Source organism: Manihot esculenta, chromosome 8, assembly GCF_001659605.2.
Source record: "Manihot esculenta cultivar AM560-2 chromosome 8, M.esculenta_v8, whole genome shotgun sequence".
NCBI classification, from domain to species: Eukaryota; Viridiplantae; Streptophyta; class Magnoliopsida; order Malpighiales; family Euphorbiaceae; genus Manihot; species Manihot esculenta.
In genome coordinates, this window is record NC_035168.2 from 40,340,027 (window position 1) to 40,395,301 (window position 55,275).

General features: G+C 33.5%; 4 protein-coding genes across 6 annotated transcripts; 2 read left to right on the plus strand and 2 right to left on the minus strand.

Moving 5' to 3' along the window:
* Positions 1–18,025: 18,025 nt before the first annotated feature.
* LOC110620645 (probable LRR receptor-like serine/threonine-protein kinase At5g37450) lies at positions 18,026–29,037 on the minus strand. 2 transcript variants are annotated; one of them, XM_021764454.2, is made up of 22 exons: positions 28,868–29,037; positions 28,614–28,713; positions 28,300–28,447; positions 27,933–28,004; positions 27,746–27,817; positions 26,627–26,770; positions 26,485–26,556; positions 26,237–26,308; positions 25,676–25,750; positions 25,332–25,400; positions 24,986–25,054; positions 24,245–24,316; positions 23,809–23,895; positions 23,610–23,678; positions 22,130–22,650; positions 21,444–21,602; positions 21,079–21,362; positions 20,960–21,011; positions 19,975–20,219; positions 19,302–19,436; positions 18,579–18,933; positions 18,026–18,264 (listed from the first exon to the last, which is right to left on the minus strand). In XM_021764454.2, the coding sequence occupies exons 1-21, from the start codon at positions 28,871–28,873 to the stop codon at positions 18,580–18,582; spliced, it is 2,877 nt and encodes a 958-aa protein (XP_021620146.1). In that variant the 5' UTR covers positions 28,874–29,037; the 3' UTR covers positions 18,026–18,264; position 18,579. The 2 variants fall into 2 exon arrangements, with proteins under 2 accessions (XP_021620146.1, XP_043814771.1); XM_043958836.1 differs by having other exon boundaries at positions 28,614–28,767.
* A 3,094-nt stretch (positions 29,038–32,131) lies between these two features.
* LOC110620326 (BTB/POZ domain-containing protein At3g08570) lies at positions 32,132–35,059 on the plus strand. Its single transcript, XM_021764014.2, has 4 exons — positions 32,132–32,275; positions 32,948–33,014; positions 33,102–34,256; positions 34,376–35,059. Exons 1-4 carry the CDS (start codon positions 32,202–32,204, stop codon positions 34,898–34,900), a joined length of 1,821 nt encoding a protein of 606 aa, XP_021619706.1. The 5' UTR covers positions 32,132–32,201; the 3' UTR covers positions 34,901–35,059.
* Positions 35,060–35,114: 55 nt separating this feature from the next.
* On the minus strand, positions 35,115–39,626 carry LOC110620327 (acid phosphatase 1). Of its 2 annotated transcripts, XM_021764015.2 has the most exons (4): positions 39,201–39,626; positions 36,585–36,991; positions 35,546–35,758; positions 35,115–35,318 (listed from the first exon to the last, which is right to left on the minus strand). In XM_021764015.2, the coding sequence occupies exons 2-4, from the start codon at positions 36,971–36,973 to the stop codon at positions 35,141–35,143; spliced, it is 780 nt and encodes a 259-aa protein (XP_021619707.1). In that variant the 5' UTR covers positions 36,974–36,991; positions 39,201–39,626; the 3' UTR covers positions 35,115–35,140. The 2 variants fall into 2 exon arrangements, with proteins under 2 accessions (XP_021619707.1, XP_043814639.1); XM_043958704.1 differs by lacking the exon at positions 39,201–39,626 and having other exon boundaries at positions 36,585–37,821.
* An 8,768-nt stretch (positions 39,627–48,394) lies between these two features.
* LOC110621679 (flocculation protein FLO11) lies at positions 48,395–52,774 on the plus strand. Its single transcript, XM_021765956.2, has 5 exons — positions 48,395–48,864; positions 49,539–49,644; positions 50,274–50,397; positions 50,570–51,496; positions 52,213–52,774. The coding sequence occupies exons 1-5, from the start codon at positions 48,678–48,680 to the stop codon at positions 52,585–52,587; spliced, it is 1,719 nt and encodes a 572-aa protein (XP_021621648.1). The 5' UTR covers positions 48,395–48,677; the 3' UTR covers positions 52,588–52,774.
* The last annotated feature ends 2,501 nt before the right edge of the window (positions 52,775–55,275 follow it).

Sequence of the window (55,275 nt, forward strand, 5' to 3'; positions counted from 1 at the left end):
GGAGTACCTAGGATGCAGCCTCATAGTATACCTCCTAGCCTTCTTCTTATCTGTATCATAGGCCTGACCCACATACTGCAACAACTCTATGAACCTGTCAGTGTACTCATCGACACTCATGTCCTCTGTCTGCCTCAGTTGCTCAAATTCTATCATTTTCGGCTCTCTGAAACTATCTAGAAAAGACCACCCAGCAAACTCATTTGCAAACTCCCCCCAGGACATGTTATCCAATCTAGGGTCCACATAGTTACTAAACCACTCCTTTGCTTTCTTGCACTTCAAAGTGAACCCCGCCATCTGAATGGCTCTACTGTCATCTGCCCCTAGCTCATCTGCTATCATCTTGACCGCTTTGAGATACTCAAATGGATCATCTCCTGGTTTGTACTTAGGAGCATCCAGCTTCAGGTAATCAGTCATTTTTACTTTGCTCCTCTCAGATGGGCCAGGTTGAGGTGTTTGGATAACATGGGCTACTGGTTCTGCTGGTGGTGGAGGAGGTGTAGAACTCTCTGGAGTAGGGTATGGTAGACTGGGGAAGAAGGGTGAGGGTGGATACATGGGGTACTGTGGATATGGTGGGTAAAAAGGTGGATAAGGCATAAAGGTGGGATATGGGTGAAAACTAGGATAATCCGATGTATCCCCCATCGAATATCCTGGGCCCTGAGGAAAGGGCTGATATTGGGGTGGATAACCATACCCCGAGGCCTGAGCGCCTCCATGCGATGATCCCATACCCTCCTCAGACGTGCCAACACCTAACCCTCCATCTCTTATCTGATCAACATCCATAACTTCCCTCACATCACTTGATCTTCTACCCTGTTCTGTTTCCCTTTTGCTTTCATCAAAAGACCTTCTAGGATCCCTTGATGTTCTTTCTCTACCTGTTCTTTGAGACATTGCCCTTGGCAAAGCAGGGGACGAGCATCCATGCCCTAATAAATTTTTTAATAATTTAGGGACTAAATAATAATTTACCTTTTAAAATACTCATAACTAAAGCCTAAATTTCCACGTTTTAGAAAACAAAACCTAATCGCTCTTCTCTCAAATATTTTCCAAGTCATTTTTTCTCTTAACCTCTCGCCCCTCTCTTCCACCCAAAGCCAAAATCGATTCTGATAGTTCTAAACGCCCCTTTCTCCCACTCAAAGTCAAGATCGATTCTGGTGGTCCTAAACTTTATTTGCATTCCTAACAGTGTCAAGATATAAACATAGTCTCCCTCATCAACACTACTTTACTTTCCTTTTTTGCAATCCTCTCTCCATCTCTATTTTTCCTGTGAATCATTTATTTTCTTCTTAGCTAATGGATGTAATTCTATAGAAAAGCTATGATAGTCTCCTTCCATGTAATTTGCTAAAATTTTGAATCTCTTCCTTACCTTGAGTTGCAAATTTCATTTATTTATTTTGTGTTGAAAATAATGGAGAAGAAGAAGAATCCATTTGGATTCAAGTGGTTGTTGGTTAAGGTGTAAAGTGCTATGGTTCATTGGGCTCCATGTATTCCCTTTGATGGGATTGTTGCAATCAAGATTCTTGACTTTGAAAGTAATTATTTGTGTTCTGTTAATTTCTATTACTTCCATATTCTCTCTCTGTACACGTGAATTTTGGTTTTTCAATTGCTTTTTTTTTTCCCTCTTTCTAATTTATTCACGAAGTGTAAATTTTAAAAAGGTTCTTTCCGCAACACATGAAACATTATTGGAAAATTAGCGTGAAAGGATGACATTATATCAAAGACTTGAAAAAAAAAAAGAATATAAATTATTAAACCCAAAATAGTAGTGATGGAACTAATTTAAGAATTTAGAATTCAAAGGTTCTAACAAGTTTAATAAAGATATTTTTAAAAAGAAATTCACTTTTCACCTTTGACTATTGTCTGACAGATTGATATAACAAAAATAATGGAGGGAGGGTTTGCATTTTGGATGGAATCATTTGTCAAAAACCAAAGTGTTTGCTCCTAAAAAAACAAATCCTTAAAGTTCTTTTATTTGGATTGCAAATAGAATTTTTATTTTATTTTTCTCAAAATAATAAACTACCAATAAATAATTCAAAAAGATAATCACTAGAAAAAATTAAAGAGATAATCACTTTAAACAAATTATTCTTTTTAAATTTTTGCAATTAAACCATTTTTTTTATCAATTAAGCCTGCAAATTTCTTATGGTCTCATTTATACCCAACATCAGTTTTTCTCATCAAATGGCTAACGAAATAGCCAATGACACGAAGATTGATATCTGAATGACATTTAAAAATAGTTACCAATAATAAGTTTTATAATATAAACTTCAAAGCCGTTACAAACAGTTTTTTATTTGATAAAAAAATATTTTTTATTAATTAAATTTTTTAAATACTTTAACATTAAAAAATATAAAAATTATTTTTTTAAAAAAATTTTCATAAAATAAATAAAGCATGAATTGATAGCCGAAAAATAGTGGTCATAAAAAAAATATACTTTTCTTTAACTTGTCTTATATGAAAACTCATCTTTTTACTGGAAAAAAAGTTTAAGATTTAATTATGAGAAAATGATAAATCACACACGTTGAAGTGTATATAAGTCAATATGATATGTCAACCAAAGGATATGATTGAAGGGTCTTTGACTTAGAACATATTGATTATAAAAAGATTAGGCTTTTAATTTAAAAATATAAAAATTAATTCATTAATTATATTAAAAATTAAGAATTAAAATATAATTTATTTAAAAATATATAATAATAAAATATATTTTTAAAAAAATATAAAAATTCTTTTATATATATATAGTTGTGCTCTAATTCGTTTAAACTTATATATTTATTCTAAATGATACATTTAAATTTATATATTTATATTAAATAACATATTTAATATATTTTATTTTTATTTTTAAATTATATTTTCATATTTAATAATGTCCATAATAAATATAATTTATTATTTTTATTGTTATGATTTATATGTACTTTTTAAATTTTTTTACTATTAGTTTGTGATTTTTTAATTTTATATAATATTTTTAATATAATATATTAATTTATAATTAAAAACATTTAAAACTAAAAACTAATAGTATCTTTAAAATAATCCACAAAAAAATTAATACATATCTATATTCCTAACTATAAAATATAAAAAATGAAACTTTTAATTATATTTCTATCACTAGTAAAAATTTATCTTTTTATATATATATAATTGGACCTTTTAGGTTAATAAGAGATTTACAAGTGTTACTATTAAATTTACACACAAAAAATTGATAAGTGCCATAATTAATCCTATATATTTAGAAAATGCGGCGCAATAATTAATTCTATATATTTAGAAAATACGGCGCAAATATATTTATAATTTTTGTATATTTATAATCTATATAAAATAAAAATTAATGTAGGTGTAATAAATATAATTTATTATTTTTTAATTATTATTAATATATGACCTTTTAATTTTTTATTATTTTTTAATATAATAAATATAATTTTTATTATATTTATTGTCACTGTTATATTATCTTTTGATATTCTATTATTTTTTAATATATTATAATATTAATATTGTAATAAAAATTATATTATTTTTTATTATTAAAAAATTTTATTGTATTTTTTATTTTAATAATAAATAAAATATTAAAAATTTATTTATAAAAATTATGTAAACATCACATAAAAACATGTTTGGACAATAAAAAAAAATATTTTTACTGTATAGTAATAATTCTATAATAAAGGACTACACAAAAATATTTTACTTTCTCACAGTATTATTGTTTATTTATTTGACAATTTTATAAAGTCATAATTAATATAATTTAATTATAAATATTCTATACAATCGTATGTGAATAATAATATACAATAAATATATACAATAAATTAAAATTATTATAAAAAATATCGACCGTGATAAAATTATAAAATAATTAAAAAATAATAAAACTAATTATATAAAATATTATCAAACTAAAATTTCATTCAATTCAAATAATTATAAAAAGTTAATAAATATAAATAATTAAAGTATAATAAAAAATAAAATTGTGATTTTAATACTCTAAATTAAGTATTACAAATACTAAATGTAATACTCGGCTAAATTTCGGTATCAAAATTTTAATTTTTTGATAAAGTCTTCGGTCGCCAAACCTCTTCTTCAACCACCTATATAGAGGGTTCTGCCCGAAAAAGAAAAAACTTTTCTCCATTTCGAGCAGAGGTAAGTCTCCTACCCTTCTTCTTCTTCTCAAATTCTTCAATTTCACAGTTTTCTCATGAGTTTTTACTTTGGTTTTGAAGATTTGAGTTAGAATTTTAAGTTTTAGCCGTAGGATCTTCAGAATTGATCCCTTATTCTTCTAAATCTCTCCCTTATTGTTGTGATTTTGTGTTCTTTAAGAGGTAAGCCTATTTTCTCAAAAAAAAACTTATCACTTTTGGGCTCTTTATGGTTGTGTGTTGTAATACCCGGTTAGATCCTGGCATCGGAATTTGGAATTCAAATATGTCGGAGCCTTCTAGAAGGGTAAAATGTGTTTTCTAAAATGTTTTCACATGATTTTATGGTTTTAATGCAAAAGAAATTGAGTTTTGAAAAGAAAAGACCATGGAGGCAGAACCCAGGTTCGGCCGCTGAATCTCAAGTTCGGACGCCGAACATGGGATAGTTTAGGGGGCACGTTAGGCTGCCGAAGGTGGTGGAGCTGTGGAGACAGCTTAGGCCGCCGAAGGTGGTTGACCGGCCACCTATAAAAGGCCCTCAGACCGAAAATGGGCGAATTTTCTCCCCATTCTCGAGCTAGGTTTTAAAGCTTAAGATCAAGTTTTGGAGCTTGGAGACCCAAGGAGCTAGATTTCTCCCATCTCCAAGTTAGGGATCGCACCAACCCTCGATCTTCAAGAGGTAAGTGTAGATCCACACCCTTTTCTTTGTTTTAAGTAAGTTTTAAGGAGTTTTAATGCTTGTGTGTGGGTAGATGTGCATGTTAAGGTTTATATGGGCTTTATGCCCAATGTATGTTTATGTGATGTTATGTTGGGAGGTTTAAGTTAGTTTATGCCTTATATGCATGAGGGAGTGTGTATGCATGTTTGGGAGAGAGCATGTGAGGTTTTGGGTTGTTTTGGAAGGTTTGGAGGCTGTTTGTGCATGAGGAGGCTGAGTTCTGCCATTCTGGAAGAACTCAGGTTCGGCAGCCGAAGGGACTTTCGACCGCCGAACCTGCCTGTGGAGGCAAGCTTTTGGCTGCCGAACCCTGCCCTCGAAAGTTGGACTTTCGGCTCTGGAGGGGAGTTTCGGCCGCCGAAGGTGCCGCCGAACATGCATGAGTTTCGTCTCTGGAAGGGACTTTCGGCCGCCGAAGGTGCCGCCGAAAGTGGCTGAGTTTTGGCTCTTGAGGGAGTTTCGGCCGCCGAACCTGCTGCCGAAAGTGCCCTGTCCACCCTTCCTTTGTATGATTTCTATGATTGTTTTAAGATGTTTTAGAGGGTTTTTGGGGAGTTGTTTAGAGTCTTGTTAGAGTGTATTTGGTCTCTTATTTGAGTCCACCTGTGTAGGATCGGACCCGAGAAACCGAGGAGGCCAGTAGTGTTAGCTGTTGCAGAGTCAGTCCAGCGTCTGCCAGAGGTGAGTAGAACTAAACTATGTTTAAAATAATGAAAGTTTTTAGCATGTTTCATGCATCATGAATACCATGTTTATATTAGGTTGTATTGCATTAGAATTCACGAAGATGATGCATTGCATCCTTTGTTGTTGATGTGGATGGATGTTGGATGACCCATTAGCCCTCAATATGTATGATGATTAATGAAAGTCCAAGGCTGCCCATATCCACGCGTCCTGGCATTTATTTATATATGATGATTAATGAAAATCCAGGGCTACCCATGTCCACACGTCTTGGCATTGTGTGATGATTAAGAGGAAGTCCTGCGGAGCTCCATCGAGGGCCGGGCACATTGGAATTAGAGGGTTATTGGTGACAAGTCCATCCGTGATGTGAACTGTATGTGTTGTGATGCATTCCATGAAAGCATGACTTATTATAATGTTTATTGTTCTGCTCACTAGGCTTTTTAGCTCACCCCTCTCCCTAACCCCCAGGTTTGCAGGTCTGAGATAGTGCGGGAAGTCGGCAAGGGTTAATGTTATGTTTATGTAATAGATTAGCATGTTAGCGTGGACATGTAATGTAAATTGATATAATGTATTGTAAGATAATGTAATGTAATGAAAGGTAGCGTATGGTAGAGTTATGGCTATGGATTAGTATTATGCTTGGCCCTAATGTCTGGTTAATCCTCTCTTATACATGATTAGTATGTTATGTTTTAATGATGTCGTATGAGAAATCAGGCTTGACATATGTAATGTGGACCACACTAGGGCATTTGATGAGGGCTCTGGTGTGGGTTATATGGTTATAGTATGTTGTATGTTCAGGTCAAGCTTGGTATAGTAAATGTTTTAAAGTTTTTATGGAATGTTTGATCATGTATGGAATTATACCAGTTGTACAGGATGTATGTTAGGCTTGCTATGGGTCCCGGCGGCCTTAAGCCGATTTGGATCCTAGCGCCGGTAACGGTCCGGTCCCCGGGTCGTTACATGTGTAGCTTGGGTTCTGGTATTAGAATACATGCAAAGGTTAGGTCTTTTCTTCTTTTATACTTGAATCTTGAATGTTTATATTATGAATGGGTTACGTGTTGATGTTTTGTGGATTGCCTGCTTAAGATTAGTTTAGTCTTAAGTGTTCTCGGTGTATTGAGTTGTAAAAAGTTATTTTTGAGCTTCTATATGTGAGGCTAGGAGTGTTTTGATGGCTGTGGTTTAAGGCAAAATCGGGTTCTGCCTTGCAAAAGAATCCAGGTTCAGATTTGTAAGGGGACTTTAGGCAGCCTAAATTGCCTCTAAAGGTTTAATTTTCGGATCTGTAAGGGGACTTTAGGCTGCTGAAGCTGCCGCCAAAAGTCCCCTGTTCATCCTTTTTCAACTTGTTTTCTATATATGTTCTTGTATGTTTATAAGGGATTCTTGGAGTAGTTTTAAGTGTCATAAAAGTTATGTTTGGTCCCTCATTTAAGTCCATCTGTATAGGATCGGACTTGGAACACCGTAGAGGCTTGTAGTGAGATAACTGCTTTAGAACTAGGCGTTTGTCAGCCAAAGATGAGTAGAGCTGAACTAAACTATTATTTTAAAGAAATCAAACGTTTTAAGAATGCTTATACATCACGAATGCCATGTATATATGATTAAGTTATTTGCATTAGAATCCACGAATATGATGCATTGCATAACTTATTATTGTTGTGGATGGATGTTGGATGACACTAGCCCTCGAGTATGTTATGATATGTTATGATGAATATGGAAAGACCAGGGCTTGCCCATTCTACGCCCCTGACACTATGTAAGGACCAAGGTTGCCCATTTTAAGCCCCTAACACTATAGATATATTATGTTATATTTAAGAAGAAGTTTTGAGGAGCACTCGTTGTGGGCCGTGAACTATTAGAATTATGGAGGGTTACTGATGACAAGTCCATCTTGACGTGAATTGTCTGTGTTGCGACGCATTCATATGATCATATATTTTATTAAACTGCTTTTATTTATGTTTCTACTCACTAGACTCTTGTAACTTATTCCTTTCCCCTAATTCCATATTTGTAGGAACAGAGTTTGCTCGAGAGATCAGCAGAGTTGTTTGGTATAGTTCTGATGTAATAGTATAGCTGTGGACATGTAATAATTTGTATATCAGAATTGTATTTTACCCGAGTTTCCTTTTGTAATCCCCTATTTATTATCTTTTATGTAAAAGTTTAAAAGTTTAAGATATGTTTAACCAAGCTTGAGATATGTAATATTGACCATACTAGAGCATTTAATGAGGGCTCTAATATGAGTTTTATGTTTTCAGTTATGATGCATATACAGATTGAGTTTTGGTTAATGAAATGAAAATATTTTATATGCTTGTGTGAGCATATATGAGATTATATCAAGTGTAACAGGATGTATAGTAGGCTTGCTATGGATTTCGACGACCTTAAGTCGATCTGAACTATAGGATGCTAATGTTTATGTGTTTAACTGTTGTTTTTTAGAATACAAGATGTGTGACTCACGTTGATCCACATGATTAACTGGAGTCCCACCTGAAAATGAGGGTATGGATGCCCTTCCCTCCACTGTTCCATCAAGAGCACGGACAAGTAGAAGTAATAGGGGAGAAGTATCAAGGGACCCTAGAAGGTCTTTTTATGTAAAAAGAAGAAGAATAAATCTGGGTAGGATGTCTGCAAATATTAGGAAAGCAGTGGGCGATGATCAAAGGAGAGATGAAAGTTTGGATACGAGCTTTGGAAGAGAGGGTGTGGGAGAGTCTGAAGGAGGAACATGAGGCGTTTAGGCCTTGGGATCTGCCTATTCACCTCAGTACTAGCCTTACTTACAGGGACCTGGGTATCCGATGAGAGGTTCATCGGACTACTCCAGCTACCACTCCTACCCCTCATAGATGCCTTATCCTCCTTACCACCCATCATATCCACCTTACCCTATGTTTTCACCTTCACCCTGTTACTAGAATCCAGCAAACCCTAACCCAGGAAGTGTTGCACCACCACCTCCTCCTCCCCTAGCAAAGCCAGTAATTCCTGAAACCCAACCACCCAAACCTAACCAATCAGCAGGGAGCAAGGTAAAGATGACGGATTACCTGAAATTGGATGTTCCTAAGTATAAGGAGAGTGATGACCCATTTGAGTACATCAAAGTAATGAAAATGATAGCTGATAAGTTAGGAGTTAGCAATAGTATAGCCATTCAGATGGCAGATTTCACTCTGAAGTGAAAAAGGTAAAGGAGTGGTTCAAGAATTATGTGGAACAGAAGCTGGATAACTTATCCTAGGAGCAGTTTGCAAATGAGTTTGCAAGATGGGCTTTTCCAGATAGCCCAAGAGAGTTGAAGGTGATAGAGTTCGAGTAGTTAAGACAAACTGAAGAGATGAATGTAGATGAATACACATATAAGTTTCTAGAGTTGCTCTAGTATATGAGTCAGGCTTATTGTAACGACCCAAAAATCGGACCGCTACCGGCGCTAGGATCCAGATCGGCTTAAGGCCGCCGGGACCTGTAGCAAGCCTAACATACATCCTGTATACCTATTTAATCCCATACATGATCAACATTTACATAAAAACTTTAAACTTTCTTTCTTTCATTCACCAAGCTTAACCTGTGCATGCACAACTCATAATCATAAACATTAAACCCCATACTGGAGCCCTCATCAAATACTCCAATGGGGTAACATATCATACATTAAGCTTGGTTTACATAAACATCATTATCACATTACATAGATCATGTATACGCAAAGGGATTAACTATACATGCTAGGGTCAAGCACAAGTATAAACCTCAATAAACATCATTACATTACATGACTGTTCAATACTATTCATTACATCATATTCTTTCTCATGTCCACTTACTAGCTATTACATACATAAAACTTCCTACTCTAGCTGACTTCCCGGACTGCCTTGTACCTGCAAACCTGGGGGATTAAGGGAATGGGGTGAGCTACTAGAGCCCGAGCAGAATAGTAAAACATTAAATTTAACTTTCATGCTTTTATGAAATGCATAACACCACAAACAAATCACATTAAGGATGAACTTATCACCAATAGCCCTCTAAATAATCCAATCATGCCAGGGGCGTAGTGCAGGCCACACCTGGTCTTTCTCTTACACATATCATATCATACATATCCACTCGTGCCTGGGGCGTAGTGTAGGCCACACCCGGACTTTCTCTTACATTGTGCCAGGGGCGTAGTGCAGGTCACACCTGGACTTCCATATCATATCATATCATATCTCATCATAGTGAGGGCTAAAGGATCATCCAACATTCATCCACATCATCATCATATTATGCAATGCAACATATTCGTGAATTCTAATACAAATAACCTAATATATCATATGGCATTCGTGATGCATGAACATGCTTAATTTTATTTATTTGCTTTGGAAATAAAGGTCCATTCTACTCACCTCAGGCTAGCTCTGACAAGACACTGAAGCAGCTATCTCACTGCTGGGGTCCTATGAGGGACCAAACATATACTAACATGACTCTAAACCACTCCCCAAAAACCCCTTAAAACATCACAAACATGCATAGAAAATCATGCAAAGGAAGGCTGAACAGGGCACTTTCGGCGGCCGAAAGTCCCTCCAGAGCCGAAAGTCATGCACCTTCGGCGGCACTTTCGGCGGCCGAAGGTTCCTTCTAGATTTGAAACTCGTGCATGTTCGGCGGCACCTTCGGCGGCCGAAACTCCTTTCCAGAGCCGAAAGTCCACTTTCGGGGGCAGGGTTTGGCAGCCTAAAGTTTGCCTCCACAGGCAGGTTCGGCGGCCGAAAGTCCCTTCGGCTGCCGAACCTGAGTTCTTCCAAAGTGGCAGAACTCAGCCATCCTATGCACATTTGCCTCTCAAACCTTTCAACTCAAATCCAACACTTCCAAAACATGCATACACACATACATAAGCTTATAGGGGTCTCAAACTAACCTAAACCCCAACACAAACACATCAAACATACTTATACAACATACATTAACCATAAAAGCACGTAAGTCTTAACTCTAAGCAACTAACCTAATCATGCATTTCTACCTATGAACCTTCAAGAAACTTAGTCAAAACATGAAAAGAGGTGAGGATCTACTCTTACCTCTTCAAGATCGAGAGGAGAGGCGATCCAACTCGGAGGTGGGAGAGATCTAGCTCCTTGGGCCTCCAAACTTCAAAAACTCGTTCTAAGCTCACAAATCTTCAAAAATCAAGTAAACGCTTGTTAACACTTGAAAGATTTGAGGAAAAATCATCAAAATCAACCACGGGAGGGCATGGACTTACCGTTGGCCGAAAATAGGGGAGAAAACTCGCCCATTTTCGGCCATGGATCCTTTAATAGGTGGCTGGCCAGGCCACCTTCGGAAGCCGAAAGTGATTCCAAAACTCATGCAAGTTCGGCGGCCGAACATGAGGTTTGGCGGTCGAACCTGGATTTTCCTCCATGGTCCTTTTTCATTTAAAACTCAATTTCTTTCTTACTTAAAACCTTAAAATACTTTAAAACATTTTATTAAAACATGATTTTTACCCTTCTAGAGGTTTCTGACATCCAAGATTCCACCGGACGGTAGGAATTCCGATACCAGAGTCTAGCCGGGCATTACACTTATGACACTGACCAGAAGAAGGCTAGGAGGTATATCATGAGACTCTACTATAGGTCCCCCCTGATCTTAGCAGCAAAGAGAGAGAGTTTTAACACTATAGTGGATGCAGCTAGAAAGATAGAGGCTAGTGTCATTATTTAAGGAACAGTGAAGCAGTAGGTGGCACATGCATTGGGTTCCAAAACCTCGAGTATAGGAAAGTTTGACCTCTTTTCTAAGTGCAGCCACCATGGGAAGTAAAATTGGAATAGGTCCACTAAAAAGGCCAAGAAGAACAAGTTTTGGAACAAGTTTTGGAACAAGCTGAAGTTTGGTCTGGGAATGGGCAGTGGTTCAAGTTCCAGTTCGGATAGCTCTAGATGTGTAAGGTATGGTAAGCCGCACAAAGGGCTTTGTCGATTTGGGACTATAGCTTGTTACATATATGGACAAGAGGGACACATGGCTCGTGAGTGTCCCAATGCAACTAAGATGGCAAAGTCCCAGTAGACGGCTTCTGGCAATATGGCTCAGCCAACAGCTTTAGCCACATCTCAAGGCGGAGGTCAAAGTAGAGGAAGAAGGACAACCTCTTCTTCAGCAGGTTCCCAAGGACAAGGTCCTTCAGCTCCAACACGAATCTTCACTATGACACAGCAGGAAGCCAACACATCGAACACAATGGTGTCAGGTAAACTCACTATTGGGTGTTCTGATGTGTATGCTCTTACAAATCTTGGTACCTCTTATTCTTTTGTTTCTACAAAAGCCGTAGACAGTTTGGGTTTGATAGCTTCTAGGCTAGAGTGTCTTCTTTGGGTCAGTGGGCCCAAGTGTGATCTGTCTGTGACAGAGTCACTCTGTCAGTTCAGTTCAGTTATAGTTGAGGACATGTGCCTTCCAGTCAACCTTGTAGTTCTAGATTTGACTGATTTTGATGTCATTCTATGGATGAATTGGCTCTCTACTCATGGTGCTATCTTGGACTGTAGAGACAAGGTAGTTAGATTCAGAGAATAAGATGGATCAGAGGTCGTATTTCGAGGGGATAAGTTAGGTATGCCTAGAGGTTTGATATCTGCCCTGCAGGCTCATAGGTGGCTTAGGAGGGGTTGTCAGAGGTTTCTTGCTCATATCAGAGAGTTTGATAGTCAGGGAACCAGTTTCAATGCTTGTGGTTAGAGAGTTTCTCAATATTTTCCCGGATGAGTTGCCAGGTTTACCACCTGATAGGAAAATAGAGTTTGAAATTGAACTGTTGCTAAAAACTAGACCCATCTCTATTCCTTCCTATAGGATGGCACCTGCCGAGTTGAAAGAGCTAAATGAACAGTTGCAAGAGTTGATAAATAAGGGTTTCATCCAACTTAGTACCTCAACTTGGGGTGCTCCAGTGTTATTTGTGAAAAAGAATGATGGATCCCTAAGACTTTGTGTTGATTACAGATAGTTGAACAAAGTCACTACCAAGAATAAGTATCTTTTATTTAGGATTGATGATCTGTTTGACCAGCTAGCAGGAGTCGATTGTTTCACTAAGATAGATTTAAAATTAGGGTATCATCAGTTAGAATCAGAGAAGAAGATGTGCCTAAGACCGCTTTCAGGACCATATATGGGCATTATGAATTCCTAGTGATGTCGTTTGGGCTAACCAATGCCCCTACAGTATTCATGGATCTCATGGACATAGTTTTCAGATAGTTTTTGGATCACTTTGTTATTGTCTTCATTGACGATATCTTAGTGTATTTCAAAAATATAGAGGAGCATGCCCATCATCTGAGGAGAGTGTTACAGACCTCGAGAGAACATGGATTGCCAAGTTCTCTAAATGTGAGTTCTGATTGAGGAGTATATCTTTCTTGGGGCATGTGGTGTCAGAAAATGTAATCGAGATAGACTCTAATAAAGTATAAGCAGTAGCTAACTGGAGTAGACCCACTATGGTAATAGAAATAAAAAACTTTTTGGGTTTGGCAGATTACTATAGGAGATTCATTCAGGATTCTCCAAAATAGCTGCCCCTATGACTAGGTTGATCCAGAAGAACCAGAAGTTTGTCTGGTCAGATCAATGTGAGAAAAGTTTCCAAGAGTTAAAGAGAAGGTTGATGTCAGCACCAATATTACCTCTGCCTACAATTAATGAGGATTTCACAGTATTTTATGATACATATCGAGTGGGACTAGGTTGTGTGTTGATACAGAATGATAAAGTAATAGCTTATACTTTTAGACAGTTGAAGAAGCACGAGTTGAATTATCCTATACACAATCTAGAGATGACAACTGTGATCTTTGCACTCAAAATGTGGAGGTATTACTTGTATGGGGTGAAATGTGAGATCTTTACAAATCATAAGAGTTTGTAATACATCTTGAGTCAGAGAGAGCTGAACTTAAGGCAAAGGATATGAGTAGAATTGCTTAGTGATTACGATTGCAAAATCTAGTATCATCCGGGTAAAGCAAATGTAGTGGCAAATTCTCTTAGCTGGAAGTCACTTGGCAATTTGTCCCATATCTCAGTGGAAACAAGATCAGCAATAAAAAAGTTTTACAAGCTTGTTAATGAAGGCTTACAGCTGGAGTTGTTTGGTACAAGTACCTTGGTGGCATAGAGGGAAGTGACATTTGTGTTTCTAGAATAAGTGGCACAAAAAAACACGGGAATCCAGAGTTGGTGAAAATAACAGGAGCAGTTCAACAAGGTAAGAATGGTGATTTCAGGTTTGACAATAGAGGGATTCTCCGTTATAGGAGCAGATTAGTGGCTCAGTTTGTGGCTGTATGTGAAGTGTATCAGAGGGTGAAGTTAGAGCATAAAAAATCAGCTGGAATGGTCAACCCACTACCGATTCCAGAATAGAAATGGGAAAACGTGGCAATGAATTTTGTAGTAAGGTTACCAGTGACATTCAACAGACACAACTCTATATGGGTAATAGTAGACAGATTGACCAAATCTGCTCACTTTATTCCTATCAGGAGCAGTTACTCTGTAGACAAAGTAGCATAGATCTACGTGAAAAAAATCATTAGGCTGCATGGGGCTCCAGTTTCTATAGTGTCAAATAGAGGACTCCAGTTTACCTCCAGGTTTTGGCGAAGTCTATAGAATGTTATGGGCACAAGGTTAGACTTTAGCACACCTTTTCACCCACAGACTAATGGACAGTCAGAAAAGACCATCCAAATTATAGAGGATATGTTAAGGATGTGTGTACTAGATTTTAGTAGTTCTTGGAGGCAACATCTACCATTAGTAGAGTTTGTCTACAATAACAGTTATCATGCTAGCATTGGGATGGGTCCTTATGAAACTTTATATGAGAGAAGTACAGGTCATCTTTTTATTGGGAAGAAGTAGGTGAAAAGACTTTAGTAGAGTCAGAATTAGTAGAGATCACCAACAAAGTAGTGCACATCATTAGAGAAAGAATCATAATAGCTGTGAGTAGGCAGAAGAGCTATGCAGACATCCGTAGAAAGCAAGTTGTCTTTCAGGAGGGATATATGGTATTGCTTAAGGTGTCTCCTACGAAAGGGGTGATTCGGTTTGAAAAGAAAGGTAAACTAGCTTCAAGGTACATCGAACCCTTTGAAATCTTGCAAAAGACTGGGAATGTATCTTACAAGAGATTGGAAATATATCTTACAAGTTAGATTTAACTGCTTCCATGGAGAGAATCCATTCCGTTTTCCATGTTTCTATGTTACAAAAATTCATGTCAGATCCGGATAAGGTTCTTATTAAACCTGATATAGAGATCCTAGGAGATTTCACTTATGTTGCACAGCCAATACGGATCGTAGACACACAGATCAAAAAGCTGAGAAACAAGGAAATCACAATGGTAAAATTTTTATGGAATCACCACAATATGGAAGAATGTATCTGGGAGATCAAAGAGTCGATGCTTAGACAGTACCCTCATCTCTTTTGAAGTAAGTTGTTAGATGGTTTTATATATTTTATTGATATGTATGTTATTTTGCTTGTATGATTGAACATTCGAGGATGAATGTTCTTAAGGAGGGAAGCATATCATACCCAAATAAACTCCAGTGTCAGAATTCCAATATTCCGACAGTATCTCCATTAGAATCCAAAATCTCGAAATCAGAATCTTTAGAAGGGTAAAATGAGTTTTTACAAAATAAATTTGAAGCTTTTTATGATGTGTTAAAAAAAAAGAGAGTTTTAGAAATCTTTTAAGATTCGACCGCCGAACCTTCAAGTTTGACCGCCGAAGGTGGCTTCTCCAATCACCTATAAAGGGGCTATACCTAAAAAAGAGAAAATTTTTCTCCATTTAAAGCAGAGGTAAGTCTCCTACCCTTCTTCTTCTCAAATTCTTCCTTTTCATAGTTTTCTCATGAGTTTTTACTTTAGGTTTGAAGATTTGAGTTAGAATTTTAAGTTTTAGCCGTGGGATCTTCCGTGTTCATCCCTTCTTCTTCTAAATCTCTCTCTTGTTGCTGTGATTTTGTGTTCTTCAAGAGGTAAGCCTGTTTTCTCAAAAAAACTCATCACTTTTGGGCTCTTTATGGTTATGTGTAACTTGGGTTCTGGTATTAGAATACGTGCAAAGGTTAGGTATTTTCTTCTTTTATATTTGAATCTTGAATATCTATATTATGAATGGGTTGCATGTTGATGTTTTAATGTTTTTTGGAATGCATGCTTAAGATTAGATTAGTTTTAAGTGTTTTTGGTGTGTTGAGATGTTGCTTTTGAGCTTCTACATGTGAGGTTGGGAGTGTTTTGGTGACTGTGGTTTAGGACAGAATATGGTCCTACCTCACAGAAAAATCCAGGTTCAACCGTCGAAGCAAGGTTCGGCTGCTGAACCTACCTATGGAGACAACTTTTTGGCTGCCTAACCTGCCTCCGAAGGTTTGATCTTTAGATCTGTAAGGGGACTTTAGGCCGTCGAACCTGCCGTCGTCGAAAGTCCTCTGTTCAGCCTTTTTCAACTTGTTTTCTACATACATTCTTATATATTTATAGAGATTTCTTGGGATAGTTTTAAGTGTCATAAAAGTTTTATTTAGTCCCTCATTTAAGTTCATTTGTATAGAATCAAACTTGGGAGACTATAGAGACTTGCAGTGAGATAACTACTTCAGAGCTAGGCGTGTATCAGCTAGAGGTGAGTAGAACTAAATTGAACTATTATTTTAAGAAATCAAACATTTTAAGTATGCTCATGCATCACGAATGTGATGTATATGATTAGATTGTCTACATTAGAATCCACGTATATGATGCATTGCATAATTTATTGTTGTTGTGGATGGATGTTGGATGATCCACTAGCCCTCGAATATGTTATAATATGTTATGACGAATATGGAAAGATCAGGACTTGCCCATTCTACGCCCCTGGCACTATGTACGAAAAACACCAGGGTTGCCCATTCTACGCTTCTCCATGAATATGATGCATTGTATAATTTATTGTTATTGTGGATGGATGTTGAATGATCCACTAGTTTTCGAGTATATTATGATATGTTATGACGGATATGGAAAGACCATGGCTTGCCCATTCTACGCCCCTGACACTATGTAAGAAAAACACTAGGGTTGCCCATTCTACGCCCCTAGCACTATAGATATGTTATGTTATGTTTAAGAGGAAATGCTGAGGAGCACCCGTTGTGGACTGGGCACTATTGGAATTATGGAGAGTTACTAGTGACAAGTCCATCTTGATGTGAATTGTTTGTATCGTGATGCATTCATACGATCATATATTTTATTAAACTACTTTTGTTTATGTTTTTACTCACTAGACTCTTGTAATTTATCCCTTTCTCCTAACCTCAAGTTTGTAGTATCAAAATTAGCTCGGGAGGTCAGCAGAGTTGTTTGGTATAGTTCTGATGTAATAGTATAGTTGTAGACATGTAATAGTTTGTGGATTAAAATTGTGTTTTGTCCGAGTTTCCTTTTATAATCTTCTGTTTATGATTTTTTATGTCAACATTGAAAAGATTAAGCTATGTTTAACCAAGTTTGAAATATGTAATGTTAACCATATTAGAGTATTTGATGAGAGCTCTAATATCAGTTTTATGTTTTCAGTTATGATGCGTAGTCGAGTTTTAGTTAATGAAATGAAAATGTTTTTATATATTTGTGTGATTATGTATGAGATATCAGGCGTAATAGGATATATAATAGACTTGTTACAGATTCTAACGACCTTAAGTCGATCAAAACCTAATACCGATAGCAGTCCGATTTCTGAGTTGTTACACTAAAAAACCAAATTATTAATCTAAATTACTACAATTTATTATATTAATGATCGTAATAATTTTAATCTCACTTTTCACAAAAATATAACATTTATTATTCATTCTATATAAAATCCATCTCTCTATTCCACCTATTTTTTCACTAAATTCTCTCTTATTTTCATTTTCAAATAATTTGTTTATTAAAACTTTTTTTTATTATTTTTTTAGTATTTAATAAAGTAATAAAAGGTATTATGATAATCCGTTAGATATTAGTAAATTTTATTTTCTTAAAAATATAATTTTTTAATAAAATTTATTATTAAATATTAATAATTTACTATAATTAGCACTAAAATTTTTAAATTTCTTTGTTGTAATTGTGTTTAATATATATATTCCATGAATTTATATTTTATTATTATTTTGAATTTAAAATTTTTTTAAAAAATATTTTATTTTTTAATAAGTAAAATGAATTTATATGAAAATAAATATTATTTTATAAAATAATACCGTACAATAATAATAATATAAAAAATTTTAGTCATGCGGGCAAACGACTACTGTCTCTGCAAACCAAGACACAATTTGTCTCCAATAGTAAATCTGACTTCCACAATATAAGAAGATGACTTCCACTCTTTTGGGCTGCCTTACCTATGCCCTAATCATAACCGTATCTCCCTTGTTGAAGGCCTTTCCTTACTGGCTCCGACAAACCCTGAAATTCACAACAACCATTGTTAGCTTCACTCACCCATTAAGAATGGCATACAAGTGGACATGCACATCCATGCAATGAACACTCTCAGAATCCAGCAGGACAAATCAGTTTCAGGTTGTCAATGCCGCAATTTGCTCATAGCTAGATCTTTTTAATTTTCCATTGCAAGATTTTACACTACTTTAACCGATGGCTTCACCATCGTATATATGAGAATGAAATTGTTAATAATTTTGGTTATTCAAACATATCCATTAATGTTTCATCACACTGTGAATTATTAGTTTATATCCAGAAGAAGGAAAGCTCACATCAGCGAGGCCTGATGCTGGGTATGACACCACTAACTAGATCACTTCCATGAAAATCAGAGGAGGACGAAAAAGATTTCCTTCTAGTATAGAGAGAGGATTGGTCGTCCCCTGACATTCCAGAAGTGGAGGCCTCAGGCTCAGAGTCTGGTAGAATCATGTCAGATTCTGACAACATTGAAGATATATTCTCCAATTCTCGGACTACTTCTAGTACTGATGGCCTTTTCTCTGTTCCTTCCTGACAACAGCTGAGGGCCAATGCCATGAATTTCTTGACACATTCAGAAGGGTATGGACCCATGGTTTCATCTATGATGGAAAACAACTTTCCAGATTGACTTGCTGAATGAACCTGTCATTCACAATAAGACAAGCATCAATACGAGTTTGATAATGCAGAATTGAGTGTAAAATTCATGCCCTACAGATCTCAGGCTTGCATGGAACAAACCATTTTCCATGCCCTACAGTGTGAATTTGTGGTATATTTTGCTCTCGCTGATTTCAGATTGTTAAATTAAATTGATAATTACAAGAATTACCAAAAAACTGAGGATATAGATATAATGTAATATGAGCATTCTGCTGCAACTATTGATATATATTATACTATAATGAAAAGATTAAAAAAAATCTTGTCACATGTCTCCTAAATTGCGTTCTGAGTAAAACCTAACAAACGCTGTTAGGTGGTGGTGGTCATGAGAAATTACTATTTACCTGTCGAACAATATGCTTGCCATGTGATATAGGCTGCATTCCAGTCAAGAGTTCAAGAAATACAACTCCAAGGCTATAGACATCACTCTTCTCTGTTAATTTGTGATTCAAGAAGTATTCTGGATCAACGTATCCCTGCATGGAGGCAATTCATAAAGTAAGGTCAGTGCACCTGCCAACATTAAGCAGCAAAACATAAGAAGCAGCAGAAATATGACCACTGCTCTGAAATGCCAGCCGTCTAAGAAGAACCATCAGAAAACCTCCCACAAAGTTTGACAGACTAAGTATCAACAGCATTTATTCTTGCTACCATAAATGCAAACAAGGTTAGAATGTATGGGAGAAACTCCAAACAATAATGGTTAAAGATGGCTAGGCGGGGTAGTCTTTGATGAGGTACGCATAGTGAAGTATGCAGATTTTGGCGAGCTTTCCAAAAATTGATTTGATATTTTATGAATATAACGTAAGAGTTCCAGAAGAAAAACATTATGTTAGGATATTCCAAGATACAGGGAACAGGACACATACTGATGCACCTGCTCTATGGAAGACATTTTCAATAGATTAAGAACAATGAATAACATATTTCCACTGTAGAAATGGAGTAGGTGAAAGATACCATCTTGAGAAGCAACTTAGAAAGTCTGCATGACAATATTTTACTTACTGGTGTGCCTTTCACGACTGTGGATATATGAGTTGCTGCTTCACCATCTGTTACTGGTGCCAGCCTTGAGATTCCAAAATCAGCCACTTTTGCTGCAAGCTTTGAGTCCAATAATATGTTGTTTGCTTTAATATCTCGGTGTATTATAGGTGGATAAGCTTCAGTATGAAGGTAGAGAATCCCCTTAGCTGAACCCATTGCAATATACAACCTCATAGCAAAATTTACAGGCCTCTTAGATCTAGCTGTCATATCACACATCATTAATGTAAAGTTAGAATAATATACTAATGTTGATATGCTTTCATTACAGAAAAGAAATATAGGTGAGAGTGAAATGGTAATATGCTGATATTACTTTCAATATAGGATACTAATACCTAGGGTGTTGAATAACATCAATCATGAAACTACTTATTTGGTTTACAACTACAGACCAATCCATTAGTTAATCATTGATTTATAATTACAAATCATTTAATTGCCCCAGACCCTGTTAACTATCAAAATAATTTTTTCTTAATTAACCTCATATTAACTATGAAATAAGAATGAAGATTCATTCATACCCGACTTAATTTTCATGCTTAGCTGAAAGCCTATTCATTTTTTTGTCAACTACAAATCACTTACCTGTTTATATTTTACTAAAATAATAAAAACACAATTGAAAAATATAAATTAAAAAGTATCATAAAAAAGTACATGAAAATAAAATAATTAAATTTAGTATTACACAAACTCATAGACACCCCTACTAATAATAGTTAAAGTTCTATAGCTTTTGTAATTTTTGTCGTCATTTTCCTTCTCATGAAAGTAATAAAAAGGTAATTTAAAAAAGTGAGAATATTTTGTTTAGAACATGGGGCATCGGCAACAGCAAGTCTTCTTGTAAATTAACTGATATATTTTCTTTGAATAGTTTAAATAAAAAATAAACTCCATCACTATGGTTAAGTTGCATAAAATACTAATATTTTACCAGCAAGAAGGTTGTGAACGGAACCATTAGGCATGAACTCATACACCAGCATCTGCAGGACCAAAAATATCACACATCATTTAAAATAGACATATAAGTATACCAATAATAAAGCGTACCTGCTCATCTTTTTCATCACAATACCCAACCAGTGACACCAAGTTGCGATGATGCAAGCGCGATAAGATTTCTATTTCAGTGTAGAACTCTTTCTGACCTTGCAAAGACCCTTGCTTTGCACGTTTGATTGCCACAATTGTGCCATCAGCTAGAACACCTTTGTAAACCTTTCCATAACTTCCTTGACCAACTTGAGTAGTTACGCTGAAACTGCTTGTTGCTAATTCGAGTTCAACAAAACTGAATTCTTTGACACCTTCAATTTTTATTGGAATTCTTGGAACTGCATGGACAAAATAACACGCTTGTTTCCAAATGTAAAAAGAGAAAGCAGCATAAGCCATGACAAGGTAAATGGACTAACTTAGTTGCTTCTTGGAAACTTCAGGCTGATATCCCGTGTGCCTTTTGTAGAAAACAAATGTCATGGTGAAACATATTACAACTACAATGGAGATGGCTCCGAACACAATTCCAATCAGTGTACTTTTGCTCATTCCTGATTTTAAAAATATAAATCTCTCTGGAACAAGAATCAATACAAGCAAACAAACCACAGATCAAGGTGATGTTAGTGACACCTCTTTATGCTTTAACTGTGGAAGGAGAAAAACAAAAGCAACATAATCATGAACCTAAATGCAGAAAGTGAATAGCGAAAATATTTGTAGCATGAATATGGTTAATGGATTCTCTGTAATAATCAGCTATTTTCCTTTTCCTCTCTATGAGAAAGGTCTAACATACCATCTTCTGATGATGTAAACTAGGAAAATGTAACTCATTCAATTTGGTTATTTTGGTGAAGTAACTGGTAGTTAGATAATGAAGGGACCTACAACATCACTTTTATTTTCAAAAATGGAAAAATTGAAAGTTAAAAAACAAAAATGCCCAAGAGATGCCTCAATTTTGTCCTCTACCATCTTGGTAATGGAGGTAGGAAGAAAACTATAGTAGTCTTAAAAGCAGAGATACTACTACAATATTCCACCACTGGAGCTATACAGGAATGGCATAGTAAAAAATAGAGGAGCTCAGGTGACATACCGCCCGAATAAGGCCCAAGGAGAGAGAAACCGAGCAGATCAAAAGGGCCGAAGGTATCATTTAGAGGAATTGTAAATGTAGCAATCATGTCCATGATCCAATGAAGCTCACTTGTGTTGAATGTATTGGTGGTAACGTTATTATTATATTGAGGGTAGATTTTCACATACATTTTTATCCGAGGACCTTCTTGCCATTCAAAAGAATCAATCAATACTTGGTAAAGATCCAAGCCAAGACTGGATGCCAGGTATATCTCAAATGGACGTTTATATGGACGAAAATCTGATATGCTAGGACTTCTCAAACGTATTTCGAGACCAAGAGGTGCAGCACAGAAGCAGCGAAGAGGCGATGCTGGGACATATTCGAAAAAATAGCTGGTAGGACAAGATTGAGGTTCACAATTAAACGTTGAGTTGCTCGAGCCTTCAGGATTCTCAACATCTCCACTTGTTCGTCCACAGAACTGGGTTATGTCCAATTCCTTTGCTCTTGTACAAATAGGATTTCCTTGAAGCCTAAGAACCCATAGGTTAGATATTATTGAATTGTTCATTCTTAAGTCAGAAGTACTTTTTACCCAAACAATAATTGCAAGAATCACTGCTATGACATTTCTTAATGGAGAGATTACACGTAGTCTAGCAGCAGAATCAAGACAAGATGAACAATATTCTAAGTAGATAATTCCTGGGCAGATTATTTTCATATGCTTTCTGGTGTAGATATATCCTATGAAGTTTCATTATTTGCATACCATATAAAAGGGAAGCATTTCATGCATAATAGCACTACAGCAGGCATCATGCACCGAAGTTATCAAAGGAAGTCCCAAGCTCATCGTAGTTGACATACCATCCATTTAGGGAAAATCAATAGCAGGAGATGTATACTTGAATTTTCATCAGACTGCTTAAACATTACAGATAGCCATTAACTTTGAACATTCTGCTGGTCTTGTACTATGTTAAAAAGCTGATCCAGGGGTACCTAATATACTTTCTATGGAACTCACACGTACACGAAGGATCTTGAAAATCCACTTGGAAATGAACAAAGGGAGGTTGGAAACTTGATTGTAATAACAGTTTGGTATCACCTCTTATTCATTTCTTACAATTAACAAAACGACGAAATTAAAAGAAATTTATTCAAAGGTTATTCACCTATACAAAATGATAAATGCACTGGTCTAAGGCACAAAAAAATAAAATAAAATAAAACGTCAAGAGAAGTGTTGGATGGAGATAGTGAGAGGCAAACTAAGTGCCTAAGGTCTGAGGTAACTAGGCTGACGGTGTTATATATTCAAGCTTGAACAACCAACATTGTAGCTTAGTCAAACAGATTAGAGACACGGACTTGTGTGCTAACAGAGGTCTTGCGTTCAAAATCAAAATAATAAAATAAATCTAATGGATCATATGAAGTGGTGATATGGAAGCTAGAAGGCAAGCAGTATATGAATTAAGCTCACTTGATGCTAACGTTTGCAGGAGGATTCAGCAAGCCAGAAATATTTGAAAGCAGATTGTTCTGGAAATCCCTACAATATTAAACAGAATATACTGATCAACTAGGTAAGTCATGGTGTTCAACATCACCCCAAAAGCAATTAAATTTACATGTCAAGGATAGACAGCCATCATTAAAAGTTGGTATCCATAAAGTCTTACAAGGTGAGTTTATCTGCTGCTCCAAATTCCATATTCTGCCAAATAGTAGTAGGAACATCACCACTTAATGAATTGTTATCAAGTAACCTGCAGCAAAATATGAACTTCAATATCATAATAATTAGATCTTAATTAGCATCCTGTTATACATTACACATCATCATACTGACTTTATAGATACAGCCAATCAACCTGAGAAAGATGAAGTCTTTCTATCCCAGAAATATTTTTTTTATGTATAAATACAGGGGATGGGGAAGGGAATATCAAGGTTCTAATACTTAAACCGCCTATTATATAAAGTAGGCACCCTGCAGTTCAGCTGTTAGCCCAATGACCAGCCCACGTAAAAGCTTAAAGTATAACAGAAATTGAAGAATGAATGACAAAAACAATAAGCAAAACTAAGTGAAGAAATAAATGCTTTTAGTCTTACAGGTCCTGGAGATACGGAAGGCCTGAAAAATTTGAGGGGATAGATCCATTAAGTATATTTCTGGATAAATCACTGCAACAATAAGAAACATGATAAATTACATTGCTCATGCTAAAACGAGAGAAGATTACTACAATAAAAGCAACAAGCAACCATCTGAAGATAACATGCATACATGCATCCATAAACATATTATTTCATGCATCACAATCCTATTAAAGTTGAAGGCAGGTCCTACAGTTTGTTCCTGGGATTTCTATAGACTATTCCATCAAATCTGCTTTTGCCATAAAATGTATATTAGAGTGCCAGAGTGCTAGTTTTTTCTAGTATTTCTAGTTATTAGACATGAAATCCAATTACCTCTATTAAAAGATAAATGTTATCATATACTGAATCTGATTCTCTGTTTCTTTTAAACCCATTTTCTGATCACTTATAGGTTATGCTGGTTTTATCTGGTGATTAAAAGTAAAATCAGAAAGAAAAGATCTCAATTTTCCTCTGAGCCACTATAGTGATTAGATACTTTCTTTATCTATTTTATAATCATTTACATGACTTCCTTGTTTTCCCCTTAGGTTATGGATGCATTATTTGAACAAAAGAACCATATCCTAAAACATCAACTGATGAATATTGCTTCATACACATGTTAACCAGAAACTTCAACACACACACACACGCGTAGACAGAAGTCAAGCTAAACAAAACTATGTTTGGACTTCAGTAATTACTTACATAGTTGTTATATTACTGGAAAGCTTATTTGTTGGTATGTTTCCACTAAACTGGTTCATGCTTAGATCCCTGTAAGATGTTTAACAATACATCAGATAAAATCAACAATACCAATAAAACAATATGAGATTTGGCAAACCTCATCACAGAACCATTGTTTTCTACTCATAAGGAAATGCCGATCCCAAGGGAGAGAATGGAAAATGATACATGAAATATGACTAGATTAGGAAATTCAAATGTAAGATACAAGCACCAATAATTATTAATGACAGGCCATGTGCACAAGACACTTATGAAAACATTACATTCATTAAAAGAACTAGCCAATGATTCTTGGACTTACAAGTACAGAAGGCCTTTTATCTTGCTTAGATCAGGAATTTCTCCTTCCAAGTTGCAGTTCCTAAGACTCCTATCAAGTTGAATGGAATAGCATCAAGAAACTATTAAGTTTTAGAAACAAGAAATATCTTTTTCCTCAATAAGAATCATCAGGAAGTTACAAGACTACAAAAGGATTGTCATCAATCCAGCAGTACAGGGCTAGCATAATTCTATTCACAAATGATAGCTTTTTGTATTTTGTGCCACATATTGAACAGTTACTTCACCAAGAATGAATGAAGAACCATGTGCAAACAAACATACACATAGGGGGAGAGAGAGAGAGAGAGAGAGAGAGCTTACAATTTTACCAATTTGGACATGTTGGCAAAAGAATCAGGAATCCTTGTCCCACTGAAGTTATTGTTATTAAGTTGGCTGCAAATTAACAGTGTTAGTTACCCTTTATCTGTGGAAACTGAACTTGGACATTGTAAAACAAAAATTCTTCAGATACAAGATCCAAATTCAGAAACCTTAAGGACCTCTTTAGCATATTAAAAGCAACAATATTTAGAAGTCTTGCTATTTCATTGGAAGATAACTCCTAGCAGAGCTGTTTCAGTTGATCCTATAGTTTATCCATAAGATGGGACGCTTTAATCTGATACATTGAGGAAACAAGAAAACAGTTTTTGCCTTCATCACTTTTCACTTGTCATTTCATATGCCTTTTCTATTCTTTTCAAATTCTTCGATTTGTCTTGAACAACTTCCACTAGTTCTTGGAGCTTTCTTTAGACTGATAGTGGTCAAAGCGGTTATAAAATCATCAATAATTACTAATGACTACCAAGCGGTATAGGAAACAAAATTGCTGCTACTGGCCTACTGCGGGGTAGTTTGTATCGAGATTGAACATACATAATTTTCAAATTTCGCATTTCAGAAAGCTCTGGTGGAAGATAGCCCGATAAGTTATTATTATCCAACAACCTGCAAATGTTAGCGTTGGAGAGTGTATAAGCATGTAGTTTCCTTACCAAAAAAAAAAACACAGCAGTGAGTTCCTTAAAGCTAAAAACAACAGCATGAAGGAAACCGAGAAATTTGTGGTGGTGTTGCGATTGACAACAGCACCTGCATCGAAAGTGAACTGTAAATGAACTTACAAGTGGATGAGTTGAGGTAATGCAGAAAGTTCATGTGGAATCTGGCCACTGATTGAATTGTTATTCATGTGACTGCAATGAGATTACATCTATAAGTATATGCAAGTAGGGGAGGAAATTTGATTTTGATGAAGCCACTCACAAGTGCTTTGCCTTGGGCAAATTTGCAAAGGATTTGGGCAGTGGTCCTGATATAAAATTTATGTCCAGTTGAAATTTGGTTAAATTAGGGAGATAACCAAGTTCATCTGGCAAAGGACCTGATATTTGGTTTCCACTCAGAAGCCTGCAAATAAAGAATGTGTAGCCTCCGTAAGCTTCTCAAGATTGCTGTTAAAATATATTAGATTTATATTAACTTCCTTTCTCCCGCGCGGAAAAAAAATAAGAAACAAAACACCTCTCGAAATTTGTATACGTGTGAGTATGCGTGTCTGTAAATACGTATCCTTCTTGGGCTGTTTTCATGAATGTTTTGATAGAGGATATTTTGTTGGATGGTTGTTTCAAAAGCAATGGAAATAGAAGAATGAGAAGCTACAGACCTCTTTTGGTGCATGAAGTTGCTAAGAAGAGAATTTCAAATTGGCATTTTAACAAAGCAGTAACCAAGGGAAAAGGAGGGAAAAGGAGGGAAACTTTTCCACTGGAAAACTTTCTCTTTGCTGCTAGATTTATCTGTATGTTTGATAAGTCACAACTAGAAAGAATTTCGTCGTTTTACAAACAATCAGCAGCGATGAACATAGAAAGAGATGAAAATACAGGGGAAAAATGTTCTGTCAAACGACAAGGATTCACCGAATGACCCGGAAAATCTTTCCGTCTTTCAGATATTAGACCACATTGACAAGGAAATTTTCATTGCATTATACCACCGAACAGCATGGAAAATTTATTTGTAAATAGTCTTCTTTGTATCTCCTTTAACAAGACAACAAATAGGGCATCAAAGTTCCATTGAAGTTCTCAAGTCAATGTTCACAATATACAAGCAATTAGATTTTCTTCCTGATTCCATAGCTTTGCAACTCCCTTAACTTGCTTATCTGTTATATTTCTCAACTGTGAAACAAAAATATCACAGCTTCGTTTTTCATGTTTGGCAGTAAAAACTTTTCCCATTTTGATGTGGAAGTGTATTATTTTGACGGATAACACAAGCAAAGAGAAAATTTTCATCTGGCATTTTGTATGGCAGATACTCAACAACTCTATTGCAGATGAACTTTTCAAATGAACAAAGAAATTCACAACTTACAGAAGCTGCAAACTAGTCATATTGCCTATCTCCTTTGGTATGCTGCCACTTATGTTATTCCACATAAAATTTCTGGGAAGCAAAAAAAGGACAAAAATCAAGAAGCAAAAAATTACAATGTTAGATGACAATCTAGTTATATTCAATGCAGTCTTTAGCAGTTTGCTGGTGATATGATCTAACTTACAATATCATCATATAAGAAAATTGGCCAAGTTCTGGGGCTAGTTTTCCAGAGAGATTCATATTCATCAAACGCCTATAGCAGGAGAAATAGAGAAAAGAAAGGAGGGGAAAAGGAAAGATAAACAGATATTAGCACAACATAATCTGATTGATATTACATGTGAATGAAAAAATTATGCAACGTTCCTATGTAAGAGTTTAAATTTTTAAAAAAATTCAAATTTCCTGCATCCGAAAAATAAACTTACGTTAAATCTGTCTGTTATATAGATTTGGACTCATATATTAGAATCATTCTCTACAGAAATACTGAGATCAGAAGAAACTAAAACAGTATCTCATGTAAATTTGAAAAGGGGTGAACATACAATTCCTGGACATGAAGATAACCATCACTCAGAATGGGCGTGCAGATTACGCCTGTCCAGTTTGATGTACAAGGATCTTTCCTTTCCCAATTAACAAGATTCTTCTGCGAGTCCTTAAGACTGTTGCGAACTTTTTGCAAAGCACTGACTGAACGACAGCAAGGATATAATCAAATCGAACATATAAACAAATAAATATGGCAAAAAAATAAAAAATCTAACTTGTAACGGAAAAATCTTCACTTCATCAATAGATATGACTAAGTGCGCAGCATATAAATGCACTATTTATTTAAGAACAGCGCAGAGAGAACCTTCCAATGTATGAGTCAACTGTGATGAAGCAAGCAGAGCAAAGCAACAAAATGACAAAGCAATCACAACTCCAAATAGGTAGAAACTTGATCTCTCCATCTATGGAAATCCAGGTAAATGCAAACGATTAATATCAAGAAAAGGAAAGTCAATCTGCAAAAAAATTGATGAAAGAAAAAATGAAATTTAAAATAGAAAAGAGGAAAATGAGCTTAGAATTTAGCATAAATATGAAGAGATGATGAAATCTTACGGCCATGAAGTTGAGAAGTGAGGGAAAAGGAGGCTAGGAAGAGAACGGCGAGTACAATTGCAGACGAGCGAGGAGTAGAAGCGCCATTTTATACAGTGACGGTAACCGCCAACTCGAGAGGACTTGGTCCTGCAAAATTCTATATTTAATTCTCTCTTAAAGGCGCGAAATGCCTTCTTTAATTTCTGTTTGTTTTCAATTTTCAGTTGCATGATTTTTATACTGTGTTTGGATAGACTAATTAATATAAAGACACCTTATACACAAAATCAATCATATAATAAAACGGTTGCGTATTTTGAACTTGAATAACTATCCAAACAAATTGGCGGATTGTCTGACAAGAGAACAACTTGGCATCTATTTCCTAAATGTTGGCGTTAAAAAATTATATGGTGGATGGATGTTGGCTGCATCTGCAAGTCAAGTCATAAAATAAAAATCAAAATCAAAATCAATCCAAAGTAAACTCACCTGTCTCTATTTGTTATACAACGCGAAAACAACCAAAAGTAAATTTTATTGAAATCTCTTAAAAGGACCAAGTCACCAAATAAATATTTGATCTTTTCTACTAACATTGGTGAAGTTAAAATATATTAAGTTAACTGACTTTTACCTTCAGGTGCATAATCGTCTAAAAAATTTATTACTGTTAAATTGATTATTGAATTGGTAGCAGTATTAATTGGTGGATTTATGTTTGTTGTTAATAAGAAAAATTATAAATATACCAGAATTTATTAAAATGGAAAAAAGATAAAAATAAAATATCTAATTGAAACGGCCCGTTATTTTTAACTCAATCTATAGATTCAGTGGCTCAAATAAAAATGCCTAGTTTATTGGTTTGACTTATGTGCTTAACTTAACCTTTTGATAAAAGATTGAGAATATGAAAATTTTGAATATAAATCTTAAAAGCTAATATCTTTTAGTAAGTAAAATTTATCAATTTATCCACCACTCGTTTTAAAGGTATAAAATAAATGAAAATTTATAATTTTCAAACTTTTTTCTTTAAAAAAAAAAAAAGACACAATTCTCATGAAAATGAAAAATTCACTAAGCAGACGTGCTTTACGTTCTCAATTAATTCATTTGTGTATCATTTGGACAGCCATATATAATGACATTGCTTTGCTGGTCAAAAAAGGAAATCAGCTTTGCATTTTCGTCAACCTAGGCCTGGTTTTCTACAACGATTTTCAAGTGTTGCGCAACTGTTTAGTAATTTATGTTTCCATCTGTTGTCTACTTGCTATTTTTTATTTTATTTTTGTGAATACTAAGTCCTTTATTATCTTGACATTAACATTCACATTTTTTAGATAAAATATTTATATATTTAATTAGTATGAAATTTATATTGACTTTAATTTATATAATATTTTTAAATTCATCGAGTGTATACATCTAAGTGGATTGAAAACTTCTCCCACTTATAAATATCACTCTCATTTAATATTTTTAGTATGTTGTTTAGCATGAATTTGAATATATTAAAATTCAATAAAGCTAAATCAACAGAATTTAATGGAAACATGTATCAGAAATAATAGATTCCTTTATTGCCAATCAAAAGTTTCAAGAATTTTATAAAAATTAAAATTAAATAAGTCTAACTTAAATTCTTATCGATTAAAACTTTTTATTTTATTTTTGTTTGAAAGTTAAAAATTATCTACTGATTAAACACCAAGAGGGGGCAAAGGCCTCCAAAGCAGCAAAAAGAAGAAGAAGAGGATAGGACAGGAATACAGAAGAATTTATGAGGGGAAAAGAGGAATTTAATAATGTAGGTATCTGCGAAACCAAGGAATATATAATGTATATAAACAGAAATAAAATGTGCGTACTTGTCTCTAATAATTGCTGCTTTATTGAGTTCCGTGCAACCAGTGTCGTTTCAGTGCACACTCACTGACTATATATCGCTGCTTTTTTGGAAAATCTTACGTCCCCTTTTGTCTCTTTCACATATCGTCTTGGATTTCTTCCTATTAACGGAACTGCCACCTTCACAACCACTCAAGTTAAATGATTGATTTTTAGGTTATACTATTTAATAGGATACTAGCAAAGGTTCCATAAGTCGATTAAAAATTATTTAAACAAATTAATAGCATTATTTTTTTAAAAAAAATTATAATAATTTATTTAAAATACTCTTTAAATAATTATATTTTTTCACATTTAATATTAAATGACTTAAAAATTAATAAGAATATACATAATAAATAAAAATTAATATTGCTTTTAAATTTTTAAAATAACAAATTTTTTGTTATAAAAACAGTTCTCTAAAATAACAGTTATCATAAAAATTATATATAATCATTTGATATAATAACAATAATTATACTTTTAGTAGCCTAATCTGACTTATTAATAATTAAAGATATCATTTAATAGACACATTTAAATCTCTAAACCCTAATTAACTATTAGAAGTAACATAATGAAACTATTTTAAAAGAATATAGATAATGATTTGGTCTCAATTCAGCTTAACTTATTCGAATATAACAACTGTTCATTTTTAATTTTTTTAAAATGAAAAATTAGCTTGAATGATAATTAATCTCATATAAAATTGATTCCGACTAGTTTTGATCCAATTTTGATTCTATTGTTTTGATACAAACTAATTCTCAATCCGATTTTAAGTTAAATTAAATTGATGGTTCTCCTCCATAAAACCCAATCAGATTATAAAATTTACATTTATTTTATTTTAATTTATTTTGATTTTATTCAACTAAATTACTGAAAACTTTATTTTGAATTTAGATATCAATAATCAACAAATATAATTTTGAAACTACAAAATTTACTATAGTAAACAATTGCAAATGTTAGTGACCAAATACTAGTAATTATCTCAAATATATAACAATAAATACAAAAACAAGAATACAAACGAGGAGCTATCTTGTGTCCCGTAGCGTCCAGAAGCACTGAATTAGAAATTTCAAACGATCTTTATCCTGTTGGCCACAGTAAATTATTTGTCTCCATATTTTATCATATTCAAGATAAGCTCTTTTTTTTTTTTTTTCCCCTTTTCTTTAGGGGTTAAAGTTGAAGATAAGATTTTTAAAGTAACGTTAAAAAAGGCAAATGGAGTGAGAGTTGGTCTGTCAGTCACAGCAGTGAGAGCTTAGCTATGTTCAGAAGGAAGACGACACCTGGACGAGAGTCTTCCATCCTCATGGTAAATCAGTACCCACGGCGAGGCTATTTATGTAAATTGAATAATATTATTCATATTCCCTCCATCATCTCTCTCATTAACTGTTTCAGATAGTTTTCTTTCTGTTCTGAAAGAGAAATGTTTTCTGAGAATCCTTTCTCTTCTACTAAGCGCTCTCCTACTCCTAAGTTCTCCAACTCCTTCACCACTCGGTACTCATCTCCCTCTCTCTCTCTCTCTGTATATTAATTTTAATGAATTATAGACAGTGATTATGTGCATATGAATGGTGGCTATGTTCTTTAATTCTTGATGGGTTTACTGATAATGGAATTTAAGGATGCTTTTACTTCATAAGTTGCATGTTAATGCCAAGTTCCTGTTCTAACATGAAGACAAGTTTTGCAGTAGAATATTATATGGAGATCTGTAACTTGTCATGTGTTGTTGGAGATATTCCTCTAATGGACAATATTTTAGTGAACTGGGAACGTACATTCTCTTTGTCCATTTAAAATATGCTTGATTAATATCTTTGTCCCAACGGCGAGTTCCTCTTCTACGTTTCATTTTTCATTTTCATTTCAATTCCCACATGTATTTACTGCATTGGTAAGTGCTCAGGTTTTTTCCTAGCCTAGCAAATTAGCAATTACCTCATTGTTATGTTCTTTCTTCAGCCTTTTGGTGTTTAATTTGTTGTCATCGCACGCATTATGAATAAAAAATAAATAAATAGATAAAAGGAGGAGGAGGATACCCAGATCTCAAACTTTTTTGTCCTGCGGGAATCCTTTATTAAGATTTAGGGCTGTGAAGAATTCCGGTGACGTTTTTGTCTTTGGGTTTGAAAATGCTTCTAATTGATTTTTTGTTCCATACAGAATTTTCTCTGATGTGGCAGGGGATATTACGATTGTTGTGGATGGGGATTCGTTTCTGCTGCACAAGGTTAAGTTCTTCATTCAATTCAGACTCTTGTGATGGAAGCAATGTCTACTTGCTAAGATTTAGCTGACTATCCTTGTTCACCTGCAGTTTCCCCTCGTGTCTCGAAGTGGGAAGATTCGGAAAATGGCTGCAGATACCAAGGACTCAAATATTTCAAAATTGGAGCTTCACAATTTACCAGGTGGACCTCATACATTTGAACTTGCCATGAAATTTTGTTATGGCATGAACTTTGAGATCACACCTGCAAATGTTGCCCATCTGCGCTGTGCTGCAGAATACCTGGAAATGACAGAAGACTACACAGAAGAAAACCTCATTGAGCGTACAGAGGTTTATCTGAATGATGTTGTGGTTCAAAGTCTTGAGAAGTCTGTGGAAGTACTATCTACTTGTGAGATGCTAACTTCCATTGCAGAGGAGGTGGGAATTCCAAGTAGATGCATTGAGGCCATTGCCATTAATGCTTGCAAGGAGCAGTTAGCATCTGGATTGTCTCGACTAGATTGCGATGGTGAATCTACAGAACTTAAGAGTGGTTGCATTGAGTGGTGGATAGAAGATCTCTCAGTGTTAAAGATTGGTTATTATCAAAGAGTTATATGTGCCATGGAAAGTGTTGGTGTTCGACCTGACAGCATTGTTGCCTCTTTAATGCATTATGCTCAGGCATCATTAAAGGGTATAGGAAAATGTCAAATTTGGAATCCAGCAAAGGCAAAACCGAGACCAATCCTGGACGAAAATGATCAGAGCAGGATCATGGAAGCTCTTGTGAGTCTTATGCCAACAGGAAAGAGCTCTTTCGTTCCCCTGAATTTTCTGTTTGGGATGTTAAGAATGGCAATCATGTTAGACGCAACCATTGCATGTAGGCTTGAACTTGAAAGGAGAATCGCGTTTCGTTTGGAAATGGTTTCACTAGATGATCTTCTTATACCGTCTGTCCCGAGTGGGGATTCATTATTTGATGTGGATACTGTCCATCGGATACTGGTAAATTTCCTGCAGCGGATTGAAGAAGAAGAAAATGTAGAATGTGGATATGAATCCGAAGGCCTTGGATCTCCAGGCCATGGTTCATTGTTGAAAGTGGGAAAGCTTATTGATGCATATCTAGCAGAAATAGCGCCTGATCCATATTTGAGTTTGCAGAAATTTATTGCCATGATTGAGATACTTCCTGATTACGCTCGTGTGATCGATGATGGGCTTTACAGAGCAATTGACATATACTTAAAGGTATAATTTTCAATGTAAATGACTCGATCCTACAAATAACATCTTACAGATTACTTCTTCAAATTTCTGAACGTAAGTGGCATGTTTAGTCCCCTGTTTTTGTTCATTTTGTCGTGTAGGCTCATCCAATTTTATCCGAACATGACTGTAAGAAGCTCTGCAAGTTTATAGACTGCCAAAAGCTATCTCAAGAAGCATGCAATCATGCTGCACAAAATGATCGACTACCAGTACAAATGACAGTGAGAGTGCTCTATTTCGAGCAGCTCCGGTTAAAGAGTACCTTGTCTGGAAGTTCTGGAGATGGGTTTCTATCGCAGAGGACAAGCAGTGGTGTGCCTAGCGCAGCCATGTCTCCTAGAGATAATTATGCTTCTCTTCGGAGGGAAAATCGGGAACTCAAGCTTGAAATATCAAGAATGCGAGTGAGGCTAAGCGAGCTGGAGAAGGAACAGATGTACATGAAACAAGGGATGGTAGTTAAGTCGGGAAATGGCAAAACCTTTTTCACCTCGCTTTCTAGAGGGATTGGAAGGATCGGAATTTTCGGCAGTCCGGCGGGAGGGAGGACGCAAAAATCTAGTCGGAAATCTCGGGGTTCAGATGGAAAACCTGGTAGGAGTCGGAGGCATTCTGTGTCGTAGCTTGAGGCATTATAACCGACGACTTTCAACTCATTAAAGTGGAGTAATCTCTAAATTTAAGGTTTTTTAGTTCGAATCTCCGAACAAAAAACTTTAAATTGTTTTTATGGGTATGTATAAATTCGTAGTTTTGAAGAAACATTAGGGTTTATTTGCAAAGCTCATCTATAACCTCTTAAATTTGATTTTCACAACTGAATGTTAAATCAGGGAATGACATTAAATCCACTGATTAATTCATCACGGCACAAAGTACATGGGGTTGGGAAGCTTAAAGGTTCTGTTGCCAGAAAATTCTCCTTCTAGATCGCTCCACTGATCGCCCACGTTCCCCCATATCCTGTACCCTTCTCCCACTAGTTGCTTTCTAATATCCGACTTGTATGCAACTGCACTTTGCCCTTCGTACGACGCCGTTCTGAGAGATTAATCACGCAATATAAAGGCCAAAATAATGAAGTATAATCAAGCAACCCATATGTTAATTTAGATCTGGAGAAATGAATTCTTTTTTTTTTAATTCTAAAATTTCACTTAATTAAAAAAGTTACCTGTGTTAATCAATTAATTTAATTATTTAAATGTTTTTTTTTCTTCTGTTTTGCTAATTAACAAAAATAATTTGATGGTGAGATATTAATATACCTCAAAATGAGTCGGTCATAGCCAATGAATCCTTGGTTATGCAAATTACTGATAGTGGATTGGGCAAGAGTTTCTTGGTCTCTGCCAGTGACCAAGAATACCTTAAAACCACTCTCAATTAGGACCTGGAACAATCCAAGAACAGCAGGAATAGCTGGACACCGTCCCTTCAATGCCCATGCCTTGAAACCAGCCGGATCGTATGGCTCACACCTACAACACTCAAGATTTATACAATATTTCCATTATCATTAACTAATTTCCTAATCAAAGATTTCACCGATGAGTTTTGATGTATATTTATGAGTTTAAGTTATAATGTGAATTTAATTAATAAAAAGATTATCATAAAACTAAATTTAATTATATTCAAGTAGCTGGCCCATATATTTTAATCAAAGGTAATAAAGGAGAAAAGAGATTTTAGATGATAGGCGACTGGGCACTGGCCAGTCCATATTTCAGAGACTAATATGAGGATGATTAAAATCTCATTCCATTTAGGAGAATTTGTTTTATTCTGGTACTCATATAAAGCTTAATCATTAATGATAACAACTAATGCAACTTAACAAGAAATTACTAATTGATTTCACAATTCAGTGGTAAATTTTATTTTCAAATTATTTTTATTTTACAAATTTGCAACGGAATTATCAATAGAGTTTATTAATATATTTAACACCAAAATTTAGTTATATATTATCAATAGATTTTGAAATCAACTATAAAAATTTTTTGGTAATTCTATAAATTCTTATCTAAGTTATATTTTAAAATATTTCCATTTAAAGTTGAGACTCAGAGAAAAATGTGCTATTTGAAAATATTTATTTAATTTAAAATTTTTATGATTAAAATATATTAATCATAAAAAATTTAAATTAATTTTTGCTATTTGAGTTGTTTGTCCGCATCAACTCCAACGAAAGGTGGGTTTGCAGCTGGTGGGTCTCCTATTTTAGATAGAAAATTTTTATGCGTACAAAAAAAATGAAAAAAAAGAGACATTAAAGCATTACTCTGACTGTGTACGTACCCATATCTCTTTTTCTTGTAATAAAAGATATTGGAGATGCAAGTGTCATCAACATCAAGAATCCATGCATCCATGCCATCGCCAGAGAGAACAACCTCACTCACATAGCTCAAAATCTGCTCTGTAATGAAGTCAAGGTCCCGTTCATATTGACCACCCATCATGTAAGCTTCAATATAATGCATGCATTGAGCAGGAACGGTCCGCCACCCTCGCAAATTGTTGGCCTCTGCTGCCAACCTCCAGCTGAGACAATAATTATTATTAACTGCATCTGGTGCAACGGTGGCCCTGGAGTAGGGCTTCAGGCCCTCGGCTGCCTTGGAGAAGATTGCTAAGAAGAAAAGAAATATTAGCTCCTTTAAGCACTGCGCCATTGCCTTGAACATAATATTCCCTTGTTGATCCTACGCAAAAATATGGAAGTTGAAATTGGCAGAAATTAGGGAGGAAAAATTGAGTGGTGCATATATAATTTGTGAAATGGATGATCAGCAGCAGAGTTCTTCAATCCACTTGGCTCGTCTTTTTTTTGTGGAATTTTAGAAGCACCATGAGTTGTAGCTTTGATTAATTACAATCATGGATCCTGACAAATTGACTTTGTATTAACCAAAACGCACGCTATGATGAGAAATTTTTTAAATTGTTTAGTACTGATAGGGATAATTTAGTTGAGATTATTTTTCTCCGCTTCTTGAAGCAATATAAAAAAAAAATAGAATTTTCATTCTCACCTTTTGTTTTATAATTATGAATTTATGATTACTTTTATTATAAAAATTGTTTAAAGTAACGAGCTTTTTTCCCTCGGTTATTGCTCTATACATCAAATGGCTTACAGTTTGATTTTTTTTTTGTCATAAATTTAAAAATATTTTAAATAATATAATTAATAAAATTATCTCTAATTTGGATGAGTTTTCAAGCTCTAATTACACTCCCCTCTGTCGGACAAAGAAACAGTAAAACAATTTTAGTTTCACTTTTACAATTTTAATATTTCATATATTAAAAAAGAGAATTACTATTAAACTTTTAAATTTTTAAAAAAATTATTAGTTTATCTTTAAGCGACGTGAGATTCTCTCACCATTAACTGCACCCAACACACTCACATAATTAAACTACATCAAAATGTTTTATTTTCTTTATTTTATAATATGGTTTATCATATATCTTAACAATTGATTTAGCAAAAAAATCTTGAAATTTTTTTAGGATATGTTTAACAAAATTTAAACAAATTAAGATTTAGAAATTATTCACGTGAATCGATAAAATCAAATCCACGAGCGGGGCAAAGATAATCATGGGCAAATTGGTTGTTGGAAAAGATTGTATTTGATGATTATCAGTGTTATTGATGTGATATGTTACCAATCGGAGTAAAAAGGACAGAAAGATATGCATGATTCAGCAATCACAAATCACTATCTTGTGGAAACTTATTATTGAATATATATATATATATACTTGACTCTATTTCTCCAAGTCTTTTTATTTTCTATATACAAATTACAGTGCTTAATTGGGTTTTTTATTAAAAAATATTTAATGTATTAAATCATAAAATGACAAATATTTTTTGATTTAATATTTAGTTACTTCAATTATTTAAATTTAATTAAAATTTCAATTCAAAATTTTAAAATTATAACAATTAATCTACCTTTAATAAGCTATTATTTAATTATTTATGTTGTCGTTAATTTAAAGTGAAATATTTCCAAGCAAGGACAAAGGAAGATTTAAAATCAATCCAATCATTAAAATAACATTAACACTTGAGAATAATTTTATAATAAATAATATTTTCATTATTTATAATTTTTTTCATTTTATTTTTCACAAAAAAAAATATATTTTTTTTATTAATTTTTTAACTATATTCATTTTAAATATATTATATTTTATTAGATAAAAATTTATTTAAAATAAAATAAAATTATAATAGTCGATTTATATATTAATATAGTAAAAAAAATAAATAATAATTTTAAAATAATTAAAAAATAAAAAATAAATAAAAATAATGAAAAAAAAGAGTAGAATATGTGCTGATGTACGTGGTATTTTAAAATTTTATATTATGAGAAAAAATCATATATATCATTCACGTTTTTTTTTTTCAAAACAAAAGGGGAAAGCTGTTTTTTTCACTAAAAATTTGATTTTGAGTAAAAAAAAAAAGAAAAATATATATTAATTGATTATGAGTAAAAGAGACAAGAAATTAAAGCATACAAATAAATAGCGTGATTTAAACGGTTCTTAATTAGGTTTAGTTTATTTTTTCCAGTCCTAATAAGGACGTGCATATGTTAACTAAAGAGGACTGCTTCCAATGTTGTAAGATCTTTCACCATTTAATGCTCTGTGAACATGTACATAATAAATATCTATAATACATATGATGTAGTAATGAGTTTGTGCAATATTTTTATTTATAAAAAATTATTTTTTTTTTTTGAATAGTAAAGAATGAAATTTATAATTTGTAAGTGAAGGGATAAGAGTTTGATTTTATGATAAAATTAAAATGATTTATATAGGTGATTCATTTCAATTTTCTATTAGAAATAATAGTAAAATTTATTAGATTGCGAAAGTTACCTAATGGAGAGGAGAGGCAGCTGAATTTGTGTTAACCTTGGAGGATCAACATCTCATGAAGATATGAAGGGACAGAAGCAGAGTGTGGTGGTGGTTTTAAAACAAGCAACGAAGTTGATACAATTGGTATGGGTATTTATAGGGAAGTAAAGAGAGACTACAATTAGAAGGATGGAAGCAATTCTCTGAGAAGAAAGCTATGAGTAGGTGCGGTGCGGATGGCGTCAGATGGCAGAGAGAGCTGTGACGCAGATGAAATTAGGCCTCTGCCCCACCAGAGCGTGGAAGAGGAATCATCTGCCAAAGGTCTTATGGGATGAGAAATTAAGAAACTGAAGGACTGGTTCAGAGGCAGAATCCCAAAGTGGGAAAGGAGTCACGCTCCATCATCAACCATCCAAAGTGGACTCGCTGAATCATACCATAATTTCTCCATCCTGTGTTTGGTTGCATGATCCTCCTTTTATTTCATATACTTGAGTCATCGATTGTGTCACCACTTCAATCAACAACCCAATCTTATTACTTTCCTTCAACTGTGTGAGCTAGTGGGAACTTATGAGATTGAATGAATTTTACAGAATCCGGTTATTTCGGGTAAGGTTACTTATATATGTTATGGTAATTCAATAAAATTTAAATAATTATCAAAAATTATATTTTAAAATTAGAAAAAAGATTGATTTTTTTTTTAAAAAAATTATATATTAAATTATTAATAGATGGTATCACTGTCACGTGTCTGGCTACAGAATTTGTTTTCCAAATAATGCATCCGGCAATATGGCCATTGGCTCAAAATGTGCACAATCGCTGACTATCCGAATAAAATAAAAACATGGAAGTTTATTAGAAAATGTGGTGCCATTACATTCCAAGTTCCAGGTGCCATGATACAAATCCTACAATTTGCTGGTACCATCACTCCCCTTTCACTTTTTTTCCATCCACCATTCAATTTTAATTATAAATAATTAAATAATTAAACTAGTTACGTGTTCGGTAAGCAACTTTAATTTAGTGTAAACCTTAAATTAAGTTGACTCCGGGTATGGGTTTAATTAACAAAATAAGAGAGAATAAGCATAATGGAGTTTGAAGAAAATTACGTAGAAGATAGAAATTTCATAAAAACATATCTGATTATAAAGTTTATGAACTCCTAAAATGAGATGATGAAATTAATTTTAACTACTGCTTGTGAGTAAAATCAGTGTGTTGAATAGTATTTAATAAATATTTAAAATATAATCATATCTTAGATATATTGTCTGAATGATACTCATGACTCAAATTATTAGTTAAAATTAAATAAAACAAAAGTCACAGCAATTACTTACAATATTGCTGTCTGGCTAAAAGAACAGTTTTTATTTAGAGTTATGTACCAAATAAATTTTTTTTTTAAAAAAAAAAAATGAAATTGAGGTGCTCCTCAATTTTTAAAATGCAGTACACTTGTAATTTTCGAATTTAAAATTAATTAAATAAAAGTCAACTGCATATAAGTGAATGATACGGAGTCAATCCCTTCATAAGACATGATATACGTGAGTCAATTTGAAGTTTTACGCACTCCGTTATTGGGGTTGGTGGTTTCCACCAACTTCAATTAAGCTGTAACTTTTTTTTAAATTTTTTTAATTTTTTTTTTAAATTTTTAAATTTTTTTTTTTAAATAAAATAATAGCAGCCGTAGTCACTTGTAATAAGCGATAATTTATTACTCTCTATTTTATTAATTAAAAAGTATAATAATTAAATAAATATGATAAAAAGTTGTGAGTCCTGTTCGTGATCGAGTTGGGAAGATTTGAAATTTTTTTAATTTTATTATATTATTTGAAAAATTACGTTAATTTTTATGATTAATATATGGTTAATGTAATATAAATTAATTTTAATATCTTTTAATTAAAATATTTAAAGAAATGTTTTTAACAATTTCAATAATAATCTCATAGAAACTTTTTTTTGGGTAAAAATTTCATACAAACTTTAAAATCAGAACCTTTAATATTTATGTTTTAATTAGTCTAAAAAACCTAATTCAAAAAAGTTCAAATTTTCAAAATATGTAATAAAAATAGTTTTAAAGCATATTTATAACAACATTATTTAATTTAAAAAAAATAGTTGTAATATCAATCCTAATTAATTTGTTTTTATTAAACTATGATTTAGAATAATATTTAATTCTAAATTATTTAATTAATGAAGCCAACTCCCGCTGGATATTGGGCCAAGTAATCAGCGTATAACTGTACAATCAAAAAGCTTCTTCGCTGAAGAGGCCTAAGCAGAGTTGGGTCAGACCCACAATAGATACTCCCATTGTCACTTGATTTTTCTTTTCATTCATAACGATAATGTATGTTGAAAATTTTGTAATTTTTTAACAAAAAATTTTACAATTTTATTTTTCAATTTATAAATTGATGAATTATTAAAAAAAAGCTCTAAATACAGGTTTTCCTTCCTTTTCAGCAATTAAAAAAATTACAAAAATATTTGAATATTATAAAAAATTCACTATAAAATTATATTTTAATCTATTTCCATCCAAATAGAATGGAAATGTAGTATTTGTAGACTTAGCTTGTGCATTAACTTAAATTTTGAGCACATATTAAATGCTCTTTATGACGGTTGAATTCTTATATTATAAGAGTAGAAGTTACATCTTATTAATAGTTTAAGGTTTTGGCACAGTGATAAGCGTTTAATTTTTTTTTTTTTTTTTGAAATTGGGATCGAAAGAGCAAAACTTGAAATTTTTCAGATTTACTCAAATACACTTACTATTAGACTAGTTAAATAGTTAGCATTTTAATTAAAGAAATTATATTTGGAAGATTATATTATAAAGAGGTGGAATTATGTATTTAATGATAATTTAAATTTTTGAGACAGTAAAAAGGGAGACTACATAAAATTGGGAGGAGTAATAAAGGTAAAGATTCACAAAATCAGGGTTGTATTTTGTTTTATGAATTTATTTGATAAGTTTAGTAAACTAATACATTTAAATAAAGAAGAAAGAGAAAAGAAAAGAAAGAATCCATTTATGTGGCAGGGAGAGAAGGCATGTGATGGGCAGAAACATAATCTTTGTGAGGATGTCTTTGTAAATCCCTCAGCTGCAGAAAAACAAGACTACTCTCCTGTCCACCATAAAAATTACTCTGTTTATAAAACGCACAAAGGTGTTGCTTTGCTTGAAAGGAATCTTTCATGGTGGTTCCACATATTCTTTTTTAATTCAAGTGGGTTCCATTTTTATTTTCCATTTTATTTTATTACACTTTGTTTTAGCATATAATATTTATATTATTTACAATGAGAATAAATTTCCAATTTGGATGATTAATTATTCTTTCACGTAATTAATTATAATTATATAATTGATTTAAAATTAGAACCCTTATTATTGTGATTTTTCTTCAAATTTGGTTCATATTATAATAAATGCAATAATTGGTTAGTGAGTGAGAAGAACAATAATTGTAAGTAGCTGTAGAATGTGAGGCAGGGAAGTGTTATTGACGTGGAATTTGGAGTTCTATTGAATAGCGAGGAGATGGCTAAATGCTTAGTATAATAAGTTAGTGGTTTTCTTCTCTTCCTTGTCTTTGAATCTTCTTCAAAGCACGTGAAGCGTAATTGATTAGGATACGAATTTTTACACTACGAGTGTGACACTAGGTATCTCTATATATATTTGATAAATATATCAAATAGTCTCAATTAGAGCCTAGCCAAATTTCAAAAAGCAGAGGGAAAGGGAACATTACCTATAAAGAGAAACAATAAATCCACTAAATGTTGATAACGTGATAGATGATAGGACCTTTTAGGCAACAAGTCTTGTAATAGTAAGATCTTTGGTTAGTAAGAGATTCAAAAAATATCACCTTGTGAGAAATGATCTTATAGATTTTTTCATGTATCAGCGACACTGTCGATCCAAATTATATTTTGAGCAATCAACTGAAAAAGAGATCTCCTTATCCACGAAAGAATAAAAAACTTTTAGAAAAGACAAATCAGAAACAGAACCATAAAATAAGTCATAAGAATATTTATTTTCAAGTAAAGGTGTAAACAATCTATTAATAAGAAAAACAGGATGTGCAACAGTATAAGACCAAAACATCTTTGAAAAGTAAAACTCTAGCCACATTTAAGATATGTTGCTGTTTTCTCTCAACTATAGAATTTTGTTGTGGAGTTTCCACACAACTAGTTTGATGAATAATATCTTTTGAAACAAAAAACTACTGAGGCATAGCAAATTCAGAACTATTATTATTGTTGAGAATTTTAAGTTTTATTTCAAATTGCATCTCAATGAGATTGACAAAAGACTGGATTAAAAAGACAAAAGACTGGATTAAAAAGGAAGTTTCATATTTATGCTTCATTAAGAAAATCCAAGTATGCCTAGAAAAATCATCTAGGATGGTTAAAAAATATCTATGTCCATGAACAAAAAGAATCTTAAAAGGTCCCCAAATATCATCATAAATCAAATCAAATAGGGAAAGGACTTGGATTTACTTATGGAAAAGGGCAATCTTTTCTATTTAGCATAATGACAAGTATCACAAACTTTATTATTCAAAGAAGTCACATAAAAGTGTGTATTTCGAACAAAATGCATAACATTCATGGAAGAATGTCCTAATCTAAAATGACATATATCAAATGTTGTATGCAAAACCAATCTTCTTCAATGTATTCTACTTTGATATAACACATTTATTATAATGAAAAATAAGAATACATGAAGGAGAAGAAGTCAGTTTAGTCACAGAAATAAGATCGAAAGTAAATTCAGATAGGTGTGCTAACTTGATTTGCACTATATATCTCCTGTTGAACCTTCTCAGGTTGAATTAAGGTGAGTAATCTTTAGTATTGATCATATGTGAATACAAGTACTGAATGCTCAATATGAGATGGAACAGAACCAATATCGGGTACATATGATAATAAGTTTCCTTAGTATGTCTCATTCTACTACAAAAGGTAGAGATATTAATGTTGGACTGAGAAGCAAATTTCTTATTTCACAGTCTTAAAAGAACCGCAAGTGCAAGAATCTAAATAAACACATTGTGGCATAGGTCTAAATTATCTAACTCATCCCATAGAGTTTTGAGATGAGTAAAATATAGATCACCTTGTTTGAAATTATAAATTTCTTCTTCTAAGTAAGAGATTTGGAATATATCACCTTGTGAGAAGCGACCTTGTAAAGCTTTCATTCATCGGCAGCACTATCAATCCAGATTATGTTTTGAGCGAGAAAGAGATCTTGTTATCCACAAAAGAATTATGTTGTTGCATTTTGAGCAATCGACTAAGGGAGAGATTTCGTTATCCACAAAAGAACCATGTTGTTGTATCTATCCCACGCAGCAAATATGGAGTCACTTTTTTCTGGTTTCTTAAGACTTTTATCGATGAATCTGATCTTATTTTTGGATTGTAACACCATTTTCATTATTTTTGCCCAAGAGTGATAGTTCGGTCCAGAAAGGACTGGAGACACCAAAATTAATGCTGAATTTTCATTTGAATGAAGAAAATATGAATTCGAAGGATTAGTAAGATAATTGTTATTCGAATTTGTATTTTTGGTAGCAAATGATTCAACGGTCATGGATAAAAGCATAAAAGTAGAAGATTAGGGAAAAAGAAAAGAAACTGAAGGAAAGAACAAAAAGAAACTTCGTGCAAAAGAAAAACTCTCGGGACAAAAAGAAAAACTCTCGGAACGTAAAGAAAAACTCTTGAAAAAAAAACTTCGCGCGAAAGAAAAAATTATGGGGAATGAAAGAAAAACTTCGAGACGTATGAGAGAAATTTCGTGAGGGAAAACACTTGGAACGGATGAGAGACTTCGCGAGGAGAATAATGAGAGACTTCACATGGGAGAGAAGACTCGAGACGGATGATAGATTTCGCGTGGGAGAGAAGACTCGGTGGGAGAGGAGTTTTCTTTCTCGGGACAAAGGAGAGATTTCGTGTGAAAAAAAAAAGGTTTTCTTGAGCAGTGATAATTATTGCTCTGATATCATACCAATATTACTGAAAAAAAAATGATATTCACTCTTCATTATAAATATCTTGAGAAGTCTCATATTTATATACAATTCAAGAAAGGGAAAGAACTAACTATATTATTTTAGAATAATTTATAAGAATCTATATTATTCTTAGAAACAATTATTTTTCTTAAATAACTGAATCCCTTAATATTTCATATTTTTAAATCATAATGAGATACTATTATAATTTTTTTTTTTACTATGATTGACTCTCATTAAAATTTAAATTCCAAATCTCTAATTTAAATTCGAGATCCCTAATTTTAGTGGCAACTCTAATGCTATTGAGTTTAAGTCCATTTGAATTGATAAATTAGTTAGTATCAAATATTGAGATATACATGAATAACCTTAACTTAAAGCCCTCTCTTTCTGTTCTCCATAAAACAAATTACCTTATTTAAAAGGACCACCACAGAATTAAAATTGGAATGCACAAGATCAAGTCAAGAATATCGACAGATGTTGTCCTCTCCTTTATCCTATCTTCAAAATTATTACTACATAAAAATAAAATAGAGAAAAAAAGAAAAAGAAAAAAGAAAAGCTCTCATAGTGTTGGATATCTTGATTGTTTCTTAAATGCCAAATTCCTGAGGAACTGATGGAGAGGCACATGGTATGGGTATGCTTGTGGGCTTAGCATGTTGGCCCATGCATACTGCACTAGTCCTTTTCCCAACTGGTCCACCTAATTAAGTAGCATGGATTTTTTTTTTTTTTACCACCTTCCAGCTTTAGGCTTCAGTTGCAAATTCAGCATTAGGAGCGACTCTTGTTTTAGGTTGCCCCATCCATTTTCCAGCTGCATATTCAGGAGGGGGCTGTGTTGTGTAGGGCAATGGACTGAAATTGGGTGCCCACATCTTTCCAAATGATGTCATTCATTCTCCCAGCTTAACTTTTAATTTTATGGCAATCATCACACCCACAGGACTCTTTTATTATTTGTTTTAGAGGAATTGTCAATTTTTAGAGTGGTGACTAATCAAATCAATAACCCCTCCTTTTTTCTACCTTCTCGTCTATTTCATTCTGCACAATATATATTAGTGTTCTTAATCTTCCATTGGTATGGTAATGAGCCGGTTTCTTAAACGTTTTAGTTTAAGATTTAGGAGTTTTGAATCAGATCACGTTATTCTCTTGGTTTGGTCTTACCTACTATTTGTTAGCAATTTGAAGACACGGTCGTGTTTAATGTTGAAGTAATTGGAGATAGAATCCAAAATTAAAAAGGAATTGAACTCTATATATTAATCTTCAGTTTAATTACCTTTATTGTAAAGAATTAAATACTTCAACCCAAAAAATATTTGATAAATTAATAACAAAAAGTATGAAAAATAAAAATAATTAATATTAAAGTTGTTTTTTTAATATGAATTAATTAATACTGTATTTCTTCAAATATAATTAAAAACAAAATAACATAATCATCCCAACAAATTTAACATTATTATTATTATTATTATTATTATTATTATATAACTTATACAAGTAATTAGAGTATGTTGATAGCAATAGCATATATATTAGTTGAACTAACATGCCTAAATCTGTACCTAAACCAAGCCAAATCAAGCATAAAAATGATAAGATCAACTTATTATTCAACAATAATTGGTTTGATTATATTTGAAGAAACACTCCTACAAGTTATTATGTTATTTGACTTTCAAGTCAGGAAGCAAGTAGATATTTGGAAATTGTTTTTTTTTTTTTTTTCAAATAAAAGAAAAGGGAAAGTCTTTGCAGGGAAGTAACACACCACAGGAATTTATGTATTTGTTGGTGAAGCAGCAAATTCTCAATAATTTGTCAGTCTTGAAGGTGGTTGTAATTAAATGCCAATGCTTATCAACTGCTATTAAGAGCAATATAGCAAATACACTCTCAGCCTTTGGCTTTTTCTTTACTTTTACTACTCACGACTGATTTAAGTAACTTGTAAAACTTCATGTAATGGGAAATGAATAGTCTATTTGTTAATCCATATTTTTTTTTTTTGAATCAATTGTTAATCCATATTTAGCATTGATTTATGAAATAATTAATTAAGTATAAAAAATGAAAAAGAAATTACTAGATGATGAATATTGTAATTTTGATTAAATGAGTAACAAAATTTCAAAGACGATGAGTTGAAAGTGGGACCGATTACGAATGGCCTCTCAGTTGCGAGGTGCCATTAGAAAGTGACGCAAAAAATCATGGACACAGAATAAAGATACAGCGAGCCAGGTTAAAAGAAGAGAAGAGCTCCATCAAAGTTAGCAAAAAGAACAAAGTTAGTATTTCTTACTACAATTATAGACTTTCAATTGGTGATAAATGCAATAATTAACTGAGGTTAAAAGCCCTTGATAATTGCCATAAACATCAATGCACATGCTCTCATGCGGGAGCAGACAAGTGGCTTTGTAATGATCTTCACACTAATTATTTGTTTTTTTTTCTTTTATTTGTATATATCTAGACTTTATTTTTTATATAATTTATGAATGCTTATATTTATATGAGTATGATATATACTAAATTTGTTGCACCAAGTATATTCTATCAATTTTCTATTTTTACATTATGATTAAGAAAACTTATTAAGTTTAAGATATAAATATATTAAATTTATCTTCATCTCTTAATATATTTTAAAAAGATTATTCCAGAAAATTAATATTTTAAACAAATAAAATATTATATGATTATTTGAAAATTTTTGTAATTAAAAAATATTGTATTCATTTTTAATTAGTATATTTTTAAATAATTATAATAGACCAAATTGTATCACTGTTTATAAGGATGCATATAAGTTCAATTGAAAGAAATTATTTCAAATATTAGATGACATAATGAAGGAAAATCATTGTTTAATTTTCTAGGTGCAGATTAAATGTTTTAATTGTTTTTATTTTTTAATTAAAATTTCAATAATCTTTTAATATATTTAAATCTTAATTAAATTTTATAAGGATTTAAATCGGTCATAATTTTTATCAATTTTATTTCGATTTTAAGTCAATTCTTCGGGTTAGATGAGAGACTGTGTCAGATTTACCATTCTGAATACTGGGGCTAGGCCTCCATTGACAAATCTACACATAAGCACGGGTCTTAAGGCTGACACTTAACTACATTTCAGATCTAACGACACTCTCTCTTTCTCTCTCTCTGCGTGTGTGTCTGTGTTTGAGAACGTAAATAAAACATAAAATAAGCGCAGAGTAACTTACTGTGCTCCCTGGGTTTGCACTTACTGCATTCCCTTCTCTGCACTACCAGATCTTATTATTCGCCCTCCATGCTTAGAAATGCGTTTGGCGGCTACTCAACCCTACGCCTGCTGAACTGACCAATCATGAGTAGGAATAGTTTGAGAGAATCTCTAGTCGGTGGCAGGAATGTTCCGCCTGGATCGCATTCTCAGCACCACCGCCGAGGTCATAGTTTGACCGCTTTTGCCAGAGATACCGACGAGAACTTAGATCTCTTCTCCAAAAGCCGACGCAGCCTCTCTGTCGCCTCTTCCGACGAAGCTTCCGATGGTATTTCCTCCATTCAATCAATCGGTGTTTCCATTTTTTGCTTTCCATAGCTTTTTTTTAGATCGTGCTTTACTGCTTCCGTTCCCCGTATTTTTGTTTTTGGCGGCAGAAGCTGGATACTGCTGTTAGGCGATTTCTAGAGTTCTATATTTGGGTGAAAGATATCCGATTTTTCGGTATACCTGTTTTTTCATTTCCAGTTCATTTATGTTTGATTTGTCGGCTTTGAGTGGGCAGTTTTCTCTAATCGCTCCAAAAGGGGAGGATTTTGAAGCTGAAAATGTTGTTCTTTGAGCAACATTTAATTAACTGAATCCTATCTTTAGAAAAAAAACGACGCCGTTGGTAGTTGAAAAAAAAAACAGAGTGGCTCAACGGCGTCGTTTTCTCAGCCGCGATTCACGGTCGCCTTTCTTTTTCTCTTGCGTTCAGCAATGGAGTCTTTTTTATCGATGAAATTTTACCTGACAGCGGTTGCATTTATGATTTTGGCTATTGTAATTTTAGTGTCCAATATTATTTTGATCTCGAATTGTCGGTAAAGAAACTGCTTGGGGATTTCTGAATTGTGCAAAGTATATGTCTTACAAACTTCTTCTATTTTTCTTTTTCATTTTTGGTTCTTTTTCTTTTTTGGAAAATTGATATTCTTATGATGTGAGTCTTCATTGCAGTCTCAGTGAAACTAGGAAGACTTTCTGTTGGATCAGCCAAACTAGCAAAGAGCGGGATCGATGATCTATTGTCATCTACAGATGGAGGGAAGCATGATTATGACTGGTAAAGTATTGGAATCTCACATCATTAATCACATATTGAAGTTCAGATCTATATTAATTTCTTCTTCCCCATGAATTGCCATCGTGTTAGGTATAAATTTTTTGAGTTATCTGAACCTTTTGCCACATCTGTTAAAGATCGTATAGAATGAAATAATTTGGAAAATTACTAAAAAAAAATGAATAAATGAAACTGTTGGTGAAAGTGTCTTTCGAAGCTGCCAGAAATCATCTCTAATATTTCCATCACCAGGAATATAAAATGGACAATTGTCTTCTATTGCTTTTGTATCTGATAGTGACAGACAATTTGTGATGGATATTTCAAATAACAGCATATTTGCAGGATGATATGAAGGACGACCTCTCGTTAATGATAGATTCAAATGTTTACCTGAATGCTTTCTTGATAATTTGGATGTTGAATGATTATATAGGACTATTGCTCTAACTAAGGAATTCTTATTTCTTGTGGTGCTTCTTTACCTCTAGTACTAGTGCTTAAAGTGCTTTTGGCCTGAAGTTTTAGAAGTTAAATATTCATTTTGTGTGAAATGCACATATCTAGATCACATTGTTACTGTTGTAACATCCATATATAGCTGAACTTACCATTAATCATGTCCTTAGGCTTCTCACTCCTCCTGGAACTCCTCTCTTTCCATCATCTGAGGGCAGCGAGTCACAACCAACTTCAGTGGTTCCAAGAAGCAGTTCCTTGGCTAGATCAGTTTCTACTACAAAAGCTTCAAGGGTATGCAGTACCCTTTTCCTTTATTTGTTACTGCAACTTTGAACTATTTTACACCAATCCATATTAACTCCTATTGAAGTTTTTATTTGGAAGGACTTTGGCACAACACGTATTCAATTTTTGAACTTCCAACTGAATGATTAAATTCTTTTTATGTTTTTGTGTGTTTTAGCTTTCTGTCACGCAGTCAGAGAGCCACCATTCCACCAGACCTACTAGAAGCAGTTCAGTGACTCGCTCCTCTATCTCATCTTCTCAATTTAGTACTCATTTGTCAAATAGATCGTCTTCAATCCTAAATACAAGCTCAGCTTCAGTCTCATCTTACACAAGACCATCCTCCCCAATTACCCGCTCTCCATCTACAGCAAGACCTTCCACGCCGTCTTCTCGCCCACTAACATCACGTTCTTCAACTCCATCAAGAGTTCGTCCAGCCCCCACTAGCTCTTTAGTTGACAAAACGCGGCAATCCCAAAGCTCAAGGCCCTCTACTCCAAGTTCAAGGGCACAAATTCCTGCAAACTTGAGTTCAACTGCTTCACGTTCAAATTCTCGTCCATCTACACCCACACGTCGGAATCCAGTACCTTCAGTGTCATCTGCCTCAGGTCCTTCAATTTCAACTTCAGCTGGGCGTGTTCTTTCAAATGGGCGGACATCTGCACCATCATCACGACCAAGTTCCCCAGGCCCTCGAGTCCGGCCTCCACAACAGCCAGTTGTTCCCCCAGATTTTCCTCTTGACACCCCTCCAAACCTCAGAACGACTTTGCCAGACAGACCACTCTCTGCTGGTAGGTCCCGGCCAGGTGCGGCAGTCACTATGAAGGGGAACCCTGAAACTACTGGCTCAACAAATGCGCCAAGGAGACATTCATCTCCAATTGTCTCAAGGGGAAGACTAGTGGAGGCCCCTGGAAAGTGTCGTGTGCATTCAAATGGGCATGTTACTGATATGTCTGAACCTCGAAAATTGTCGCATGTCTCAGATTTAGCAATGCGGAAATCTGTTAAGTCATCATCAACTACCACAGAGAGTACTGGCTTTGGGAGGACAATATCTAAGAAGTCTTTGGATATGGCTATCAGGCATATGGTATGTACATTCTCTTTTTCGTGTTATAATTCATTAACCTTTAGTTTGTATAATACAAATCTGAAATTTGGAGTCTCAAACAGTTTTTAACCTTCAATTAAAGTTAATGTGGAAAATTTTAATTTTGTTAAGTTGAAAACCTGTCAGATTCAAGTCCATTTGCTAATAGCGGATATAATCATGGTCATGCAAGTAGGCTAGAATAGTAGAATTGTCAGCTGCTGTGCATCATCACATGGTGAGATAACCCTCAGATTGCTACAATCATGCCTGAACAAAAATAAGAATGAAATGCTTGTATATTTTCTTGCATTTATTTTAGCAATATGATCTTTTATTTTTACTTTTTGTTTCCTGGCAGTTCATTTAAGTATTTTAGCTGGGAACCTTTTGGGTGTGACTAGGGTTGAATTAGTTTAGTTTTCATGGTTGAGAGCTTGAAAATGTGATGGCATTGTGTATTAGGTGCACAGGTGGAAGGAGATGTTGCCATGTTGCATTGGTTTCTTGCTATTTGTTAATGCAATGAAAAGTTTTGGTTATATTTGATAGATAATAATGGATCCTAATGCAATGAACAATTTCTTTATTATGTGAGGTTGCAATTACACAACATTTTTCTTCTTTTGCCCTAACTCCCTTCTCCCTTTTCAAGTACCTTTTGTCTTCACTTTCAAAGAAGATGATCGTAACAATAGATAAACTAAATGATGCAGGACATAAGAAATGGCACAGGAAGCACTCGTGCGCTTTCAGGCACAACTCTTTTTCCCCAAAGCATTCGATCTGCTTCGAAAACCCAATCTGTACGTTCTATGAGTGCTCCAGAATCCATTAACAATAGAGATATTATAGAGAATGGAAATCATATGAGCAGTCCAGCAGAAATTGGAAGTGAGGCCATTGATGGAAGATACTATGCAAAATTGAGCGAAGCCGACAACTATGAGAGCTCCCGGTATGATGCGATATTACTTAAAGAGGATTTGAAGAACACAAACTGGCTGCACAGTATTGATGACAAATCTGATCAAGGATCAATCTTTGATAATGGATTTGAGTCTCTCCCTGAACCGTTTGGTCCATTGTAACAAATGAGGATTTTTTTTTCCTTTTTAAAGATATTTATTTTTTTTATAAAATTATTTTTTATTCTCTTGAATTATTTGCTTACATGGAAAAAAAATTGTCAACTTTTATCACTAGAGACTGATAAAATGAAGAGGCGGTCATTGTGTACTTGAATGAGATGAATGGTTTCACTGTTGGCTTTCTCTGTATGCTCTACTATGAATATTTGGAAAGTTATAGTTTGTTAATGGCTCCATATGAAGCATCAGCAGTTACGACTTACTACTTGCCCAGGCTGCTGCCTGCTGGAGCTCTTTATGGCTGCAGATCTCCCGCGAAAAGCAAAATAAAATGATAGATTTACTACTGTGCTAGGCAAACTCGCTTGTCTTCCAACTCCTCGCGATTAATAGCAGGTTCTTTTGCATCAATGATATATAGTTATAATACTGAGTGAGGTTCCTACTGAACAAAGCACGCTATGCAAATCATCCTGCGTATTCATGAATTTATATCACCAATACATGAGATTTACTCATATTTAGCTTTAGTTCTACACGTTTTTGAAGAAAAAAAAAACACTATTTCTAATATACGTTGAATGCATTAAATAATTTTGAAAAGGGACGCAGATAGTCCATCTTCATTTTTCCAATGTCAATAAGGCTGGGCCGGAAAATAAATTCATCTTATTCCTGTTTTCTGCGCAAAAGCCCAACTCAAGTTGGCATTAACTTGTGGTGTTGTTGTTAATCCCATTGGGCAGCTACAAATATCCACGAAAACCGGTAAGGGCGGGACTCCAATCTTTTCCCGGTGAGTTTGTTTTCTTCTTTACTTGATGATGAATTAGTATACAATAAATATATGATTGATTAGATATTGATTTATTGCTATAATACTAATTGAATGGAACTCTAACCAATTTAAAACCGTAGTTTTTAGTTTGATCAAAGTGAAATTCAACCAAGCTAAACCATAACCTAAATTCTTAAAATTATTTTAAGAGTTAATTGAAGTTTATATCCAATGAATCTAAGTTAAAATATTTATGAATGCTCTATAATATCATATTAAATTTACACTCAGTGTTACTCACATTAAAAATTAGTTTGAAAGTGAGAAATAATTAAAACTCTTATAAAAATATATTAATTTATTTTAAATTAATGTGAAATTCAATAAATTCTTTATTTAATCTCTTATTTTATAATTTAAGTCGAAAATAATAACAAAACTTAATTACTGTTGCGGGATATTGTTGGATTAAAAAAATTTAGTTTAAAGGTTAAAATTAACTATTATTGAGTTTTGAAGATTTGGTTTAAAAATTGAAAATATAATAAAAAATTAAAAAAAAAAAGGAAGTAAAAAGATAGAAGAAATGGACATACAGACCGCATATTTTATTGAATACAAATAAATCGAATTTAACTTTTTTATTCTTTTGAAAAATAATGTCAGTGTAGACAAGCCATATGAGAATATTAATTTGGAAAGTATATTTATCTGTTATTATTGAATTAATATTTAAGAATTTATATTAAATTAAAATTTCAGAAACACTATCAATGAGTTTTACTTTATTATTTTTAAAATTAAAAAATCTTGAGTTTAAATTTGAGCAGTAATCCATTAGACTTATTAAAAAAAAAAAAAATCAGAAAGGCTGGGTAAGTTTACCCAAAAGTCTAGCGAAGTATTAAAATGGAAAAAGAGGATTTTATGCTTTAAAATAATAGGAGTGAACTAAGGTTAGTTGAGTGGGTTTGACTTGGGCAGGCTTCTCGAAATTAAGGTGGACTTTGAAGGCGGTTCAACCACTTTGGATACCATCATCAGCATCACCATCTCCCACTTAATATAAAACCAAGATACTCAACTATGCATCTTCAATTAAAATACGTTGACTATTAGATATAAAATTAGTCAAACATTGTTTTTTTAGTAGTGAATAGGGAAATGAGAATCCAATTTAAATTTTTAGGTAAATTACACATTTCTTTAATAATTAGATTAAATTAATACATTTAAAATTTGATTATTTTTAATAAATAAAAAAGCGAAGAAAAATAATAAACCGATTAATATCGGTCTATATTATATTATGACAGATATTTTTATTTTTTTCTTTTTATATTTTCTTTCCTTCTATTATTATTATGATATTGTATCTTATTTTTCTAATGAAATAAATATGTATTTATTAGTATTTATCTAACATGTTAACTATTATTAATAGCACTCACAGATTTAGCCTGATGATAAGTGCATCCGAATAAATCTGAGAGATCTCAAGTTTAATTTTTCACTCTCCATTTCAAAAAAAAGAAATTATTATTAATACAAAATTAATGAGAAGTAATTATATTTTATAATTTTTCTTTTGAGTAAGAGATTAAAAGAAACGCAGACTCAAGTTTGGATCTATCAATGAGTAATATATTTTCAGTGAATAAAACAAACTAATTAAGCTAAGCCATATCTTATAAATTTTAATAAGTAGAATTTGGCATTTATGAAAACCCATAACATGAAATAATTTACTGGCTTTTCGATCAATAGAGTAGAAAAAATCTGTTACTGTATTTAGCAATTAAAAATAATTCCAACATTTAAACTTTTAACTATTGATTCATACACATATATGAATTAAATTTTTATTTATCTTTCCATGTGGGTGATATTTGAATATGCTAAAAATAAAT

Coding starts and splice junctions, on each gene's coding strand:
- LOC110620645 (XM_021764454.2), bottom strand. Junction 27,818..27,932: donor TTTTCTTATATGATGATATT/GTAAGTTAGATC, acceptor TTTGCTTCCCAG/AAATTTTATGTGGAATAACA. Junction 25,055..25,331: donor ATAAAAGGCCTTCTGTACTT/GTAAGTCCAAGA, acceptor AACATCTTACAG/GGATCTAAGCATGAACCAGT.
- LOC110620326 (XM_021764014.2), top strand. CDS start 32,202: ATGTTTTCTGAGAATCCTTTCTCTTCTACTAAGCGCTCTCCTACTCCT. Junction 32,276..32,947: donor TCCAACTCCTTCACCACTCG/GTACTCATCTCC, acceptor TGTTCCATACAG/AATTTTCTCTGATGTGGCAG. Junction 33,015..33,101: donor ATTCGTTTCTGCTGCACAAG/GTTAAGTTCTTC, acceptor GTTCACCTGCAG/TTTCCCCTCGTGTCTCGAAG.
- LOC110620327 (XM_021764015.2), bottom strand. CDS start 36,973: ATGTTCAAGGCAATGGCGCAGTGCTTAAAGGAGCTAATATTTCTTTTC. Junction 35,759..36,584: donor TACAAGAAAAAGAGATATGG/GTACGTACACAG, acceptor TGAGTGTTGTAG/GTGTGAGCCATACGATCCGG. Junction 35,319..35,545: donor TATGACCGACTCATTTTGAG/GTATATTAATAT, acceptor TTAATCTCTCAG/AACGGCGTCGTACGAAGGGC.
- LOC110621679 (XM_021765956.2), top strand. CDS start 48,678: ATGAGTAGGAATAGTTTGAGAGAATCTCTAGTCGGTGGCAGGAATGTT. Junction 48,865..49,538: donor TTCCGACGAAGCTTCCGATG/GTATTTCCTCCA, acceptor TCTTCATTGCAG/TCTCAGTGAAACTAGGAAGA. Junction 50,398..50,569: donor CTACTACAAAAGCTTCAAGG/GTATGCAGTACC, acceptor TGTGTGTTTTAG/CTTTCTGTCACGCAGTCAGA.